This window comes from Fringilla coelebs (assembly GCF_963513975.1).
Source record: "Fringilla coelebs genome assembly, chromosome: 3".
NCBI lineage: Eukaryota > Metazoa > Chordata > Aves > Passeriformes > Fringillidae > Fringilla > Fringilla coelebs.
The window spans coordinates 21,756,707-21,828,795 of NC_140030.1; positions in this window are offsets into that span (position 1 = coordinate 21,756,707).

A 72,089-nucleotide genomic window follows, 5' to 3' on the forward strand; every position below is an offset into this window, starting at 1 on the left:
AAAAAGCCAATAGAACCATTTATTTACAACTAGAAGGTGCTAAATCAAGAGTTCCCCTTAGCATTGATCATGAAAGAAACCGCATGGGAGGAACTGATTGCAACACTTGGCACAAAAATTCAGATTCTTGATGAATATACAGCTAGTGAATGTTCTGGGGGATTGCAGAGACCACTCCATAACAGTTACATTATGAGATATTTAAAATGGTGAGGCAAGATACACACAATGGCCAGGGATAATGGCAGGAACTGGGCAAACAAAGCTGAATTTTGCCTTTGTTGTCTCAGTGCTATCTTGCTTGTGGGTAAAGTAGAGGCTCAAGCTGTTTCATTTAGATCTGATCATGTGCTATGGCTCCCTGAGCTCTTATTCTGAAGAATTTATATGCTGGATCACCTGTAAAAGGGAAATAGAATGCATAGGGTCAACATGGAAGGTAAGAGAAGACAGCACATGGTCAAACTTTTTCTCTGCCTCTTTTTCTAAAGGTTGAGGTCATCTCTCCCCTCAGAAGAGTCAAGGGTTTCAGAACGTGTTTGAAATCTTTAACGTTTCATCATGATGCTACCATTGCCTAGAATTGAAAGACAAACCTTCCAAATGACACTAAAGTGGTAACATAAAGAGCATTTTAGTGAAAACTCTCATGTGCTCAAAATGCCCACTTCTGGCATCAGATTTTCACAAATTTTGTAAGTTTAATTAGTTAACATATCTAGCAAGCACGTCCAGTAGGAGACCAGATGCCCTGGTAACCCGCCCTAGGGCCTGCCCAAGTCTCTCCAAGGGTGCTTAGCCCCATATTTTGTTATGTCTCACATAACAAATGCTGGTGCAAAACAGGGTGTCCTTGTTAGGAATTCTTTTGTTGAAAATAAAGACTAAACACAATTTCAAGAAGGTGACATAAAGTGGAAGAAAGGGTAATCTACTATTCTAAAGTGTAATAAAATGCTAGAAACCATATAGGTATATATTAAAAATTTACAAAGCTACAGGTATATAAAAATATATGTACAAACCTAAAAATCCTTAGACATCATTGCAGGTAAATAAATGTCCTATTTAAGAAGGTGAAAGAAGAAACTGTTTAATCTTATCTCCCAAAAATAGACTACCTCATAGCCTGTCCAGATAAATTTTCTCTTCAGGTATGACCTAGACAACTAAAGTAAGTCAAACTTTCATGATTATGAAAACAAGAATGAGTCTCAGTGATTTGCCTGCCTTGGAACTCTGTAAAATAAAACCAACTCATATTTTGATCAGGAAGAATTCTGTAATCTTTACATTTCTGAACTGTAAATGCAGGATATTCTCGGGTACTGTAATTTCACTTATGCAGGATCCTATTTAACTTAGTTTCCACAAATCATCTAATTTTAATTTATTTTTCACCCTCTTGGGTTGAAAAAAAATCAAGGATGTCTCTTTTTCCATTAATATATCAAGTATCTGGGCCTTTTCTACTAATCTTCTCCTCTGTTTAAGAAATGCATAACTATGTAACTTGTTAATATTAAATATTGTCAATGGTCTATTTTAATTAAAATATTGAGTTTAAAATCATCTTCAGATAGAAAAGTTGGCTAAAGCCAAATAAATAATTGGAATGGTATAGATTATATTATATAAATCAATCAGAAATTAAAATTGTGCTTAATACTGTGAATAAGTTATTTTTATTATAAAGTTTTAAAAATCATATTTGCATCGTCCTTGAAGAATTTATCTTTAAACCAAGGAGTCTATGATATTGTGATGCTGCAAAGAAAGTAATGCCTGTAGAAATGCTTTGTTGGAATGAAATTGAGCAAAATTAGAATTCTAATGCCATCTTGTTTAAATCCTCATGTTTTGCAAAGAATGACACACACCCAATTTTATATTCAAGCAATAAGATTAAAAAAAAAAAAAAAGAAAGAAAAGGAAGAAAAGAAAGAAAAGAAAAAAAGAAAAAATTAAAAAGTAAAAATTGTTTTGATGGGGAAGAACATAACCTTACATCACCGCAACCTGGTGGTGCGGTGTGGGGTATTCTATAACTAATCTTCCTGAAAGCAAAGCTTTTGATATATATGCAGATGAAATACAATGAAAAGGAAGACATTAAAAGTACAAACAGCCATACTGACAACACTGTGGGATCTTATTAAACAGATTTTCACTGAGTCTTCGAATCCTTTACAGTGAGCAGAAAGAAGTTGTGCATATATACAAAACTATGTCTTTTCCTCCATATGAGAACTGATGAAGCCTTCCTACATTTTGCTAGGAGTGAGTAAAACAAAAGCTATGGTTCAAACAGGCTTCTTTTAAAATATCTGTGAAAGTCATGGGATAGATGACTGCACAAGATCTCTTATTTAAAGAAAGTAATGCTCTAGTTTGTTGAAACTTCACTTGTCTTGTTAGGAAGTGAACCAGGCATTTACAACAACCAATATTTTGACTTCTAAGAGTCAATTACTTTTCTCATCTGGTAGATTTAGCTGGAAGTACCTGATGAACTATTTTATTTCAGGGTCATACATGAAGGAAATAGCTCATGTTAGTGCCTTTCCATTAAGAGGTCTGTTCTAGTAACCTGAATTGAAAACACTATGCATGTTTTATATGCACTTTATATTGTTGAATTTTATGAACCAAAATGTATATAAGCGGTAATGCAAAGTACATGCCATACAGTGATGAATGTAAAGGCCATTCTAATTTAATTTTTTTTTCTGTGTGCACTCTTTCCTGCTCCCTGCTGAGTAGCTCATTTTGCCTATCAGTGCAGAATAGTCCATGAATTGCAGTATATTTCTAATGGTGCCTAAATTAAACCTTTGAATTTTTCAGTGCTTTTCTCCTTGAACACAATATATAAGGACAGAGTTTTCAATAATCCTATTACTTGGTACAGAAATAGGCTAGGGCTAGTGGAGTGTCTGGTGCTTTCAGCTTCCAATTAGTGACTGCAGTTCCTGCATATAAATTTCCAGAGTAATTTAGTTGCAGTTAGATTTATCAAACAAGAAGTAGAAACATTGTACACCTCCCAAGAAATCAGATTTTAAAGCTATCATCACCTATAAATTATATGATTTACTAAAATCTGCTTCTCATCAGAAGTTGTGAATATAGAATACCTTGTGCTTCTTTAAGATTATTTTCTAAGAAAAAAAAATGAGAATACCTCAGATGAAGCAGAACTGTTATTCATTACTTTATTTGAATTTACATGGCTGCATATACAAATTAGATTGTGCTAATACTTTTTATTCCAATGGTATTTAAATTACTTTTTTTTTTTTTTTGATTTACAGAGTCTAATTTACATCTAGAATTTGACAAGTATCAAGCACTTTAAAACTCTCTCATCCTATCTCTCAGATACGCACAGACCTAATTTCTTAGTGAGGAGATGTAAAGTAAGAGATCTCAATTATAGGTAAGTGTGTGTATGAGCAGAGGAATGAGAAAACGGAATCTAATCCTCCTATTTATAGAGTTAAGTATCCAAGAAAGGAACAACCTGTGCATTTGGAAGTGATGCTGCTAGCTTGGGAGAAAGCATTGCAACTTGGTAAAACCTTCTGGGAGGATTTTATTCAATCCATTTATTAAGATAAAAACCACGATGATTATTTCTATTAAGATAAAACATAGGGGGAGAAAAAGAAAGCTTCACACATAATGAACACCTTGCTGAAGAAATGTTTAGAATTTTTTCCTATATGTGGGTTTTGCTAAAGCAGTATTCAAAGTGTACTTCATGGGGCTGTTGGAGTGTACTCCATAGAGCTTGTGACCAACAACTGGTCTGTTCCCAAGGGAATGGGATGAGTGGGGTACAAGGTGCACAGCTCTGATAGAGGGGAAAATGGAGGGCAGGTGGGTAAATATGGGGGGATCCTGTGTCCCTGAGATAGATAAGGAGCAAGAACATTCATTTCAGAATGTATCAAAAATTCAGAATGTCTTGAAAAGCAGGAAAATACTCTTCAGGAAGTGTTTTAATAGTGTGACTTGTTCCCACCTCTGTACAAAAAAGGGAGTCAGAACCAAACGAGCTTTGTATTGATCTACTGCATACAGCTCAATGCCCTGCGTAGGCATGCATGTGGTAACATTTTTTGAAATGTGTCCAGACTAGATTTTGGAAAATAACCTGAGTCTCTGCCATTTGTGGCAGACTAGACTTAGTCATCAGCCAAAATACCACCCATATGTTCTCTCACGTAGCCTTAGCAGGACAAAGGGGAGAAAGAAGGGAGATGGGAATGTGGAGAGAAAGACAGGAAGATCTCCTATGAGTAACACCACTGGCAAAACAGATTTTACCTGGGGACAAAGAAGTTAATCTATTACAAATAAATATTTAATTAGTGACATGAGCAGAGTGAAACAAAAAGACAAACATTAAAGCAACATCTTTCCAGTGATGATGAGGACAATGCCAAGGATGACAATGATGTTTCCCCTCCTTTCTTATGTGTATTTTCCCTGAATTTACCACCCCCCTTGGCCCTGGCTCAGCTGTGCCCTGCACTGGGTGGGTTGGCTCCAGCTGCATCCAGCGCAGAGGAGTCCCAGCCTTTCCTCACAGGGACCCCCTTCAGCCCCCACACCCCTAAAAAACTGACTCAAATATGTGAAATAAGAGCAGCTTCAGTCTTTCCCAACTGTGGTGCAATCACAGGCATTTCATGGACTTTCGAATGCTTATAATTAAAAAAATATAACTAGAAAGACTAGCTGAAATATGTAACCAATGTTGCAAATATCTAAGCAGATAGGTGTGTCTGAAGAAATTTTTTTCTCACATACGCTTACACATCTAACAGGACACATCTATTCCTGTGTAGTGTTTCAACCTGGGTAACAATTACTGGTCTTGTTGAAATGCTGAGGAGTCAGACAAAGTAGGACCCTGGTGTGGTTAATGATTTTCTTCAGCTCTGGAAGCTGTGGCACTATTAAGTCCCTCCTTGACTTCCTTCCAGGCAAGTACAGGATTGTTCACATCTCCTTTAACAGGAACATGATGACTGCTGTTCTCTCCTGATTATAGTGTTTCAAACTTATATTAGTCTCTGAATTACTTTGAGTTCTGCAGGATCTGGGCAATATTGGATTGGAACCTCTGCCTAGAGAGATAACAGGGAGGGAGTAGGTGATAGACCTGTACTACTCCTCTCTTTGCTTCTAACACAGGAAATACTGGGGTTTTTCACCGCTTTTGACACAGGAAATATTGGGATTGCTCATCAAAGCTTTCCAGTTGTCAGGTATGGATAAACAAAAGTTTCATCCATCTGTCCAGAACCCCTGACAACATCCCCACTTCTCACTGTTTCTCTGCTTTTCACAAACTACTTTTAAACTCAATCTGAACTTCAAGAAACAGAAATTACTTTAATACATATGTCTCTTCCACCCTACAACCTCTATAGCTTAATCAGTCAGAGGAGTTTTTAAGAGAGATTCTGTTGTACTTTGAATTAATTGCCTAGTCTCTGTTTGGCTTCAGGCAGGAATGCAAAAGACCCCTTTCTATGGACACAGAGATGCTTTTGATGCAGGATAATCATCCAGTAAATGGATACCAGCCACTCTTCTATATTTTTTTTCCAAAACATAGTTCTGCAAGCTTAAAGCTTTTTATCAATCAGGTAGATAAATCTCATAGCTTCAAACATAACAGGTTTTGTTGGTCTTTGGGATAAAAAGCAAAGTATCTGCCTGTCTTATTAAAATTGGGAACCTAGACACTAAGAAATTCTTCATTACTCAAAAAAGTATCTCATAGACTGCCAGTTGATTGTCAGCCTATAAAACATTAACTAGCAGAATGAAAAAAAATCTTTCTAATAAGGCTGACCTTCATATGCTATTTGAAATTGACATTAGCACAAGGCTGAACAAATCCTTGGGGAAAAAGTCTCAAGGGAAAACTTATTCTGCAGGTAAACAATAATGATTTTTTTTTTCAGTGACTAACAAATTACCTGTTCTGAAAAGATTATCTTTAACATCAACTGCAGGGGAAGCTATCTGAGGATTTTATTGCAAGCAATAGATCACTCATTAGGATCTACATAGACATATCAATGCATATTTTCAAATTTTCAAATGTTTTGGGGACATAGAGGACATCTGTGAGTGTTTTACATTAGAAAATCTCAAGCATTTAGTGATTTTGAAGAACTAAGTTTCTCAAACTTAGCTGGAGCCACATATTTATATGAAGAATGTTAAAGAATGGGATCATCCATTGAAGCTCTGAATATGATACAGCTGAAGCTGCAATAACCAAATGGATTCCTGGTTTAACAGTGGCATTTTTTATCATTTCCCTGACTGCCTCTGCTAGACTAGGCATGGTATGCAACCAGTGGTCACATGTGTGTAGAAACTCTGAATAGGGAGCAAGAAGCCCAAAACCAGGGCACAAAATTTCCTGGTTAGGTTCCTGGAGAATATTCTAAACTGGATGAACTGGTTGCTTATTTAAACTCTTGCTGTAATAAGTAACAATAGTATGCACAAACAAAGGAGGTCTGACATAAACTACTAACCCAGACTGCCTTTATATGGAGTACTGGAATTAATTTATTCCTCATTGCATGTCTGTTTAGCTGGATTCATTGCTGTGACCCTCCTTTAGTCATTTTTAATCCCAGTGTCCTCAGTGGTACCACCTGTAGTGAGTCTTCAGTCTCCATGATTTCAATGTGCTAATTCTCTTGTTTGTTTGGAAGGAGCTGAAGTACACACACACACACACACACACACACACACACAAAAAAAAAAAAAAAAAAAACAACCACACATACACACACACACCCCAACACTCCAAAATCACCTGGGGTCTGAACAGAGATAGTTTGCAATTTGTTTGGAAGCATAGATATGTGGTAAATCATTGAAAAGACACAGAGTTTTAACTTCAGTCTGTAGAACCCCTGAGCAAGCAGGCGATTTAATGAATACTTTTTCAAGAGTAGAAGCAGAATGACTTAGGGAAGTTGTTCTATGCTGCAACTTTTGTACCTAGTTCAATGAAGTCTGAGTCACATCACTAAGGTCCCTAAGTCATCATTATTCAGTTAGGTAAATTAAACTTATGTTCTAATTTCCATCCCTGTGGGCAGGGTTGCAGAAGTGTGTAATAAAAATAGTGATGAAATAGTTCAGTCTTTTGAGGATGTCAGTTCCCATTTTGTTCCCAGAGGACACGATTCTCAAAAATTAATATGAGTTAAAAATTAAGGCAAAAATAATTTTTTTCTAGAGACTTTCTGGACAGAAGGTATAAAGCATGTTAAAAGGTTATGTGAGGAAGAATTCTGACAGATTCATCCTGTGTATCCAGAATTATCTGAGAGGAATAAAAAACTCATTTGTAAAGCCATCAAAATGTTGTCAGATGCAATGATTAGAAGTTAATCAGGTGATTCCCAGACATCTAAATGCTGGTAACAGTGACCAGTTATTACTTGAGAAAAACAACCTTGCCTGAAAAAGGTAAATACAGTTCTTCCTTTAAGTTTTGCTCTTTGTTATGAGTCCGACAGTATATTTTACAGTGTGTTAATATAGTTAATCAAAGCTAAAGATAAGATTGCAGAAATAGGGTCAAAATCACCTGAACTTGCATAGTCAGAGATGCCAGTAACCTCTGGAAAATTTTAACTCTTCTGTATCACAAAAAAATGGCTGCCAAAATCTTTACACAGAAGTTATGACTGGCAAACCTTGGTTATCCAAAAGCATTTATGGAGAGCTCAGCTCAGATAAGGAAGATGGTATCTGATGGTCTATTGGCCTGAACTGGAAAAAGTAGCATTGGACCTCTGGGTTGGAGAGGTAGTGATGCTATAGAATAATGAAATTATCAAAAAGATGGAATAAGAGGGAGGTAATGAACAGGCACCTGGAGGATATCAGCTAATAAAAGATCAGGGAGATATTGGAGTCTGAGTAACTAGCACACACAGGATTATAATTACCCCTAGTGTTTGATTACAATCACCCCTAGTATTTGGTAAGGCAAGTGAAGCAAATGAGAATTAGGAGAAACACTTGCAAAAAAAAATCTCTAAAAGCCCTAGATCATCCTGACAGTGATGGGTAGGTAACATTATCTTTTAAAACCTAAAACCTGAAACAAAGGCATAACATTCATCAAATAAAGACAGAACATGACTGAAATGAGATGCAAAAACTAGGTTGTGAGTATTGCTAAGGTAAGTATTGCTAAGGTAAATAATATGGGAAAGTGGAAAAATTACAGTGTCACATCAGATAAGTCATGGAACAAGATCCACAGATCATTCAGAGAGATATTGTGTCTGACATGCAAAGTACCCATTGAGAGTGGATAAAATATGAGGTGCAAAGTACCCATTGAGAGTGGAACTTGCAGAGTCCTGTAACTGGATACATTCTGCAAAGACATTACTGATTTTTCACACTGATTTTTCAGTCCCTTGAAATCCACCTGTGCCAGAGATCTTAGCTGCAGAATAGTTGTGACCATACGGTCTACTTAGCGGGTATTTCTCATCTAGATTATAAATTCTGTGATTCTGAGGGAAGCTTGTGCCTGTAAATTCAGCTCCTGTGTCATCAAGCTTGATGATCCATGTATTTAGGGAGACTTTAATGGGCTCAGACTGCTAAAGCAGGGTTGTGGAGGACGGTGACTGTTAAAGAACAGTATAGCAATGCCTTTAACCTCAGAACAAACAAAGCCCCGTGCAGCAGAGCACCATCAGTCACCATGGTGTGTCACACAGGAACGCAGGTGCTACAAGGGGTACTCTGTTTGCTGAACAGCAGCATCTCAGTTTTGTCACTGCAGGATATCGACACTTACACGCAAAGTACTTCACTGCATTATGAGATGATGTGGTGTCCTTCCCAGAGGGAGGAAATTGTGTGATAAAATGAATGACTGTGAAGGATCCTTCTGTGACAAAGGAAGCTGTTGCTTCTCAGCTCAGATTTAGCTGAACTTAGGCATGATTTCAATCCTCAAATAATTTTGCCCCCCAATTAAGGGAAAAGTTCCCAGTGGTCTTACTCTTCCAAAACCATCATAATTCAATGTTAAGGTATTATTGCTTACTTCCAGATTCCTTTACGAGATGCATTCCAATACTACAGCTTTTTAAATGTCAACTTTCTTTCAATAGAAATATCCAGCCAAGGCCTCTAATCAGGTCCATGTGGATCTGTGAAGGAAAAATCTTTGAAAGGGAGAAAAATCTTAGCCTCTGACACAAATGTAGCAGAAGACAAAAATATTTTGAAGATTGTTATAAAAGTTATTTCTTTTTGAGGCAGCACAGTAAGAATTGAAATGGAAAGTGATTTTCTATGAAAGGGTTAGAGCAAGAAAGACATTTCTATCAAAGAAAAGGTTACTGAGAACATATTTCTAAGCAGCCCCAGGAAATTTTAAAGAGAGAAGTTAAATCCCAACAAAATTGGTAACCAATTTAGCCCTTGCTGAGTATTTTGACTAGAGGATAGACAAAAACTTTTTTTTTTTTTTTTTTCAGGCAGACTCCACTGGGCTGTGTGTTAGTAAGAAAACAGAATTCCCTGCATGGCACTTTAGTCACAGCCCCTGATCAAGAGCCTCTGGCAAGCAAGCTGCTCCCCAGACTCAAACATGACTTGAAGAACAGGGAATAAAAGAATAGCACACTGTGGAGAAAACCATGGCAGTACTTCTTTTGGGTGTTTTTAAGGCTTATCACTAAGCATTCAGCACCCATTAGGCCAAACCAATCTTGTTCTGAAATCTTGTGCAATCACTTCTTGAAACTATCAGGAAATTTTCTTGTTAGGAAAGTGTCTGTTCCAGAAAAAAGAATGGGGTGAACTAGCTCATTTTCAGTCAAAAAAAGCTCCACTTAAAACTTTCTGTTTCTGAAATTTTTGCAATTGAAGTCTCATTGTTGTGCCATACTGTGGGGGAGGGACCATCTTTCATTTTGTTTGAAGGGTGTAATCAGTTCACTGTGTTCCCATTAACAGCGGCTGCACTGTGATCAAAAGAAAAGAGGGGTGTGGCTGTAATGTAATGCTCCTGGCCTGTTAAAAGAACAGCATGAAGAGTGCCCTAATGTGTTTCAGCCTACTTACCTTTCCTGTAGGACAAACAGCCAAAACCTGCCTGCTTAAATTGGTACTGGGGTAGAGAAACAAAGGTTTCTCTTCCTTTGATACCTGGCTATCTGCCTCCAGCGTGAAAAAGCTCTTGTGCTTCCAGAACTAAGCTCTGTGTACAGTCAAGGCATAGCTGTGCTTACAGCCAGTTCCTGGAGTGAGGTGAATTCTCAGTTCTCCCATCATAAGCATACCCAGGACATATTACTGTCTTAACCTGCTCTTTTTCTGCTTTCTATTGCTGTTATAAATGATTGACTCTGCAGCCAAATTTTAAAAAAATTGACAAAATTTATTAATTATCAATTAAAAAAAAAAAATCCTCCACAGCCAAGACAGCGTCAACTCCGGAATCTGGCGCTGGGTGAACCTGGATCCGACTGACAGAGTGCCAGCGTTTCCCCGGAGGTTCACCCCAATTGCCTCCTACCGCCCGCTTATATCCCCTATATTCTCCCCGAGGCCTGAATAACACAGGATGTCCATTGTGTTTGTCCATATGTAGAGTTAGAACACAGGGATGCAGAAGTCAGTCCCGGTGCTTCTACAGTCCTCTCATCCTTCCTGGATGTTCTTTTCACATGGATGGCCGAGACCATACAGATGCAAAATGCCTGCCTGGATGTCTGTGTGGCTGTCTTTCACATGTATTCGGGTGGTGCCGGTGTTTCAGGACAACTCAATAATCAGCTCCTGGCGTCGCTTTCATGAATAGACAAAGGAGATGTTTATGGCCTGAGAGGACTCCATTCTTAAGCTAAAGACTTGATATTATCTTTAGCGTGTTCTGGCAACTGCTTGAATAGGAATGAGACTATGCTCCCGGACGGAGTGGTCAAGAACTTGTGGTGGATTAATGAAATATTTTATACATACATATATTTACTAACAGCATGAATTAATCACACATATATAACACATCCTCATGAGAGCACCAGGAGATTCCCCCTTTCTTTGGTTTGACATTCAGGGTCCTCTTTCTAGCTGATGTCTTTTAGGTTAGGGTGAAAGGTAAAAAGGGTCTCAGCGGGCACTGGATTCTGTTCCTCACATCTAGACATCACTTTGATCTCTTAATTTCATGTTGGCTCGTTGTTTTTAGGGTTTTTTTTAGGTTTGGTGAGGGGTTTCCTCATTTGCATGCCACTCCGTCGTCCCCTCCTCTTCACCGTCCCTGGTGGGGGGGCACCATCCTCCAGGCAGCAGCAGGGTGGTACTCGACAAAAAGGGGAATTCTCAACCATCAACAAAAGGTATTAACAGGTGATTACAACATGAAACTATCAACAAGGAACAGTTAGAACTCCACCCTGGCAGCAACTGACCCAACCTGTGAACTCTGCAACCTTTAAAAAATGGGTAACTTTTCTACTCATAACAATAATAAACCCTTGAACCTGAGAAACCATAAGTATTTCTAGATCTAGTCATATAGATATTGCCATGTGTTTTTCAATCTTATTCAAGCTGGCTTATACCTCTTAAATGGCATCTTAGTACTTCATGTCTACAGCTGACTACCTAAATCCTTCCACATAATGGCAATCTTCATGTAAGATGATGGTTTTAGTCCAATCACTGCTGACCTTTATTTTTTAGAACTGTGATAAGAAGAAAGATACTGTCAACCCATGTAAAGCTTTTTAATCAGGATGATGCAAAGCAGTGTCCTGATTATGAAGTGTACATATATGACAGACCACAGCTGAATGAGAGAAACAAAATCAACGTCCATTGGATAATCAGATGATTACACAACCAGTATTTAAAACAGAGAACAAGTGCAGTATACAAGGATAACCTCAATGGCAAGAAGTAGAAGACTAAAGCAAGGGAGTGAATGCAATATTGACTAGGATGAGATTCTGAGAGTGAATGGAATTAAAAATTATAAACAGTGGAGACAAATCCCAGCAAGAGAAATGTCTCAGGCAGAGACATCTTGAGCTTGAGAAGAGAGGTATCACAGAGAATTACAGCTGCAGTACCTGGAAAATCTACAGTTTGGATTAAAGATGTGGTTTAGGATTGTATTATTCTTTCTATGTGGCTGAAATAAGAAGGATATTTTTCTGCTGTAGGTGGAATTAGTTGGGAGAGGTCCTGAACAATAGAGTTTTCAAATTAAAAGGAAAGTTACCTTTGTTTGACTAATTAGAAAGTATAATTCCAAAGCATATTTGTTGATTCACCATATTCAAAGAAATTCTCTCTGTACCAGAGAAATCAGGAATTCTAATTTCAGTGAAAAGGTAGGCTGGGGAACTTACTCAGATCAGTCTAAAGATCAGTTCTTAGGCTTTAGAGGCATATGTAAACCACACAGGAGGGGGCTGTACACTGTCTTCCTTTACTGGTGGACCGTGACACATTACAAGCTATAAATTTAAGCAAATATGAATAAATTACCCTAGAGCTGTTTAAACATCCTTTGATAATACATCTTTGGCTGAAATGTAGAAGAGAATGCTGGTACAAGAGAATTTCCTGGCAGAATTGAGCAACTTGGTAGCATGTAGAAGAGGAGCAGGGCAACTGTCTGAGAAAATGTATGACTGGGGGCTCCAAACCCCATTTTCTGTGAGTTCTGTTAGAGAAAGAACTTTCTTCTCTGACAGAAGATAATTAGACAGGACCTGATTAGAGAATGAGTATTTTCCACAGCAGCTGCAGTTTTCAGGCCATGAACTTGCTTGCAAGTTTTTGTGTATTGGAGGCTGAAAATGCCGGAGAGGGTGTGTGAGCAGCTAAAAAAGTGGATATGAACTGAGAGTGAACAGAAGCTCGCAACTCTTAGGGTGTTGGAAGCACTGTGAAGTCATGCTTGATAACCTAAAACCCCCCAAATTTTTTAATGCTTCCTTTAGATTTCAGTCAAACAAATCACATTTTTGTTCTGTTCCTCCTTTAAACAGGAAAAACCAGGCTTGTTCCTGACTGTTGACTGTTACAGTAAACTTGTGGTCATATTGCGAGCCATGCACCATGAGACAAATTGCAGCAAGTCACTAGATAACATTATACACTTTAAATATTCAGGTTTTGAGAAAATGTATGGTTCTCATGCTGCCTTTACTCCTCTGATTAAGAAAAGGAATGAGGCTGTGACCTATTAATGTCTTGGTTTTTCTTTTCTCTATTTGCTTTCCTAAGCCTTGGAAAATCTTCACTATGGAATCCCGCTTCACTAGAGTTTTGACTTTAAGAAGTGAAAGAATTTATTCATTATGGGATGAGAGTATGAAAGGCAGAGATTAGAAAAAAGCACATCATCCCTTTTTAGATATCATTTTATTGAAGAAAATTTGAACAACTGGCATATTTGAAGAGAAAATATTACATTTCTTATAAAAATAAATTTTACCCCAGGCAAACACTGTACTGTTTGATAATCACCATTTTGATTAGCATTACAAAAAGAATATTTAATGTGGAGTTTAAATACAATAGATTCATTTAGTAAAATTTAAAAATGTCTTTATTCATTTAAAATATTAAAAGGGGATTAAGACATTCATACTTTCTCTTTTATTTTAGCAGAAAATGGTCCATTTAGACTTATTTCTCTGGAGTCATATTTCAAGCAGATGATTAGGTGCAGTATTTTTGGCATTTAACCTGTGATAAATACAGTAAAACCAACAGTCTTTGATTATTAAACCACTGCCAGGCAAGGTTTCATTTGGATAAAGTGAAATAAGACACAAAAACATGCAAAAGAGAGACCCAATATTGGCTGAGGACAGGTAGAAAATGTTCAGAAGTGATATGTGGCCCTGATCCTCTTTGTTTAGAACAGGATAACGGATCAAAAGAACTGTGGTAATACAAATAACAGCTAAGGGAGATAAAAAAGAAAAAATAATAAGCTCATAATAATGAATGTAAAGACAGACATGCTGGGTAAATTCAAAGTGCTTTTAACCCAGTATTCTTTCTTCCATAGTTGCCCAAAATAGGTGCCTAGAAAAGGATGTAAGGACAGCAATTTGCACTCTAATCTCCAATTTTCAGTCTGTAGTAATTTTCCACGTAGAGCTTGTGCCCAGGTGTTTTATTGCTCAAGGAAGTGATGCCCAGAAAATTACCTCGGTAAAAGGGGTCGAGAAATAGAGCATACAGTGTGAATGGACACATTGGAGAGGTTGTTGGCTTTGTTCTATGGTTGAAGGAGGGCACTAAAGTGTGATGTGATTGTTTTACTTAACGGGGAGTTAGGAAAAGACATCAGTTTTCTTAGAGATGCATAGTGCATAGGCAGTAAGTAATGAACAATGATCAGAACTTGAAGTGAGAGAAATTTCAAGTAGATGCATGGAAAATATTCTTACTGTAAATAGTTGTTGAGTACAGAACAGCTGGGTGAGAGTGATTGTGGGATCTTCATGCTTGGACCTCAGAAATTTGGAGGTTTACTTTACTTTTAGCAGAAAGTTGGCTTAGATGATCCCCATGATTCAACCTCAACTGTTCAATGACCTGTAGATTTGTGACTGTCTGAGTTGAATTTGGTTTCCACATTGAATCACAATGAATTACTGTACTGAATTTGTGCAGTTTCCTTTGAGTCTGTGTGAACCTTTCACATCCAAAAAACATCTTGGCAAGCGTTTCCACTTCCTTGGAGAATCACCCCTTTGGCTGTTTTTTAACTTTTCTGATGGCTTCATTTGGTTTCCTGTGTTCTTACTCTAAAAGGAGAAAATCACACAGCATCCACTCTTTCCATTAGAGTTGTGATTGTACAGACCTGTATTCTTTTTTTTTTTCAGATTTGAAGACTCAGTGTAGTCACAGTATTTTAAATAACAGTTATCTGATACAGTTATCAGATGCCTATGTCTCTAGGTAAATATCTTTTTGATGGTATCTTTTTGATATGGTGTTGTATAAGCCACTACTTGTTTTTAATCAAAAGAATTTTTCCTTGCTGGATTCTCAACCACAATAAAACCAGGACTGCATTGCACCTTAGCATTGGTTGCTTTTTACATTCGTCTTGAAATTAAGGTCCAGGTCTTCATTTTCACACTTTAATGCCAAAATGTGAAAAATACTGAGTTTTGTGTTAGCTTTTGGTCAGCCTTTATTGGATTGCAGCGGTTATGCAGTACCTTAACCTGCTGGTAGTTGCAGCAAGGTTAGTACTAAAGTGGTAGCATATAGATACAGGGAACAGTTCTAAATCTAAACTGTTCTAAAACTAAATCAGTTCTAAATCTTTCTGAATCTGAAAGTGAAGCTGCCAAATAATGAGAACTTAATAATTAATCTGATACTATGATTTTTACTGCATAGACAAAATATTTTTCTGCCTTTGCAAGAGGTCCTGGTTCTGTGCCATTGATTCCAGTGACAAGATACACAGCCTGTCTTTCCTGCCTATCAACAAATTCATGGAAAGGCTACTTGAGCTTAATGGATTTTTGGCAGTAACACTGAATGGAATTTTCAATTAATTTCAGAAAGAAATTTTATTTGTATTTTTATCTTACACGCAACTTCAAGTCATTAGTCCTTTAAACTGACTGCATCTTTTTTTCATTGGTTTATTTTCTTCCTTTACAGATTGTTGGATCAGTACTGGTTCATTAAAATATACCTTTATTGCTGTCTTTGAATTTCTAGAGTTTACTCTTGCAAGATTAGTGCAATTTGCCTGCAAGGAAAACAGCATTGCTATTACATTTTCCCAATAGACATTTAATATCGTACTGACTTTGTAAGACTCATTTCTTCTTATTCCAAGCTTCCATGAAAACAGTTCACCAATCTCTACAGAGAAACAAAACCCCAGATTTCTTCTACCTAGGTTAATCGATTTAAGAGAAAGAAATACATTTAAGGACTTAGTCACCCTAAATTCTTGTAGGCAATAGAAAGTAGTGTCTCCTCTCTCCAGAAGATGTTGTAGCTCTTCCAAGATCTGCATTTAATTCCAGAAGTGATATGGAGTCAATCTGGGCTGAGTTATCTTGTCTGTTTTTCTCTTCTGTGCAAGAAATTGAACAGCCACTGCACAGAGATTGGGGGTCTGAGTTCATTCCAGAAACATCTATATAAAAATAGCAAAGTGTTATGATGAAGAAATACACTCCTGAAATTTGAAATAAACCAGCACATTATTTTGGCTCATTATTTTCTTGAACTTCTACAGTCATGGTAGGTAGACTTCATCTACCTTCAAAATATACTTATCTACCACTGGGCCTGTCACCTTATGCTTCCTTTATATTTAATGGGAAGAAATAGTAATTTTTGGTATTTGATACCTCATGAAGATAGGTTCTTATGATGCATAGTTAGCTAGATTGATGCCATTTGTTTTGTCTTGCACATTCCTTCTGAATCAGTGGGGACAGAGCACAGCTGGAGATGTGAAACTATTCAAAATGGACTATTGCCCTCAGCTGTTGCAGTTCTTTGTTTAAAAAAACTATCTGTTGCTTACTCTTTAAAGAATATGGATTTGTCCAGATTTAGGGATGGAAACCAGTTTCTTTCAGGTCAGAATCACCTGCTTCTCACAAGTTTCTCTCTTACACAGCATGGAGAAAATCAGATCTGTAGCTATTGTCTTATGTATCTTGCAGAGGAGTCAGTTTATAAGCCTTGGTACCAGATACTGGAACACTGATTTCTTGGAAATCGGGGTATTGGTATCTTCCAGTCTCTGCACATAATACACAAATTTATATGCTGAATTATACATCCAAATAATAAATGCATTTAGTTGTAAAAATAACTACCATCATCCTGTGATACAACAGCATATATATCTCCATTTTGATAGATTAATGAAAGACCATTCTTAAAGAGTTTTTACAAGACAAAGTTTTAAATATTTTAGAAAGTTTTAAAGAGATGTGGGGAAAAGTACTGAATTTAATTTACGTTAATATATGGTTATTGTAATTGCAGGTACAAAATAAAAGACATGATTTAGACAAGTGACAACTTCCCTCTCTAGCTCAATATTTAGCACAATCGTTTGCATTTCACTAAGATGACCATCTCTTTCCAAGAAAACTTAATAAAAAGAAGATATATGATGGATTTTCCCATTTATCCTTGGAGCAGAGGAACATTTTAGAGTTAAACATTCAGTAGGTCCTTAACAAAGAACTGAAAACAGTGGTCATTCCCAGGTATTTCTTTATACCTATCCCTGAACTAATATCATGTTATAAAATGTAAATACATTGGCCCTTAGATTTTTTTCTACAGTCTTATTTTATACATAAGTATAACATAAGTTGGAGTAATCTGCAACATACATATATACACACACATATGTATATATATATATATATATATATATATATATATATATGGACTATTTAAAATAAACACAATCTCCTTATAATAAAATTGTACTTATTTGCTGATAAATATGACAAAACCCTCTCAGTCATGCTGCAAAAATATCTACCCTCTTTGAGTGGTTGACCATAAAAATGAAGCATGATAAAATTAGAGCAGAGATGCAATTAGAAGCAGTTGTTTGCATATGAAACATTTCCAGTTTCCATTGAGTTACTGCTTGCTTTTATACTGGTGTTTGCATAAAAAAGGTAGTCACAACACTGAAAATTGAACTAAAATCCAGTCCTAATTATCCATTGCTCAATAGGGGAACTTGTTTGGGGTCACATATTTTAAGATAAAGATCTAGAAAGTACTTGTGTTTAAGAAGATTATGTATTTTCACACTTAATGCCTAGTGAATATGATCACTAGTCAATGGGAGGGAGAATCACTTCCATGGCACCCCTTCATGTTAATAGCAGTAGCTAGTATGAAGTGCTTTTGCATTAGTTGTTCAAAAGACTAATTAATGTTCCCATCATAATTAACTTAATTTTTACCACCCACATATTTCACAGCCACTGACTCAACTGAATTCTCATTATGGGTTGGCTATTTCTTTTCACCTTACTTGGATCATATTGAGCAAGTAGATGATTTATCCCCAGTGGACTTAAGAAAGCACCAAAAGTATACGTTGATAAAATGATCCGAGAAAAAAAAAAAAACAAACCTATTGAAATTTAAATTTAAAACCAACATTTTGTGCATGTTCATTACCTAATGATCAAACACACCAAGGATGTAATCTCTTGGCTTGATTGCTTTCCTGTCAGTGTAGCTTGCCTGACTTCAGCAGTGTGGACCCTTTTATATATCAGTACAAATCAAAGTAGAAACATGTTGATAGCATTTACATTTTTAATTTTATCTCATACTTGGCCATGTTGCAGGTGCCATAAAATGTTAATTTCCAGTTTCTCTCAAAGGTAACTACCAATTTCAATTCATAATCTACTGATGCAGGAAAACTGAAAAGCAGAATAGAAAAGACACATGATACAAATCTATTTTTATGTTGTAAACAACATGATTACTCTTCCCCTTTTCCATGACAGATTCAATAAATGTTGATTGAATTATCTAGGATTAGCTGAAGTGGACGTGAACAAAATAAGCAATAAGAATCCACAGTAAGAATCAATGGAAATGATTTATTTCCTGGAGATCAAATCAAATAACAGGGAGGATCAAATTAGCTAGTGATCACATTAAGTGGAAATCTTTGTACTAGTATGCTCTTTCCTCTGAGCTGCTGTCAATAGTCTCATAAATACACAGCAGCAAAAAATCTTTTTCCTTTGTTTATTTCCACTGAATCTGAAGCACTGCATATCCCTGCAGACAGTGAGACACACAACTACCAAACCAGAACCACCAAATATGTGTGACTTCTGAACTACTTATACACCTCCCTCCCAACAATTTTTTTTTATGACTAGAAAACCCTCTTATTCTCTACTTCACACTTACAAATCCACTATTTTGCAGGTCCAGACAGGAAATAATCAGCATTTTAGAATACTCTGAATCTGATACATCTGAGATCACTTCAGAAGTGCTCAAATCTGAAATTCAAGAACAAAATTATTACAAAAGCTGTCACTATACCAGTGTAACAAACTGATTTTATATTCCCTCAGAACAAACTGTAGATATCCATTTGGATCCCTGGAGTGTTATCCAGCCAAGTCTCAGTTATCCATGTGAAGCCAGAGTTCTGATTGTAATTCAGAATCAGCTTGTGGTTAATTCTAGCTTTGAAAGATATTCTGTTACACAAAGAGAAGAGTCAGTCTGCAAAAGCTTGTGATATTTGATATTCAAAAGGCTTAACTAATGAAATAAACCATAAAATCTTAACACTGCAGTCAGTCTGATACCTCCTTTTCCTCCAGCTTTAGTCTTGACTTCATAAACTTTGAGTAAATTCTGAATTGCTTTTAAGTTGTGTTGACATCTAACACCTGGTTAGTTTAGAATTATGCACAGAAGTGAGATAAGCCTCACAGTTTGCCCAGATAAATTTCTAGAAAAGAATACAGATACAGACAAGCATCCAGACACATATTCCACAGACCAACAATGATAGCCTTCTCTTAAGGAGGTTTCACAAAACATTCACATAACCAAACCTGTAGTTCTTTCTCCAGTCCCTCAAAATTAGCAGACTTGGGTGTGGATGTAGCAAGACTGGGTTGAATGCAGGAAAAGCAATTTGAAGCAGGCTGTTTATTTGGGAAAAGACACAGGCAGAGAAATGATGGATGTGGAGGGAGCAAGCAAAGGAAAGAAGAGAGAAGTGAATGAAAGGGGCAGGCACATGTAAGCAGTTAGATTATGCATTCACCAGACATATTGCTATGGGAATGCACAGATCTCTGCTCTGCGTGCATTTCTGTACAAGAAGCTTGTAGGTCTCAAGACAGACGAACTGGCAAGTAGTTCAGGCAGTCTGGGAGACACTGAGGAGAGCACAGCCCCGTGGGCCAGCTCCTGCAGAGAATGATGTGTTTCTGTGAGACAGCAGCACATGTCCATCTGGATTAGCCAGGAGCTGAGGCATGCGATCGGGGCACCGGCTGCAGGGAAGCCTGGCTCGCCACACAGTGCCCTGTGTAAGGGCACCTGGGTGGAGGACATGAGATTGCTAGCAATCTTTGAGCCTGGTTTGGTGGAAAATAAGAACAAGATGGGACCATCTGATCCTCTTTAATTTAGTTCCAATCCTGATTAGGCTAGTTTAAATTTATGTGATTGCTCTTTGTGGCGTCGGCTCTAAAGGCTCTATTTTCATTTTGGGATTGATTTGCTGCTTTGGTCCAGAGAGTGCAAATAGCACACAGAGAGTGTGTTTGTGTGTTCAGTCTCGGTGCCCAGGCTGGACCTGGGCACCAGGAACTGCAGCACCTTCATGCCTGGCACACCAGGGATGAGCACTCTGGGTCTTGAGTCGGGCAAATTTGTTTCAATGGACTGAGAGGAGAAATCATGTTTGTCTCACTAGGCACATCGTGCTGATTTGGCAGGGTCCTACACTAGGTTTGGCTACTATTTAGCATCCTACACAATTTAATTATGAAGGAAATACCTTTTGGGAATGAGGTAGTATGGAGAGTGATGAAGAAAAATGTTGCTTGTTTTCCTCTAGATATTCTGCTGTTTAAAAATAAAGAAAATAAAGTTAATCCCCAGGTCATATGGGGATACTCATCATTTTTTAGGAGGGTGATGAAAGCTTTGGAAACAGCCTCAAAGCATTTTGGTGTGGTAGGAAACTTTGTGTCCCATTTTTGAGATAAGGGACTGGGAATTAATTTTCAGACAGGAAAAGTGTTGTGGAAAAATAACTAACCTAGTCTTTTAAGAAACTCATTCATAGAAACTGATTCAAAAAAAATGACCTCCTGAACTGCAGTCTAACCACTTAGGTATAAAACCTGTTTTGCCTCTGCCATTCTTTGCTATTCTTGACAAAGAGCAATCAAATACGGTTGTGGTAAATATGCTATTGCAACATTTCCTTCTCTTTAAACATTCAGAGTCAAACATACCACTGTGTACATCATCAAAAGCTGATTTACACAGCTGAATTTCTAGCTCCTAAGGAGAAAAGCAGTAGGAAGAATATTCTAATTAGCATTCAAAAGTTGATCAAAATAGCAAATACGTTTCTGGAACAACTGATTTAAATAACTTGTAATTGAAGATACCCATTTCCAGAGCCTGAGGGGTTGTAATAAAACAGAGAACAAATTAAAGCAAAAGAAAACAAAGCTAGCTTTATACAGGCAACTAACTATTCAGATTCAGAATATCTGTAAATTGTTCTCTCTTCTGAACTCTCATTTATTGATAACTTTCTGGAAAAGTAATTTTTTAGAAAGGATTTTTTTACAGCACTTGTCTATACAGTGAATGTGATAAGGTAAGAGATTACATTTTGCTCTTACACTGGTCTGATATGCAAGATGTTCTTCTGTTCTCTCATCACTCCTTTCTATTTGATGCCATGGCCATTTGCAGAGTATTTAACAATCTTTAATCACATGGTCCTGAGACCATGTTTTTCCAAGCAATCTCATTGCATAGAGAGTGAGAAAACCTTGAAGTGAATAAAACTCTGAGAGTATCCTTTTGCTTTTACAGTTTAATTCCTTCAACAGACTGTAAGAGTGATGAAATAGTCTCCTCACTTTCCTGAGCAAGCAAAGCATATGAAGACTCACCTGGGTAGGTTAGGGACACATGCTCCAAATTCTTGCTATTTCAGCTGTTAAAGTGGATTTTCTACACACACGCTGTAACAGGAAATTGGAATTTTCCGTTATTTGATGTGGAGACAGAACAAGAAATGACCTGAACCTTCATTCTAGACTTGAAGGTGGTGTTTAAAGGATTATTGTGACTCTTTGTTCAAATGAACTTGTTTCGCTATGTGTGCCTCCTTTTCACAATGCCTTTCAAGTTAATATTCAAGGCAGGATGTTTTTCTGGTAGGAATATACAAAGAGAGGCAACCTAAGATTTATTCACAAAGAGAAGAGGGAAAATATCTCTCACTTTCAAAAATAAAGTAGGAAATATGGGAGATTGTGGGACGCAAAGGGCAGGGTCCACTTTCCCCGTTATAATATGCTTGATACAGAGGAAATTAAATGAGCTAGAGAAAGGTCTAAGTTCTATAAGCTGGAAGTTCCTGTGCGAATGTATGAACTGCAAGTAAACTGATGCAGTTCCCTGAAGTAATTTGCAAGGACTTACACTAAGGTCTTCAATTTCTACTCTGCAGCTGGCTGCTAAATACCGTGGTAGCAAATTTATTTCAGGGGTGATAACTTAAAAAATATTTATAGGACACAGAATCAATATTTTTAACACATTTAAAAGAATGCCTTTCTGCTTACTCTCCCAGATATAGTCAAACCCCAGCTCTTTTCTTAAACTATACTTTTAAGAACAGTTACACTGAGAAAATAAATAATGCATATTTGTAATGCAAATAATACCATAATACAAAAGGGGACTTGACTAATCACACAATGTATTTGCTATGAATTATTAATTTAGACACCATTTAAATTAAGATTTAATAAGTGAGAAAAATTAGGCAGTTTCTCTTCGCTTTCTTCTTTTAATTTTCCTTCCAGAAGAGCTCTACCGCCTCAAAATAATGCAGGAAGATATTTGTGCAACAAACATAAAAGGAGTAGCACTAAGCCAGGAGTTTAAGGAAAATTTCATAGAGATACTCGTTACAAAATGTTGTGGTGAGTTTGTAATTCAGGTAGCTTCAGAAATATGTATTCCAAAGAGGCATCCAGATGTTACAGTGCTGATGAGAAATTATCTATTTTGTTTGCTGGTGACCAGTCACTGTGGCCACACATTTTTTAAGCATTGGCCATACCACACATATTTTGCTGTAACCTCTTTTATAGCTTACCATTTTCCACTGAAGACTTTAAAATGAAAACTGTGAAACTGGAATCAAGCCCAAGCATTCCTTGAAAAATGGACAATTTTCTATCTTAGAACAGTGTGAGAAAATCTGGCAATCTACCCCAATAAATAATAGAGTTCCATGCCTGGGAATGTTCCCTAGAGCTCTCAAATCTACCAACAGAGATGCAACTAAGGGAGACGGTAGAAAAGACTGTAACATTTGCCACCTTCCTTGAGAAAGAAGAAAGAACAAAGAAACAACAGAGCTGTGGTAGACTCAAATATACATCACCAAATGAAGGATGTGAAGGACAGGGCAACAGACAAGTCAGGCTCCTCTGACCTGAGATGTTAGGCTGATGCTGTTTGGTTTTTGACTTTTTTCCTTTTATATGTGTTCTGTATTCTTTGCACATATATTTCTACTTCTGTAAGCCTATTGTAATAGTGGCTAGCTTTCCCAGTACTTTTCCATGGCCTCTCCCCAGGCAGAAAGACAAAACAAATTCCAGAGCTCTAAGCCCTGGGAGGTGCAAGGCCCCTATGCTGTTTTGGCTCTTCCTGGGAACCAAGGCTGAGAACAACTCTTTGAAATACATTCTCATGGACAAAGTACAGCAAGTGCTGAAGAGGGGACTCCAGAGAAGGGACTTGACCTGGAGGGGAATTGCATCACCACTTGTCCTCCTAATTGGTGCTTTTTATCAATTATGCTAATTTCCTAAAACCTATAAAAATTTACTCACCCCTCGGGGTGGACTTTTGTGGACATCTTTCCATAACTTCCCCTGAATGCCTTCAAATAAAGAGCTGTTCTTATATTACCTCCTTAGTAAATAATCTTGAGTTTCATTTCCAGGTTAAGAAAAAGGCAACAAGGCAACAGCCACTGTTTTTTAATCCTAATCAGTCTAGATCCTTCTGGTGACCTGAGCAAGAATGCTCTCTTGCTGCTAAAATCTATATATTCAAATAAATCAACACATGCTTTATCTTGAATACTTTATTACCTAAACAGGCAGAGCTGAATAAAAAGGAGTAGACAGAAATTACTTTCTCCATTTTACAGGTGGAGAACTTAAGTCACAAGGAAGTTCTGTTAAGACTGAATCTAAACAGAAATCAGAAACCTAACAAAAATCTCAGTTCTACACAAGCAGCTTAATTAGATGACCAAACTTTTCTTGAAAAAGAGGAAACTCTTGCTACATCCATTGACTAAATTCATTGCTATAAAATAAATTACAGCTATAATGCAATGATAAACCCAAAGATCTTTTAACAGAACATGTATACATCACTGCACTCTCCCCTCCACATGCCTGCCTGACTTTAATAATAGATACCTCAATGTGTCACCCATTACGTTAGAATTTTTTGAAAGCTGTCTTCCTGACCAAGTATACCAAAAGCATTCAAGAGCATTTCTTTCACAAGTAAGACTTAGATTAGACTGCAATTTTTGTAACACGAAAAATAGTATTTCTCAGGAATCTGCATTCATCCTCAACAAAGTGGCTAGAATATTGAGACATTTATCTAGCAATCTATGCTGGTTTTGCCTGGAATAGAGCTAATTTTTTTCACAGGGGCTGGGGCAGTGTGTTGGATTTGTTCTGAACACAGTGCTGAAAATACAGGGATGTTTTCTTTATTACTGGGCAGTGCTCACCCAGAGCCAAGGTCTTTTCTGCATCTCACCCCAACTCACCAGCAAGGAGGCTGGGGGTACACAGAGCTGGGATGGACACAGCTGGGAGTAATGGTCCCAAATGACCCAAGGCATATCCCACAACAGATGGTGTCATGCTTGGTATATAAAGCTGGGGGAAAAAGGGGGAACTGTAGGAGCCCTGCTCTTGTGGAAGTGGCTCAACACCTGCCTGTCCATGAGAAAGGGTGAATTAATTCCCTGTTTCACTTTGTGTGTAAGTGTGAGTTTTGCTTTACCTGTTAAACTGTTTATCTCAGGAGTTTTCTCTCTTTTGCCCTCCCAATTCTGTCCTACTGCAGGGGCAGTAGGTGAGAGGCTGTGTGGTGCCTGGCCTCTGTCTGGGGTTGCACCATGAGACAGTCCATCGTGCTTTCTGTGTCAAGAAAATCTTTGTTTATATTATAGGAAAGCTCATAGCACTTCTCAAGCCTGACTCACAAGGATAAGCTCATGAAAAGCAGAGTACATTTTATCTGTCTAGAATTAATCTAGATATTTTCTTAGGTCTTGTTGCTATAATACCATGGCATGTAAATAAATATAACCAGTATTAGATGTGGGTTTTTACCACTACTGAAAAGTAAAGTGAAGGACTGTATCAGATGTGCTTTCTCTGTTCAGCTCGAGGTCAGTGACTGTGACAATGTTTAAATTCCATTGCACTCTTTTCTCTAGAGGTTTGTAATTAGACCTTTGAAAGAAGCGGTGCCTTTTTATTACTAGTGGTCCAGAAATAGATTCAGAAGCAGAAAAATATGCAGTGGAATATCATTACATCTTCATATAAATTAACATTAAAATGTTCTGATTCATATCTCTGCAGGCTTTTGTCAATCAACAGTATTCATGTATCTCTGAGGAGAGCACAGGGTAGAATATTTCAGGGAGCAATAAAAGCATTACAGCTTATTTAAGGCACATGATTTTGGAAAACCAATCTTTTCTTCTTGTTTATGGATTTTATAAAATTTGGCATTTGTTATTTTCAGGTAAATATTAAGAAAGGATCATGACATTGCTATTTTTAAATTAAACTGAGCATTGCAAAGCATTTATGTCAGGAATATATTAAAAAAAACAAATGGTAATTTATTTAAATTTGCCTTGGAATTTTTATTCAATGTATTTATCTACATACAACTGCTAGTTCCATTTGTCAGTTTCTCTACTAATCCATCTTTCAGCCTCTTTCAAAGATCTGATTGCATTGGAAGATAGATCCCTGTTCAGCCAAGGTTCAGAAGTATTTCCTTCTCTTTTTAGTATTTATTCTAAGAATTCTTCAAAAAAAACTGGTAGCTAATGAAAGCAAATCTAGGGGGGTCAGTTGATAAAAAATCATCATTTAGTCAATCAAAAAGAAGTTAAGTCATATACACTTGCTTCTGCACATCAGCATTCTGCAGCCGTCAGGCTTGAGGAATATAAATGGAGCAAAGTTAAGGGCATCTCTCCTTAACTTGGTATTTATAGATTGTCTCATGAGGTTATAAGCTGAATCAGGGACAACGTGCGGGTGAAGATCACTGAATTTAGAAGTCTGAAAAGTCAAATCAGTAACAAGACCGAGACAATATGTATGTTTGTGTGTATATATGTGACTGTATATTTGCAAATGAAGAGAAACCTCCCTGATGGAAAGGCTATGGGACCACTAGGTGTCATTCTTGTTCCATGTTTCCTGTTGGCTGTATGTCAAACAACTAGTCAATAGGGAGTTTCTAAAAAAATTAAGTTTTTATACTCCTAGCATTTTATGTCTGTTAGTTTTATTATGTGCACTACCGTCCACTAGGGCCTCTACTGCAATACGTATTTTCTTTCAGCCCACAGATTACTTTTGTTCTGGTCAAAAGGCATCACCTTACTTAGCATTGATGCTTTCATGAGTTCTCTAAAACAAAAATGCTGCAATAAACAGTAGTCATGTTTGGCCTGACTGTGACTGTCATTATCTGTGTATGAAATTTTAAGTGCTGGCAGCCTTAACACTTACTTTAAAAAAATTTATTATATACTTCCAAGTAGTGTTTGGGTAATTTGATAAAAATAATGTGTAATTCAAGATGCTTGGTCAGAATTTCTACATGTCATTTCCTAAGTAAATGGTTGAAGTTTTATTTTAGAGATTTTAGCATATTATACCATAATATTTAAACATTTATCAAGTTATTTTAAACCCAAGGGTTTTTCCCTTAATTTTCTTTAATTTTAGGGTTTTCTGCTCTTCCATTCAGCCTTCTTTAAGCCAGTCTCTAGGTATCTGTGTTTCCATTAGTTTCAATTGCCCTTGCTGGTTTACATCTAAGGTTCACTAACATTCAGTGTTTAAGCAGGACAGAATGGCTGCTGTGGAATTAGACAAATATGACAGGATATTAAAATGACATTGCAAGGATAACAACCATATCCTGGTATTAGATAAAAGCTGAATACTGTTTAGGGTGGCTTCTCTCCCTGTATATCCAAGCACAGCTGATAAAAAGACTTAAAATATCTTTTAGACCTTCCGAAGTTTTTGGTTGCTTAAAAATGTATTTCTGACACATCAATTATTTCTTTTCTACAGAAAATCACATCAGTATTTTATCCAGGTGAAACAATCTGCTTACATGTGTTCTGTTTACAGACTGTCAAGACATCTTTTCAGATTTAAATGATCTACTCAATATTCTTAACTAATGGCATAAACATGCATTTGATAGCATCTAGAAAACTGAATAATAGGTACTTTAGTTCAATAGTTCCCTTAAAATTTTTGTACATTTAGATGCATGAATGGTAAGTTACTATAGATATTCACACTGAAAAATGTTTTTGTATATATTCTGAGCTCTTTGCTACTGCAGAAAAGGGTAGCTGTTAGCTCTGGAATATCAAGGAGGGGGTTTGGCAGGGGGCAGAGAAAGGGAGAGAGTAAGCAAAACTCAAGACCTGCTCCTTCAAAGTTAATTCATTTAGGTCTACTGTCTGTTTTTCAAAACTGCAGTGAAATAAAGCTAGTCGGAAAACAAAATGCTGAATAATGCTGAGCGAAGGTATTGGGTAACTTGGATTGCAATTCTATTGGTTTACTGGAAACAACTACCCCAGAAAGAAATGAAGTTTTGTTTGTTGTTATTAGAATAAGCACAAGTAGAACAAATTGTATGCTAAGACTGACCATTCTTATCAGGTTTAAAGCACTTCATTAGAACACTGAAGGTAATTCAAATTGTGGTCACTTAGCCTCATCTATTCTCTGTTATAATTATACCTTTATTAGCCTACTTTATTGGAGTCTACACAACTCCACAAGAAAACAAGCCCATTCATATTCTAAGTGAACTTCTACATGTATTTTAAGGTATTGTTTTTAATGTGTTAAAAAAGAGTCCAGAATAGACTTAGGTCTCTCTTTGTGAACAGCTCCCCAGTCATGAGATTTCCTCATGAATAACACTGCTTTACTCAGAAAGCCGTTTTTGGGTTTCCATTTTGTGCTGTTTGTTTGAACATGTGGTGTACGTCAGACTTAAAAGACACAATTTTCATAATTTGCTATTTTTTCTTAACAGCAGAGACACTCTTTGAGAACAAGTATCTGAAAACTGAAACATGGGTGCTATTTAATTGTGCCACACATGTATGAAAGCTTGACACAGATCATACATCTGTGAGGGTGACTTATTTACACCTCTTCTTACTTAGATCATCTTTGACATTTGCCTTCAGGGCACCAATATCAAGTAAAGGCTTTTTATGGGAGGTGTATAGGTCATAGGTATGGGTGGGCTACTGCTTGATGCAAATGTTTCTGTAGCTGAACTCTAAGTTCTGACCCAAGGTACACTCACCCTTCTGTTTACCCCACTAAGTTTAGAAAGGATTCAGCTGTGTTGATGCAATATGCTTCCAAGAAAACAGTGAAACAGTGGATGGCAAAGGGAGTGCCATGTTTTTGTCTTTTTCTCCTGCCATATAGCTGCAGTATTTTAAGTTGGACTGCGAGGTGCCCCATGAATTAATCTGCCTGCTTTTTGTACATATGAGGTGTCCCCATTCTACAGGAATTATATTCTGTACTATCTTAATGTGGATGAGCAACCTTCCTTACAGACCTCTAAGTAAGTGGTAAAACCGGAGTTAATTACATGCTCATTAACTAATAAAACTGGGTCATTGTGAGATAATTTCTTATACTATTAGTCAAAGGAAGCAGAAATTCAGATATCATCGCATGTCTGACCTGGTGGAGAAAAGTTACATCAACTACTGAAGTGCCTGTATCAGTCTGAGATTTTTATGTGATGGCTAGGGTAAAGTTTTTGGTTTGTGGTGGTGTATTTGAAGGTATGCTGTCAGCTCACATTTGTTCTTTAAAGACACATATATCCAGAAGCCTTTTCCAATGGGTACTTATCTGTATAAACCGCATTCATCTCTGTGATACTTGACCTTTTCTCAGCATTAAATAATTAAAATTGTGCCACATTAAGTCTAGTTAAGCAGAGCATAACATGGACAGCTGTTTGACTGAATTGTCTGCTTCATAGTGTCCAAGACAGTTACCTACAACTTGAAAACAAGTGGAAGGTTATCAACTTTCTATTTCTGTAATAAATTTACTTGTGAGTCTCAAATGAGTTAAACTAAAATTAAATTTTAGTAAGCTACAAACCTACTGTCTTTCTTAAATAGGTTGTACAGACTAGCACGTACTTGCTTGTATAAGATGTATAACATTAGCAAAAAATATATTGTGACTTTTTGTGAATCTTTTTGATGAACCAAATTTTTTCAGTATTTGAGATGAGATTTCCTGGAGGCAGATATAGAAAAGGCAACAGAAGGTTACAGAAGTGCTGATGTATCATGGATGGAGACAGAAGGCAATTGTCTGTCAAGGAGAGACTTAAGCATGCGTAATGATGTATTCACACGACTCCTAAAAGCTGAAATATTGCTGGAAACCAGACGACTGTGGATATGTATCCTTATCCTGACTGTATTTCACGTTAGGTAATGAGGGACTACTTTATATACTCCCAGCTTTATGGACTCTGAACAGCCTGTGTTGTCATCTGTAGGGCAATATGTAAAGTTAGAAATGAAAGAATGAAGTCACCTGATGAATTTCAGGTACTTATGTCCTTTTAGTAAATTCGGGTAAAACTTTAATAGCATTTAATAATATCTCTAGCAAATAGATTTCATATATGAAAATACAAAATAGGAATGTTTAGTTTCTGACATTTAGAGATGTTTACAATGAATACATGCTCTCCTAAATTTTGTCTTTTTTTGCATTCCTCTTGCAGCTTTTGATTAACTTCAAGCTCCATCTCTTCAAATTCCTTTGCTGACTCTGCCTTTACTGTGTCTAGAATTTAATTGCTGTAGTCTGGTCTCCATTTCTCATTGAGAGTAAGATGCTAGTTGAGAAAGACCAACTACCAGCTATTCCTGCCAGAGATTTTCTGCTTCTGCCTCCAGTTATTCTTGCTGTATGGCTTTGCATGAGGCTGTGGGTAGTGGTTCAGCAACTGTCATATCAGTGAAATCATGTTCAATTCTCTGGATCTGCAGCAAAGTAGAAAGAACTGTGGCAAAATATAGACTTCTTCTATGATTGCCTAAATTAAAATGGATTTTGTAAGATGTAGTTCTTGCATGGAGACAGAAGTGGAAAAGAGGAAAAATATTATTCAGTTCACTTTTGTTCTGAATGCAAAAAAGTATGATCATTGGGGCTGTATGAGGAAATATAATACAAAACATAGAGCATAGATTGTCTATTAATACTGAAGAGACCTACTGGGCTTATAGCCTTTAATTAGAAAACACTGTACAGAAATGTTAAGTAATCAATTGAACATTAAAGAATTTTTTTTGAGCTACTTGCAACCAATTTTCCACTGTTAGCTAAATCTATAGCACAGTTTCAGAGAAGTCTACTTTTGGTCTCCACTGAAATTAGAATGATGAATTTTGGTGTGCTGAAACATGTATTAAGTAAGACAATTAAACCCAAATTACAAAACTAACTGCTGCTAATCACTATTAATAGTGGCAGTGCGGTCACTGATAGAATAGATTTACACAGGACCTTCTGTAATCACAACTGTAGCTGAACAAATAGGCCTTTAGTCCAGGGATGGCTTAATTTCAGATTTGAATCTGATGTATCTCTTCTATGAGGAAAAGTTGAGACAACTATGATTGTTCATCCTTGGTAAGAGAAGTCTCAGAGGGATCTTATCCATGTGTATATATATATATATATATATATATGTATGTATATATATATATATATATCTATGTATATATAGCCACTTGAGGGGAGGATGCTGAGAAAAATTAAGCTGGGCTGTTTTCAGTGGTGCCCAGTGGCACAAACTGGAGACAGGAGCATCCATCCGAACATCAGGAGACGCTTTTCACTGAGAGGGTAACTGAGCAGTGCCACAGGTTGCCCTAGAGAGATTGTGTGCTCTCTCTCCTTGGAGATGCTCAAAAGTCCTCTGGACAGGGTCTTGGGCAACTGGCTCTAGGTGGCCCTGGTTGAACAGTGAGGTTGTTCCAGATGATTTTTGGAGGTCCCATCAAATCACTACATGATTCTGTAGTTTACCTATTAATTTTATTCTCATCAATAATTTCTGTTGGTGATGTAACAAAGGGAAGGTTAAGGTGAAAGCTTAGAAAACCCAACCTCACTGCTTGTGATACAATTTTAGTGATATTTAAATTGATATGTAAGAGTCGATTGGTTCTAGTTTGAGTTCTGACCAATGAGTCAGTTGCCAAATGTCTTTTTATTTGAAAGTTCGGTCTTGCTTTATGCAAAATATAAGTGATGGTTAGTTACAAAGTGATGAGCCTAGGCTGATCTCTAATCTGCTCCTTTACTTTCTAAGCCACACAGATTCTGTGGTAAAAGAAAATATTGCTGTCAAGGCCAACAGATGCACTAAAAGTGATGTGGTCATGGAAACAACTTAGTTTCCTTTATCTTAGGGGCAGGAGTATGGTGTAGGCATGGACAGAATTATGACCATGCTCTCTTTAATTTCTGAATAGATGGGCCACAAAGGTCAACCTACTACCTTGTGTGTGCATTAAATTATACACAAACAAGTACTTGCCAATCAACCAGAAATCTTATCTCCTACCTGTCACATAACAGAAAGTACATCTCCAGAAAGCATAGTTTCCAGAAATTTAAAAGGCATGCTAAGTTTGTGGTTATGTTCATAATTAAAGGATGGAGAATGAGACAGAAATACTGGTTTATTTCACCTTCCTGATGGAAACTACTGTACTGGCTCATTCCTAGATACCTAAGTTACTTAAGATGAACTATTGGATATGCATTAGCTAGAAATTCTAAGAACAAAAGCCATTAGGAAGAGTCATCCTCCAACATGACTGATAAATTTCTCCTGAACCATCTCCACGAACTAGGCCTTTTATTTACTGCCTCTTTTAATCCCATAACTAATCATATTTGTTTGATTAAAGGAAAGTTAGAAGAAAAATTAAGTTCTTCTATATTTATATTTTTTATACAGCTTTATTTCCTGGGAAATTTTCCTTATTATTATATAAGCCCTGAAGGCTAATAATGAAAAATTTAGAGTTTTACCAGAATTTTACTGCCACAGAAAGTTCTGTTTCACTGTACTCTATGATAGCAACATCTTGCCATTCATTGCTCATTTTAGATCAGTAAAAGTTATTTTGGAATCTCATCCAATTAACAACTCTGCATAATTCAGCTTACTTACTTAATCTAATAATTACTGAATTAAGTGGAACACTCATGAAAAATTTACTTTTTAGTATTTTTGTTTCCTCTTTAAAGAAACATTGATATAGAGATGGGACATAATTTTCAGAATTTTTATCATGTAGATCCTGCAGTAATACATAAACAAAACTTCTAAAAAATTATTAATGAGATAGATTTTTAGAGGCTTTATAATACATTAGAGGCTTGCTTTTTTTGTCAACCAGGCCAAAAATATTATTTTCTTTTACAAAATTTGAATCATATTTTGAGAAACTTGGAAATAACATAAAATCATACCTGAGCAGCTTTTAACACACTACTCTTCATGTATCCAAAAAAGGTGCAATTACACAGACCCTAAAATGTTCAGCTCTAGGCACTGTATAGGTTAAGCATTTAACACTACTAAGTTACAGGTTGTTTAATTTCTCAGGCTACAGAATTACAGAATGCTTGAGGTTGGAAGTGACTTATGGAGATCATCTAATCCAATGTATCCGCTCAAAACAGCATCACCCAGTGCAGTTTACCCAGGTTTTCATACTTCCATTACAGAAGATTGTGACAGCTCTCTGGGTAACCTGCTTCTGTGTTCAACCACTCACTCTCACATGAAAAAACATTTTTTCTTGTGTTCAAGTGTGTTGTGTTTGTATTGATAAGAACATTCTGTCCTTCTGTTCTCCAGGCTGGACAGTCCCAGCTCTTTCAGCCTCTCCTTGCATATCAGATGCTTCAAAACCCCAGTGGTCCTTAGCTGGACTTGCTCTGGTCTGCCATGACTTTTACACTGGGGAGCTCTGAGATAGGCCCAGAAGTCCCAAATGTAAAGTACAAATCACAAAATTCATTAACATCCTTTCCTGTTGCATTGTAACTGCATTGGGCCTTTTTTATTAATCACTTTGTTGCTGTTTAGAAATGGGAGAGCTAAAGAACTCTGGTTGGTCCAAAGTATGCTGATAGGTTCTTCTTTTGTTGCTTGTTTCTTTTGTTTGGTTTTTCACTTTTTCTGGTTTATTTTAATTTCAGAGGAAAGAAATGTATGATCCAATGGAAACTATTTAGCATGGAATTCCCCAGCACATCAGGATTCACATACATGTCATAAAAATGAAGCAAGTAGACACTGGTAACCAGTTTCTTTGCAAAGCCTCAGCTAGGAACAATTTATCATCCCACATGATGCTACACCTACAGGACCAACAGAGCTAAGAAACAAGTATGGATGTGCTGAGGAGAATTAGGCATGTTTTCAGGGGGTTTCTCCACTGACCTAATTCTAGGCTCATCCTCATTATCTGATGGATGATTTGCTTCAGAGCAAGATTAAGCCTGTGAATTAAGTGATTTTCAAGCTTAGTTTTGTTGTAAAAGAATCCATTTCATCTGTCCCAAGACAGCTGTCCATGTGAACCAAAGCAGAGTAGGTAGAGACTTTGGGATGTTCACTTCAAAGATGAAAGCCACCTCCAAGGCCCAGACTTGATTCAACTACAAAGGCCCAAGGACAAGAAGTCTAGATCACTTGATGATATTTGCATTTTGAAATTTAGCTTGTAAGACAGTTTGAGAGGAAATTAACTTCTGATGCATCATCCACTGTTTGTTGGACCAATTATAACGGTAAGATTGTTTAGTGGGAAATGAAGAACTTTTTTTTTTTTTTTTGCTGGAAATCATTCCTTCTGGCATAGTGTCGAATTATTGGTGTTTCAGACAGAAAGTTTATTTGAAATGGCTGAACAATCACATCAACTTCCATTAGCAGTTAACTGACTAGAAATTCGCATCAAGGAAGTGCACATTCAGTGACTTTTCCAAGCCAGTAATGTAACTTCTATTCTCTAAGTATTTTTTTCTTAAATCTGTGACCTTATTGAAAAGCCCCTCGAGTAATGGGTGACTAGTAACTTCAGTAATTTGCATCAGACCTAACTATTGAGACTTGCTCTGTAGATACCTTATGTAGGAGCACAAATACAGCAAATATCAGCAAGAATTTATAGCTGTTAGGAATAAGGTTGCAGAAGTCCATAAAAATCACCACAATAAAGTAAATTTTTTGTTTATTTTTAAACTTGTGAATAGTTTCCTATGCTAGAACACACAGCTGTGTACAATAGTAAAGCCAGGACTGTACATATCAGACCAGACATTTATTTACTGCCTTGCTCTTAGCACAATAAACTTCATTTCTAACAATACATATTTGATCTTTTAGTTAACTTTTTAGTTAGAAAACTTCCAGTAAGTTGTAATTCTATAGACAAGGTGTATCAACAGTATTATAACAAATAATTAGCAGTTTTCAATTATAAAATCCTACATAAATCTGATGTTTATATTTCCATTTAATCAGAGAACTCTTGGTTATGAGATGAGTCAGGATACAAACATTTTTAAAAATGCAAATATTCAGGTATGTTAAGTTTAAGCCTAACATAAATTCAAAGTAAATTTCTATCATTGAATATTATTTGAAACTATATAACCTTTAACATCTAATATTTTGTAGTAGCTGCATTTAGCATAATGTTCAGCAGTTTCCTCACAGATCACAATCTGGAAAGGGTGAGCTCCATGTTAGAGGTGAAAATGAAGGACCATGGGAAACGTAGGTCATTATTCAGGTTGTTATGATATTACTTAAGGTTGTATAATTATATAGCATTTCAATATATAAAAAAATATAAAACACAAAAAATAAAACTAAGAGAAAAGCAAAAAGCTAATGAAGACCTTGTCCGTGGTCAGTGAACATGAATTCTATGTGAATGTGAGGTTCAGAAGGTGATCTGTCTTTCCCACATTATTATTCTTAGGAGCTGACCAGAAGGGTGTGATTGTGAATGAAAATACTACTGCAGATAAAATCTCCTCTACCTATAGAAACAGCTGAAATATTTCCCATTTTCCAAGGAAGTTGTTTTTCAGGAAGATGATTTTGTGCAGGTAGGTGCATTAACACACCTACTATTTGGAGTCATCTTCCATTTTATTAAAATATCAACACATGCTCCATGAACATCAGTCTGAAATTTTTTATTATCACTTCCTGAAGCCAATTGAGGTGCTGTGCTTATCTGCTATCTGAAAGAGTTTTCTCAAAGTTTCATCTTCTTCAAAGTGTCATGACTCCTGACATCGATATCAGATACTAATTTTGACTATATCACTGAATGTTTCCTTTTTTTCTTTCTTTTAATTTTTTTTTTCCCAGAAGCAGAATACCATGGACACAGATATCTAATAACTGCAGTATATGGCCTCAGCATTCTCTGAGGCTGAGCAGCAGCCCTATTGAGTGTCTCATGGTTTCTAGTAGCTGTTTGTGTGCTATTGAATATAAAGCTCCCTGACCTGGTTGAAAACAACAGATAACTTTTTTTTTCTCTGCATTCCTTCAAGTCTTTCATTTCCTATCACACCCCTCTGAGACTCTTTGTACAAAATTTTCAGTGAGAATTAATTGCCCCTTCAACTCATCCAAACTAGTGCATCTGGACTATGTTGGTGATATCATCAACATGTAGCATAATGATACTGTGAGAATTAGAGTACTGCAAGTATAAAAAAATGTAATCTTACTACTTTGTATTTTCATTTCCACTAGAATAGTGCTTCAATTATGTAATTATACAAGTTTTAAACCCACAACTTTGAAAAAAAACATACACAGCTCTTTCATAGCACTAAAGTTTGCTAGAATATACTAGAATTTACTTTTCAAATGTGCTAACCCATGAAGGCAGTTATTTTATATGTTTACTCTTTTATTATGAGAACTTAATTGGAAGTTTTCTCATCAGGCTATGGAGAGTTTAATTAAACTCAGTCAAGAAAACACTGAGAAAAAGAAAGCAAGCTCTTAAATGTGCTATTTTTGTTCTAATTTTGCAATGACATTTTTCTCCCTGATTATCCTATCTCATATTAATAAACAAAACAATAAAAACACACTTCTGAATTCTGCTAATTTAAATATTAGTAGCTTTCAGGCTTATTTTGTATTCTCTAGCACCTCCAAGAGAGCCTGGAGGGGCTTTTATCGTTGGACTTCATATCTCAGGCACATGAGATATTTGCTGCTGTTATTTTGTGATTGGGGAGAGGAACTGCTTGCTCATTGCAGCATTAATATCTCCTTCACCAAAGTTAATGTGAGTACTTGTGCATCAATGAAAACACAGGAGAATGTGCCCAAATTTTATGGAGAAGGGAATTTTTAAGACGATGTTATACACTTATAGAATGCTGTCCTATAAATGGAATTTGGAAATGAAAGAAATAACCTAATAGTGTGAGACCTAGACACTTATCTGGTGTCTGTGGAATCTTACTCCTCTTGATGAGTATTTTTTCACCTCAATGGTAATCTTCCACTCAAAGTGAGCACATGCCGGGCTTAAATGATGAATTTGTAGTCAGCACATTGAGAGAACTGTTTAACTGTTTCTAGTGTTAATAAAGTTTCTGTACCAGTGCTTTTCCACCAACAGATTACCCACTCACTTTGTCCATCTTTTAATTTGGGATGCACTTGACCCCTTCTGTGGTATCTGTAGATGTCTCCTTTGCACCAACAGTTGGATCAGTTTTAGGCATACAAAATCTTTTCATTGTATGGATTGGTTGTAGCAGTTTTTTCTTTTGCAAGTAAAAAATTTCTCCTATTAGGTTTTTGGAATATGGCAAATTTTCTTTGTCAGTTGCATACTTAAATCTAGACAAAACACCAAAATGACTGTAGAATATCCATACTAAGAAGAAAAGAAGGAAAATGTTCTGATCTCACTTTAGGCCAGTAGTAGGGTTGGATTTACATGTCATGAGATTAGAACTTGAGTAATCATTTACAAATAAAAGAGAACACTGTCCTACAATTTTTGTTAGCATATAATTCTCAGTCAGCTGCAGCCTGCAGTTTATAAGCTCTGTTCTTCCTGTGCCTTGTAGGAACATGTAAAAGCCTGGAGAGAGGTTGTGGGTTAATTTAAAAGCCAGAAAGCCAGAACTGCAGGAAGAAGGGCAAGAAAGATGGGATAGATTAAAAACAACAAGTAACTATGTCACATTGATTCTTTAAGACTGGTTGCCTAGAAGGTAAAGAACAAACCCTCCAGAAAAGTGGAGAAATCTAAAGGCAAAAAGAAAAAATTACAAACTGGAATAGAAATGGCTTCAGGACACAGGGATACACTGGCAGAAAACAAAAACCAAGGAGATGATTTTCCAGAAGAGCATATTTATGTTCATTTCAGTATTCACACCCTTAACATTCAGCTACACTGATGCAGCAGAAAACATGAAGAAGAGTAGATTCTTGGCATTAAATTTGGCTTTGTTCATACTGGTCAAAATTGATTTCAGAGAAAAATAAAAGAGTTTTATGATGATGTAGTAAGTGAACAGTCAGTCATATTTTTCAAAAATATATCTCTCTTATATAACATTTTCAAGAGTCAATTTTTTAATACAAGCACAAAGTACAAAAATGCTACTATCACACCCAGTATGAGATGCAGGGAAGATTCTTGTTGTGTAGGGAAAAACTGACAAAACATTGCCAGAATTTGCAATGTTCATGATGGAGGAAAACATTGAAACATACAGCAAAAAAGACAAAAAGATTTTATGCATTCATTTTAGCATGGAACTGGGTCTGATTGACTTTTAGTCTTTGAAAATGGTAAAAGAGTGTGAAAAGGGCAAAGGTCTCTGGAGAAGCCATGTGAATGTATGAGAGAGGAATTGGGAGGCCAAGGGTGCTCACTCTGGGAGCATGCTTTCCTCTGCTTACAAAAAGATAGTGCAGATCTCTGTGCCATGGGATTGGATACTGACTATATATTTGCAAAAAAACAAGCAAAAAAGCTTTGAAAGAAATTTGCTTCACTTATTTTCAGTATATCTTACTGGAGAATTCGAGACCAAGAAGAAATAAAATTGTATCTTCTCAAATGAGCGCTGATTTTTGTTGCAAGGAAGAATAAGATTAGTTTTAAAAGCTAAAGAGTAGGGTTTTTTTAAGTATCCCAAGTTTTTCTTGAGCTTCCATGATTTGATAATTCAAAATACCTAAGAAACATATATATAGGAGAAAAGTAACTTAGTCTCGACTGCAAGCATCTCTGGTTTTAAACAGAGGCGAAGAAGAGTTACAGAATTTCCTACAGTGTCTAAGCAGAGGCATGCTTATGTTAGCTCTCTTTTGGACACTTGTGTGTTGAGGCCCAATAGCACTCAAATGAAGTAGCTGACTCATGATGGTATCATAATGCCACAACAGGATAATTTATAATCTATACCTTGAAGTGAATTTCCCTAAGCATTTTCTTCCTGGGGCACACTCCATAGAGGAGCATAAGAGGTTTTAAACTCAGAAAGGAATCTTTTAATAAATTGTAAATTAGAATAATTTGCTTTCCTCAGGAAAAAAAAAAGTGGGTAAGATAGAATAGAAATGCAACAGATTTACATAACAGTCTATTTTTGTCTTTCATACCTCTGCAAGGAAGGACTTCCAGTACTTTCAGTGATTTTCAGCAGCCTCTGGTCTCCACTTTCAGAAATATTTCTTTCTGTCACCTCAATGGTCTGGCTCTGTCTTCCCTGTTCCACTCACTGGACTTTCCTCAGTTCCTCAAGGAATAAGGACTACTGGAAAAGGGCAGGAATCAGATAACAAAGCAGAGGTAGAGCATATCTGCCGACAGCTTTACTAATCTGGCCAGTAGCACCTTAAATTTTTTTTAGAGAGGTATTGGAGATTAAAGCAAAAGGGAGGAACAGAGGACTGCAGTTTGAATGGGAGTCAGAAACGGACCCTTGTAATATCCTGGGGTGCATTGGGGACAGCACAGCCTGCAGGTTGAGGGAAGTGATCCTGCCCCTCTACTCAGCCCTGGTGAGGCCACCTCTGGATTGCTGTGCACAGTTTGGGCTCCTTAAAATAAAAGTGATGTGGAGCTCCTGGAGAGGGTCCAGTGGAGGACTACAAGGATGATTAAGGGACTGAAGCATCTCTCTTATGAGAAAAGGCTGAGGGAGCTGGGCCCGTTCAGCCTCAAGAAGAAACAGCTGAGAAGGGACATGAACAATGTCTATCAGTATCCAAAGAAAGGGGTCAGAGACTGGAGCCAGGCTCTGCTCGATGGTGCCAAGTAATAAGTCATGACACAAGGAGCAGGAACTGATGCACAGGAAGTTCCACCTGAATATGAGGCAGAACTTTTCTGAGCACCAGAAGAGATTGCCCAGAGGAGCTGTGGAATCCTGTGGAATGTTGAATGACCCTGCTTGAGCAGGGAGGTTGAACCAAATGACCCAGTGTGTTCCTTTTGAACTTGACCCATTCAGTGATTCTGTGATACTGGGCCAAATCAACTGAGTGAAGCCATTTCATCAAAGGATTATTCCTGAGACAACGTGAGAGGAAATATGTCTAGGTTTGCATTTCTCTGTACAAGAAATACCAAGATGATTAAAGAGAAGAGGCCAAGGAAGTTGACATCATTCAACTTAAGAGAAGGCTAAGGAATTATCTAATGCTGTCTTTAACTACCTAACAGGTGTTTAAGGAAAGGACAGAGGCAGACTTTTCTTGAACATTATGAAATAACTGCAAGCCGTGTACTTTGCAACAGGGAAATTCCAGGGAGCTAGAAGGAAAACTTTCACCACAAGGGTGAGGAAGCACTAGAAGAGATTGCCTGGCGAAGTTGCCAAAGTAACCTTGGCAGTACTTGAAATGGGTGAAGATTCTGTAAAAGCTGATCTGAATTCAAAGTCATTCCTGTTTTGAGTACAGATTTGACACCCAGCATTCATTCCAACTTTTTATTTTGCATTAACCATCATTGAACTGAAATCAGAAAGACTTAGGCTGTTGAGGGAAATAAGATAATGTCCCTTTTATATTTATATTCCCAGTCTCTTTTTGCCTGGGACAGGAAAATTTTCTGTTGCCTGATGCTCAAACTTGAAACAAAATGTTTAAAAAATGAGCAATTTAATTCAATCCTAATTAAAAATACTGCAGAGGGGAGAACAGAATAGGAAAAAGGAGTTAAAGTAGTACCCTGATGCTTTTACACTTTCATACTTGAACACAGATAAAACTGTCTTCAAAGTATCTTTCATTCATTATTTCATTCATGATTAGTCTTTTGAAATAGTCTACAACTATTTCCTTCTGAGCTGCAGCAATGAAGGAGCTGATTTCATTGCTGCAAAGAGCACACCTCATCCTAAGTGGAAATGGTATAATATTTTAAAGGTGCTTCTAACATTACATCACTTTGACTCTTTCTTTTATTATTTTCCATATTACTTTTCTCAGTCAGGGTTCATTCTAAGTTCCTCTAAGTTCTTTCTGGATAGTTTATAAGTTTGATAGGCTATTTTCCTGCTTCAATTATTTTTAGACTTTCATGTACATCCCCACTGACCTTTTTTATTCTTTCAGTATTTATTACTACATGACATGCATAACCTTTGGTTATTCATTAATTTAGCCTTAAACACTCTCTATTCCCTTCCCTGCATTTTCACCATCTTAATATTCCTCTCAACTTGCCCTGAGAATTTCAGCATTTTCAAGATATGAATGCAGTTATATAATCTTGCAACTTCTTTAGTTTCAGTGTGCTATATTTAACCTAATTCTATTAATTTCAGTAATCCTTAAAAACATATTGAAATAATGTTTTTTTAAACATTTTTCAAACTGTAGGCAAGGGTTGCTCCTTTAGGCGTTGTAGTTGTTAATTCACTTAAACATGAAGCTGGATTTTACTCTATAAGGTACAAATATAGTGTCCATATCTTGGCTGCAAGACTAAGATGTATTATAAGACAATTCATCATATCAATAATACTTGCTATGTTTTGATTGTTAGTTATGTATCCCTGAAATAAAGTGTTGTTGGTATCTGGGCATAATCTTTGTGCTGAGTTTACTGGGTTTCAGGACTGAGACAAGAGACTCAGCTTTTCCTGACCTGCCTGCAGCTTTGTTTCCAGTGATTTAGCAGTGTTAGCAATCTCTCTGACTCTCCAGGTGGAGTCATCCTGATGGGAGGACCACTGCCCATGAGGAAGTAGTGATCCACACAGCAGTCAACCCCAGTGATGTGGGCACGTGCTGTGCTATCAGGGTGCCTTTCCTGCTCCCCTTTCTGCGGCCAGCAAACGCCGATGACTCCCTTTGCAGACCTTGCACACAAGGACACGGCAACTCTGATGTGAGCAGATACAGAATCACAGACTGAAAGAAGGTCAGTTAAGCTCATATTGTTTTCCCTGATCCATGTGGCTGAACAATACTTGGCACGCAGCTTTGGCTCCAGCCCTCTTTGTTCCTCTCATAAACCCCTCAGTTTTTTTTTTTTAACATACCTAATGTTTGCTCCTCAGTGTCAAATTTGTGCTATCACTTATACTTCTTACTAATTCTCTGAAAAGAAGTTAACTCCCTTGCCTTTACTACCCCCTGGGAATATATAACTTGCAAATATGACATAAGCATGTTTGAATAGGTTTGTACATATAAGTATATTCTTACACGAAGTAAAAACAGGAGAGACCAGACATTCAAAAGTTAAATGGTTATAAATAGATAGATATTTAGAATGTATGTATGTGTGTTCATATATTTACATACATGTGTATATATATATATATATACGATATATTCAAGTGTCCATATAGAAAAAATGTTTATGTATTAAAATACAGTTCTACAAAAAAACAGTTTGTAAGTTAACATGCAATGCAAAATTAGGAAAAAGTCTTATATTTGTGATCAAGTCCTTATGAACAGTCAACAGCTAAAACATAATTTCTCAGCCAGTTATTCTGTTTCCAAACATCTGTCTCCCACAGTCTCATGCGTTCTTTTTTATATGCTACCCATATATCTACTAACTCCTTCAACTTCAATTACAAATCCCCAGAGCACCCTAATTAGTGAAATATACTTAACCAAATCTATCAATTATTATTTTCAGCATCTCATAATATCACAGCTAGAAAAACACTCCAGTGAAAACTAATTAATTACTATCAACCCAATAAAGAGATCTTTACATCTTAAATACCATCACACACATATAATTAGCAAATATATTTTAAATGGGTAAATTACCTGGTGGAAAAAAATATCAAGCAAAAGGTAAGTGTTAAATCTTTCTTGCAGTTAAATAACCATTATGAAAAATCAGACACTAATAAAGAAAAAAATCCCAATAGACAAAACACTAATAATTGCAACTGATGCAGTTGTGTAGGCATTGTGTATGATGTCTCTGCAGGAAATATTTGGGCATGAGAATCAGAAATTCTCTGTCACTGGAAATGTGAGAAAATGTTTGACCACTCAAAAGACTTGTCCCTAGTGATTTCTATCTCTTTGTGATTTTGGAGATAAGATTAATGAGAAATAGAATTTATCACATTTAGAAATGTTCACCCCAAGTATGGGTAGATTCTTACAGTAGTCAGAGGGATTTCACTCCCACTAATACAGTCTCCTTGACAGATTTGAACACTAAAACCAAAACTGAAATTGTTATTTTCTTGTTCACATCTCCAATAGTTCTTTACTAATATTTCTGTTTCCACTCCATTGACCAAAGATAAATAATGGATCAATATTCTCAGGTCCCAGTGATTTAACAGTGGGGAACAGAGGAGGGAGGCAGGGAGAGAACATGACTTTCAGAGGCAGAAGGAAGCCATTTCCAGTTAAAGAAATGTTTCTGTCTCAAAGCCCTGAAAATTCCAGCTCCAGAGTATCCTTCCTTTTCTGCTGCCAGATCTGCCTGATGGAAAATCTTTTTTTCCATCAAACCTATTCCAACTGAGACAACAGGCTACAGCCAGGCTGTTATTGCAGATGCTGAAAGGAGATTCTGAAATATTGGTCAAATAAAATTTTATTCCAATAATAACATTTTCTACCTTAACTCAAACTTACTTCTCTTCCTTTACCCTTATATCCTGTTTTTCTATTTTGATTTTACATTACATAAATGCATTTACATAACTATAATTTTTAAAAATTTCAATTAAACTTAGAACTTTCAACCTTTTCCCATCTGCACACCTAGCAGATGAAATGTGCCATTGAACATCAAATTACGAATCTGGGAACAAATTCTGCCACTGAGTTGGCAAAAGAACCATGTGATGTGACATTTGCATGCAAATTTAATAGAAAAACTGACCATAAATCTATAAGCAGCAGAGTACTTGGGCAATGATAATTGCATAATTAAAAAACTTGTTGGAGGAAGGTAACATTAAAGTGAAGTATTGTATGTGAATACAGACTGATTGGACCTAGGCTCAGACAGACCTCAGATTTCTTTTAACAACTTCCTTTTTGTCAGTAGTACTTATCCAAGATGGAGTTAACATTAGAACTAAATATATGAGCATGAAGTTGAGTCTCCATATGTTATTCATCAGAACTTTTCACCCTGACTTTGAAGGACTGAATTATTTGATCTTATATTTGACAATCTGCAATAATTGAGTTGTCTGATAATTTTTAAATGAGAGTACATAGCAGAACTGATTTTGTTTCCACTTGCATTAATTTTGCACTGGAGTGATAGAGCAGTTGAACACTGTATAGGTTATTTGCTGTTTTACATTATACAAGTGTTTTCATCATCTTCACATGAATGAAATAGTACCATGTCATAGAGTTTGTCTTATCAGAAACAGTGAAATAAAATTAAGGTTAGAAGATATACACCTAATTGATAAAACTCAGTTTATAATTTTCATAGTTTAAGCAAATCCCAGAAAAAAAGACCATTTTTCTTTTGAACTTTGAGAACTGACAGTCTGAGACAAAATCTGAGATGAAATGTAAGGCATAGACAATACCTTGCTAGAAGGAAATCAGATGAAACAGGAAACACATTTGATGAGATAAGCATTGATTCATCATTGTTTTTTTAGTTAGGGAAACTATTAAGTAATCATCATTGTTTTCGTCCCTACAAAATCAGACAACTTTTTTTTTCAATTGATTTCAGATGTTTTCTGGGCATAAAACCTAACTCCACTTAGTCATATAGTTAAGTTTAGATTTTATTTTTATAGTAATGGGAACACACTCTGGAGAAAAAGATAAAAATAAAAGAAAATAAATGATTTTTTTTTTCTGCCTGAACAATGCTGAGATGTTCTCAATTTTTCCTCAGAGGAAGACTTTTTTCATATCTGTCAGTTACAAATGACATTCCTGTGCACCATTTTAGGCTGTAGTTTCCCTGCACTGAATTGTTTATATTTCATACAGCATGTCACAGTCCTATCAAAATTGATCAAGAGTATAGGAGAATCTGGAATCTCCTGCCATTCTCAGAAGCTACTCTGAATCCATCAGTTGCAAATGTGAAGAAAACTCTGGCGTCAGTATAACAAAGGAGGAACCTTACTCTGTTAGCTTAGATGGGAACTGCATATTTATTAGTGATGTGCCACCTGTATACATAATTAATGATCATGTGAGGAAATTGTTGTTCTTTACCCTGGAACTTACTTGAAAAAATTTTGTCAGAGGAAAAAAATTAAATTTTTTTTACAGTTCTATATAGATGTTACACTAAAAGCAAAGAGTTTGAAATCCTGTAATTTTTTCTATTGTCATGTCTATCAGAGTATGCATTATGCATCATGTGGCTGTCTTAATGTAAATTGGTTTGGTGGCTAATTCTACTGGTTCTGTTATTATTCGCTGAAAATTCAGTCCAATTCTTTTTCCATTCAATGCTCCCTATCTCGCCCCCCCAAAAAAACCCAAACAAACAAAAAACCAAAACCAAAAGTATGTGTAAGTAGCAGAATATCTATTAGTCTAGGAGAATGGTTATTCAAGGCTTCTTGACTCTTGGTAAAGCTGAGCTATTCCTATTGACTTGCTGACCAGTAGAAATCAGGAATTCACAGTATGATGGTTCCAAGATGACTATGAAATTATGTAAAATAGAGAAAAAAATGAAAATATGGAGTTTGTTGCTTAAAAGGAAATAACTTGATAGAAAAAGAAGGAAAGACTAATAAAAAACTAAGGTGGCAATGTGAAAGTGTTGTGAAGTCTCTAAGAAAAATGGCTATTATGTGATTTTTCCAGTTTATCAACATAAAAGCATATTTATGAATATAATCAAGCAGAAATTCTATAAAAACTGGAGAAATATTTAAAAATTTGAATATTTCACAATTTTTAAGGAAATCAAGAGACAGATTGTGAGGAATTTTAAGGAATTGTTACGGGGGGGGAAAAGGACATATGATGTTTACAGATGCACAATTACATGAAAAATCTGATGTATTTTATCTAAAAAATACATTATCTGATGTAGTTTATGTAAAAAAAATTAAAATAAAGAGACAGACAAATGAATATAAAAGAATTAAAATAATTTTTTGTTCTTAACAGTTGAATTCCAGTAATTTCCAGAAGTTTAAATGCAGGGTGAACTTTTATGGAGAATGTAAAAAAATCAAAAAGGTGTTACCATACAGATTGTCCAGAGTAATGCTGCAAGAAAAAAAAAAGAAAAAAGAAGCAGCTAAAAAGTTTTGTTGTCAAGTGAAAGTCATGATTAAACTGTGTGGATGAGTTAAAGACAATATTATTTTAAATAAGTTGTAGGCCATACAGTAATCCATGACTGAATAATCACAGCACACAATCAGAAGTTTGAGAATTTCTATATTTCACTCAGTCCACCGTTTGTTCAAGGCCAGATTAACTATGTGTTGTGTCACCCTGATAGATGTTTTGCCAACTTGTTAATAAAGATATCCAGTTCTCAAAATGCCAGACAATCCATCCCAGTCCTTCACTATAATTCTTACTATAATATTTTCCTTCATATCTAACCTAAATCTTTCTTGCTGAAATATGCACCTATGAACTTTGTCCTATTCATCATGATCACGAAGAAGAGATTATTCTTTTCTCTCTGCAGTAATCTTTTTTGTTTGTTTTTACATACTTGAAATCTATTGCCTTATTTCCTATTCTCTTCCCTTATAGATGCTAAACAAAAGAAATAAATTTCATTTTCTATCATAGATCACATTTTCAAGACATCTTGGGTATTGTCATTGCTCATGACTTCAACAAATCTACATCTTTCCCAGAATACTCTCTTCCATTTGCTTTAACCAGTAAAGGCATTGTCGTGCATCACATATTTTGTAGGCTAAACTACTGGGCCATACAACCTAGAATGGAATTAAGGCAATTGTATACTCTGTGTATTTTTTTGCATAATGGGTCTAGTTCAGGCCTATCTCGTGCACCACTAGACCTAGAACTAATTTTCTGTGTGAGTCCTGGCTGTAGAATCATAGAATGTCCTGGATTGGAAGGTACCCACAACAGTCACTGAAATCCAGTTCCTAGCCCTGCACAGGACTGCCCCACGAGTCACACCACATGCCCAAGAGCACTGTCCAAATGTTTATTGAACTGTGTCAGTCTTGGTGCTGTGACCAGTTCCCTGGGGAGCTGGCTCCAGTGCCCAGTGGGTGAAAAAATTTTTTCTAATATCCAACCTAAACCTCCCCTGACACAGCTTCAGGCCATTCCCTTGGGTCCTGTCACTGTCACCACAGAGCAGAGATCAGGGTCTGCCCCTCCTCCTCCCCTCCCAAGGAGCTGTAACTGCAGTGAGGTCTCCCCTCAGTCCCCTCCAGGCTGAACAGACCAAGTGACCTCAGCTGCTCCTCATACAGCTTCCCCTCAAGGCCCTTGATCACCTTCACAGCCTTCCTTTGGACACTCTTTAATAGTTTAATGTATTTCTTACATTGTGGCAACCAAACCTGTACCCCAGCACTCGAGGTGAGGCTGACCCAGGCAGAGCAGAGTGGGACAATCCCCTCCCTTGCCTGGCTGGCCATGCTGTCCCTGATGCCCCCCAGGACAGGGTTGGCCCTCCTGGCTGCCAGGGCACTGCTGGCTGTGTTAAATTTATCACTGACCAGAATCCCCAGGTCCCTTTCCATGGTGCTGCCCTCCAGCATCTTGCCTTCCGTCTGTATGAACAACTGGTCAGCTGTTCCTGTTCGTATGTTTGTTTAACTGCTTCTGGCTAGGATCCTTGCACATAACCCCACTGTATAGCACCATGGTTTCACACAGAACAACACTGAATTCAGTGCAGTGGTATTGTAAAAAATAAGGTGTGTCTCTATTACAATGGATATTTGCTTATTCCCAAAAGCCAGAGCAGATCTCTGGATCCCACACAGTAGATCCTACAGGGTCCAGTTCTCCAAACAGTTTGTATACACCTTCTAATCCTTTCACTTAATTATTCATAAGAATGTCATCTGAAAAAAATATCAAAAAGCTTTATTTTATTCAAGACATAGCTTGCCTACTTTTCCCTTTATCCAAAAGGGCTGGAAGCCTGTCACAGGAGGACATCTGACTGGGTTGACATATTTGGTTCATAACAAATCCCCACTGGCCATTACTCATCTTCTTACTCTGCCTTAAGTATTTCAAAACAGTTTGATTGCTTTGCTCTTCAGCTGATATATACAGAATCAGATTATGTAAGCTTACCAGGAAACTCAGATAAGCATTTGATTTACTTTAATACTACTGCTTCCTAAAAATGGATTGGCCAAGATATGCAGCATTTTGGTTTTAGATTCTTGACTTCTTTTGCATTGCTCTCAGGGTTAAACTGAGCATCATTAAATCATACATTTGTTAATTTTTCAACTTCCTTTAAAATCTCTCATCCTTAAGCCAAAACATGCAAAATTATTTCATAACAAAAGTAGTTGCATTATATATATATATATATAATGATAGCAATCCCATTTTATTTTCTCCTGAATTAAGAAAATGCTTAGAATTGTATAAAAGCTGAGTCAGATTTCAGTGTTACTTAACCAGCCACAGCCATTTCCAAAACCAGACTTGCCTTCAGTCCTGATATCACTTTCAGAAGGACTTGGGAAGAATGAAAACATTGCACCTCAACGATACAGAAATGCTAAGATTAAAGTCTATCTATTTCTGAGACTGGTGTGGTCATTTTCATGGATGTGACACTGTAACCACAATGGCTGGGCTCTTGTAGTGGAAGACTTTGTAATAATTCTGTGCCCAGGAAAGATCATCAGCACTACATCTGTGTATTTATTGTGAAAGAACTAAGATGAGGATAATTTACCTCACACTTAGGCATAGAAGCTGATACTTTTTTTTTTTGTATAACATTTCTAATCCCATTCATATATGCATTACATATTTCCAGGTCAACCTGATTTTGTTCTGATATTAGTTTTGAAATATTTATAAGTACATGCAATACTGAGGAGATAGCTGCATGGATTTGGGGTTTAAAATTTTAATTTACTGAAATCCTGTGTAAAAGGTCATCATGCCTGGAAGAAGCTGGTATTTGCATGTGTTTATTTCAGCAATACACCTTCACAAACCCATCAGTCACAGGCCAGACAGGAGACACTGAAAAATTTTCAGTGCACCTAGATAGCCACTGTTTAAAAAAACCCAGTAGTATATTGTGCAAGTTGTTCTGAGTAAGAGGTCAGGAATAATGCACAGTTAAATGGAAGTCTGTCAGGTTGCCTGCAACAAAAATTATTTTCTAACTGTAAACCTTTAGATAACAACCCCCAAATTAACACATACAGAATATAAATTTTGATTCAGCAATCTACAAGATGTTAGTGTCACTGAAATATTAAATTATACAATTTATTGAATTTCCCTTCTAAATTATTTTTTGTGGATCACAGTGCGCAATATATTTAAAAAAAATTTAAAAAAACCCCAAACCCTGCACCTTTAAAGTATTTACCCAGAAAAAAAAGAGTTATAACTCCAGTTGAATCTCTCAGTCTTACAAGCAGTATGGCTTGGGCAATCAACATTTGCAGGCAATTTCAGAGACTATATTCATTAAGCTGTGATTTGGGGTCAGATTTTTAAGGGTATGTGACTGTAGTGTCACCTTGAAGCTCTGTGGGGGTGTCTTGCATGGTAGAAGTCATTCATGTCCACTCTGCTTCAGATGCTCTTCAGCACAACAACATGCCACTTGCTACTTAAATGAGCATATTCAGGGGCCTAGTTTAATCCAGATAGAAACCAGCACTTGATCCCTCTGCATCATCAGGATCAGCTGTAACATTTCCATCCAGGCCAACAAAAATACATCAGACTAATTTTTCCAAATTACTGCGTAAACCTGTACAAATACACAGGGCATTTGGTCTTGGTGTTTTGAGGTCATTAATTTATTTCAGGGCCTATTTTTAACATGTAGAGAACTGAAATCAGAAGATATTATTTACAGTCCTCTCTGTATGGTAAATTGGAAGTAACTGGATCCTCTTCGGAGCCCTGTCATGAATGCTTCTCACCCAATTTGATTTATTAATGTAAATAATCACAAAAAGATTGCTAAGTTCTCTAAAAAGTCTACCAACTTAGAGAAAATCAAATTATTTGTCTTAAAAGGAGTTAAGATTTTAAGGGCAAGGCAGGGATCTCTTCTTGCTCCCCAGATAACTACTTCCATCCATAATACAAGCCACACTACTTTCCAGACCATTCCTTTAAACAAGATGAATTGGCTTCCATTGTGTGATATGCCCTTATCTCCCTTTGCTCTCACTCAGCTTTTTCGCCTTCCCCTGCATCAGCTGTGGAGGTCATCCCAACCTGGCTAGTGAGCTGAAATAGCAGGACTCAGCAGGCACAGATGACAGAGCAGTAAAGAGCCATTTCATTTTGCCCATTAATCTGTCTTTTCTGTTCCAGCGGGGTTCCCTCTGCAGCAAATAGCTGTTAACAAAGACAGCAGATGGACTCAATAGTAATAATTTTTGGTTAACCCACATAAAGGAGAGATTGTGGCCTAGTCTGGGCTATGGAAGATCTTTGCATCAGCAGCACTGCATGAAGAGGAATGTTTAACACTGGAAGCTAGATACAAAGGATATGAAAGGAAATTATCTAATTCACTAAACCATGATAAGGAACCCTCTGTGTCACTGATATTTTCATCAGCTCCCTCTCACATACATATTGCTCCATTAAATGTTCCAGCCACCATCATGCCACTCACATTTTGTTAAATTACATCATGCTCAAGACCATCTATAAATGTAATTCTTTAACTATTAAAATGGTAAAATACAACCTTTTTTATTTTACTGAGTAACTTTATCTCTGATTACATAAAGATGCAAGTAAAAAATCTGTTTTCCCATAGCTAATAAAGGTCTAAGATACCTAATAGCAGTCAAGAAGACAGAAATCAGAATCAGTTACAGATCTGTAAATGAACATTACAGCCTGAAGTTTTGCTAATCAGATATTAAAAATTAAATAAACTTTCTTTTTTACTTTCAGTTAATACTGTTTATTTTCTTTGTAATTAATCAGATAAAAAATGTGAAAATAAATTTTTGTTGTAGTTGATAACATTACAAAACTTACTATGCACTAATGAAGAGGTCCTCACACGCACAAGGAGGAAATTCCTAGCAGCAATGGCAATATGGTTTATAGCACAGAATTTACTGGAAAAGGAATTCAAGTTTTTCAGTCTCTCTGTATTTTGTCCTTTCTCCCTGAGATAAACTGTTAGTGAGAGGACTTTAATTTCAGAGTCATTATTTGTGCCAGAGTACGTGAGTCATACAGATGGTGGGGGCAGAGACATCTCTATCATGTTGGCTTGTTACAAGACATCCAATAGCAATCCATCTGGGGCACACAGGAGAGGTTGAGAGATCTGGGCTTGCTCAGTCTGAGGAGAAAGATGTTACTGTGCTGCCTGGACCTACCCAGTGTGAGGAGGGATGTAGTGAAAACAGACTCTTCACAGTGTTGCATGGTGATGGAAAGAAGCAGCAAACACAGCTTAGACAGCGAGGAGGAAAGGCTTTTCATTGTGAGATTGGCCAAACCCTGTCACAGGGTCGCTCACAGAGGTGGTGGATTCTCCATCTCTGCAGATATTTGAAAGAAGACAGGATGTCTCTGAGCTGTGCAATATGATCTACCTCAGCTGTGCTTTGAGAAGCTACAGATTTCCAGAGCTCCTTATAGCATATTCGTTTTCTTCCTTCCAGGAAAAGATGATCCTCACTGCAAAGCTGAAAACAGCATGATTTTACCTTTTGCCAGAGCTGACTTCTTACATTGCCTATCTTGTACAAGTAAAAGGAAAAATAATGTTCAGGTTTAGGTTCATCTTGGGTGCTGCAGGAAAGGCAACAGATGCCATCAGCCTATGGGAAAGTCCAGGAGCAAGGCATGACCCTTATCAGCTCTTGTGTTGCCCTACAGCAGCTTTGTTGAACTTCTACTAAGCTGATGTTTTTCTTTCTGTGATCTACTCTACTGAAGTGACACTTTCTCAATTAATCTTGTAGAGAGAAGGTGGCTTTTCTAATTTCTTTAATCTATAGCAGTAGCTATGACCCCAGCCAAATGTGCTGTTTATTCTGCTGTCCTTTCCCTTCTGATTTGGAACTTTAACTAATGCCACACTTGCAGAGATTTTTTTTAAAGCCTCCATAAAAAGCAATGATTATTAAGTAACAATACTGGGCAAAAAATACATACATGCATAGATACATACATAGATACATAGATACATACATACATATATACAACTGAATTCAGATTATTTTCCTACTAGTGGTAGGAGAAAATAAGGCTATAATAAGGGAGAAAATAAATCATTGCCTAACATACAGTCTGATTAGGAGTGTAAATTTGAAGGGTGAAGTCAGGAAGGTGGACTGAAATTTTAGGAATTCACATATTGACATCCTTTATTTGTATGACTGTATGTATATTTATATTTATATATATTTATATTTATATGTTACATATATTTTATATATATATGTATGTATATTTATATTATTGACAGAGAGGAAAATATTTCCTCTTTAGAAACTGCACTCAGAAAAGATAGGTGCAGAGGAAGACTAGGTTCATGATGATGAAAGGCATGGAAAAGTAGGCAAAAAAGGGAAAATGTGAAAACTAAAAAGGCTGTTACAAATTATAACGACGAACCCTAATTCCCAATTTAATAAAGTTTCCTTTATTCTCTTCTTTCTATAAAAAATATAAAGAACTGTATAAGAATTTTTTTAAGGCTAAGTTGCTAGCTAAAACTAATGAGATGATAATCAGGTTGTAAATTAGAAACTGTCCTCTCAAGAGAAGGGAATCTTGTTTGCAATGAATTTAGATGGTAAGTGGGGAAAAAGTTATCTTGCCGGTGTTTGTACCCAGTCGTCAGAGGTCTCATGAGCCTCAATTCTGATTTGCTTTAATTGCAGTGGGAGATGTTAACTGCTTTGTGGGACTGGATTCACTCAGAGTGATAGTTACAGAACAGTATCTTTGATTAAAAAAAAAAATCCTTTCTAAATAATCAGAAAGTCCTAATAGACTTAAAGAATCGTACAAATATCTTAATGTGAACTGATAATATCTAGGCTTATAGATGGCATTGATATATAGTAGTATATTTAGGCTCTGGAAAGACAGTGGGTTTTTTTAGCAGAAGAATAGCTTACAAAATTCATTGAGTTGTTGACTTCTGAAAAAGATGCTCAGTTCTCATAAATTATGCACCCTGAGGGTTAATTTTATCAAACAGCTCCTCTCAACCCAGTGGTAGTTATTTCCTATTTAGTAATGTCTCCTCCAATGTTAAGAATTTAAAACAGAATTAATTGCTTTGGGACATCATAGTTATAATCACTTGGAAATTAGGTGGAGTTTATTTTCTTTTTATAAATAAATAAATAAATAAATTCACTTGTTTTTTGCTGTGAGCTCAAGGGTTGAAAACCTGCCCTTATAATTTCATTCAGATTTCAATTTGAAGTGATTCTTTAAGTATGATGAGCCGAAGAGTGTCTCCAATAATCTTTGAGGAGGAGAAGATAGTACTAAAAATCCCTATCAACAGAGTTCTAGGCATCCATTTCTGTCTCCAAGTATAGAAATAATATGGAAAGGGAACAACTGAGTCTATTAACCCTATCATCCAGACTGCCTCATACCCTGCTTCCTCCAGTTTACAGAACAGTAACTCCTGCTCCTTCTAATGCTCATATAGCACTCTCCATGTCTGTCTTCAGACCTTAAATTTGTATTCAAAGCTATTTATTTCGACAAAGTTTTGTAGTTCATGCTGTTTTCACTCAGGGCATATTTCTGCTATCAAGGAGGAGAAAGATGCCACACTAACAAAAAAAAAAAAGAAAAGAAAGAAAAGGATGTGTTTTTTTCTATGTGCTTCCTGATTTTATTTTTCTATATCTGTTACAGCTAGCCAAGGATTCATAAACAGGAAAGAATTCAGAAGTTTTCTGTCTCCTTGCTTCAAGCTTTAACCCAGAATGTGCCAACTTTATTAGCAGCGCTGTTATGCAGGCAATGGTGACAGTGATATCCATACAAGTAGCTATAGAGATAATATTCAGCAAGATCCAAAGTTTGTGTTGAAATATCACAGTGATACCAGTTGAAGGTTTTGGCAGAACATGTGTCCTTTTCTTCTGACAAATGTGGCACCACCACAGGAACTATTTTAAAAAATTACTAAAATGAGTTTTCCAGAACAGTCTCACCACAAGAGTATACTGTAAAAGATATTGTAATGTTAGCAGAGGAGAATGTGTTTTATTTGCAGTGACATAATTACTAACATATCATTATATGCCCTTAAATTGAGCTGATGTGATGCTTGAGAAGAAACATAGAGGTAATAATATCTGGTAATGGATTAAGGAATATTATGTGCATACAAACAGCAACTTCAAACTACAGGAAGTTTAAGAACTGTGAATGTTGTAGCTCCATTGCTGCTGCTTTTTCCAGCAGTATTCATGAAAAGTTGAATCTTGTTTCAGATCATGATAGAATAACTTTAGGAAAAAGCAGAAAAAAAGAGAAACAAAAAGGGTTTCATAAGTAGGAAAAAGGCTGATCATGAACTTCAGGTAGGAGCTGAACATGAATAATTAAATAGAGGTGCTTTGTCATCAGCATCTACTTATGAAACCTGGGGACATCTGAACAAGTTCATGTTTTTATAAAGATTGAATAGAATTAATGTTTTATCTTATATCCTTTCTTTGAAATTTCATAAGACAGTAAAAATTCTTACAGGAAAATAAAAATCACCATTGAATGCTCTGAGTTTTACCCTGATAAAAACTAGCAGTCCACAACTGTGCCATAGGATTAATTTACATTAGCTAAAACAATAAATGCACTCAAGTGCTTTCGAAAATGTCAATTCATATAAATCAGGCAAGTTTTGACTGTCTGATACTATATATTTATGCCTCTGAAAAGCTATTCAAAGGGTCTTAGTTGCATCCCTATTCAGGGGGATGCAATTTATATTTATAAACAAAAATTTATAAAATGTAGCAAATATTTATAAAAAGATATGTTTAAACATTTTGAAGGTTAAGAATTGTAATTCAGAGTAAAAAATGTCAATTTATTGCTATTCAACTATGCATACCACAGTACTATTTTTTAATATTTCAAAGGGAAATTAATTTTATGCTTTACTTGCACTTTTAAAGTTTGAGTTCCATTGAATTATAGTTCTTTTTCCAAAATTATTTTATTAATAATTTAATAAAATTTGTTAATCCTCACATGGTGAGTATTCTAGGGACAATTCTTCTTTTGATTTCTATTCTTAATTTTCTTAAAAGACTAGTTAGAAAATAGAACCATGAAAGAATAGAGCTATTTGTGACGTGTCCCCTGCTTTATCATAATGAAGGATGCTCTCTATTTGAACTAGTGAAGACTAATAATACTCATATATCTCAGCACAGAATGATATACAGCTGCTGTGTGATTATTGGTAAAGCAAATTTTAACCCGTTACAGGAATCTGCAAGGGAAACTGTAAAGCCCACATGATCTACTGCAGGGATTGCTGATTTAGGAGCCAATGGAGCACCATGCAGATTTATCCTCATGAAACTCATAACAGTCTTTAAAGTAACTGTTTAAAGTACTTTGTTACATATGAATGCAGTGTAGTATTTATTAGAATGAGAAGCATGCCCTCCCCAGAGAGACAGCATAATAATTTCCCAGACTGAGTTCGATTTTTATAAACTGAAATCACTTGCTAGCTATATGAAGAATATCAATGTAGAGGTACCAAAAACCCCACAAACACAGAAACAGTTTAAGAAAAGATTACCTTGATCAATTCACCGGAGTCATCCTTTGCTGGAGAGGGCTTTTAGTGCTTCCAACTCTCTGGGATCATGAATCATGACAGTAATTGACAGCTAAACTCTCTCATGTGAGAAAGTTTCTTTGACTGAGTTCCCTGATGACTGTTCCCTTCAGTAGTACTGCAAGGGGGAATCTTCACTGTTTTCATTCCCTCTGCCATCCAAAAAACATGGATGAGGGCTGGAAACTATACTTGTTGCCTTTTATAGACCATTCTTCAAAATGAGGATGACCCAGGAAATCAATGGTGTAGGAGTACTATCTAAAAGTTCTCAAGTTCTTTCAAAAAATTAGTTCTAGATTAAGTAGTTAATCCTGTTTCTACAATTAATTTTTATAATGAGAGAAATATCAATTGTGTGCTGAGTGATGGAGCAACACCCAGTTGTGTGATGGGGTGTGAATACAGAATAAAAGGTAATTTTTCTATGAAATACCAGTAAGAATTACTTTGAACTGGCTCTGCAGTCTGTGTGGCATCTGGGAAATAATAATAAAAAAATTGTTCTTGGGGCCCTTCTGCTTTTAAGACAGGTAAACTGATTGTTTTTGGCCTGCTTGTTTTATTTTTTATTTCACTGAAATGGAGCACATAATTACAATAGTATGTCTAAGAGCACTGATGAAAAGAATGATCATCTGGCCTTGGTGACTTTTCTTTGTGTATGACGTGGAACTTCCTTGTTCTGGTTTCTTATGTGCTTCTTAGAAATATGGAGTGGAAGAATCTAAAAACTTCTTTAAAACTCAATTGGAAAATTTAGAGTTTGCATACTTAAATGAAGATCAACCAACCAGAAAATGTTTGTAAAGTTGTGAAGTACAGTGCTTAAATTTTGGAAGTTTGACTGTAAACTTTGGTACTTTTATCTAGGGGAACAAAATTGTCTTTCCATATGCAGAAAAAAAGGAACCCTGCTGCACTTAAGTCCTTGAAACAGAACAGTTCAGCAGGCACTCCCAAATTCCATGAGCAGCAAAGAACAAGGCAGCGATATTTGTCTCATTTGAAACCATAGCTAGTGGTGAATACCTCCTGTATAACCGTTTTATATTAATATTTTAATTTTCCTACTCTTAACCAATATGCTGCTGCACAGGGGCTCACATTGCCTAAACTATTTAGGTTTTACAGTTGAGAGAAAAGAGTTAATGGATGAGATAGGGAAACCAATCAAGAGCAGCTTTATAGTGGGCAGGTTTTCACAAAAGGAGGTGAAAATAAAGTATATTTGTACTTCGTATAATTCTTCTGTTTTTATGAATAAGAACAAAGTATATTAAATTACATCACTGAATATCAGTGGAAATCTGTGAAAGTCTTAGTAGTGATATTTGACTGTCCATAGCAACAGTTTGCCCTCATATTTGCCAGTGTCACTAGGACTGATGAGATGTAAAGCAACACTTATTTGAGTGAGAATTAACTTGTGGTGAATGAGCTTAGTTAGTTCGTGGCAAATTGTCACTGCTGAAAGTCTTTTAAACTTTTAAAAAGGACAGTAAAGAGTTGGAAATGTGAACTCCAGAGGAAGGTACTCATTCTAATTTTAAATCCCTTCTTTGCTTTTCCTTTAGGAGAGAATGGAATAAATTCCAGTGTTCCGGGAACTCTTTGTGTCACCAAAATAAAGATAGTGAAAGATTTCCACTATATTTGGAAAAGGAAGAAAAAGTAGTTGAACTGAAGTGGTGTTCTGCAAAATTTAATTTGTCGCAGGAATGCTTCCTCGAAGACCAAACAGTAAGTCCATGCAGTGTGAAGACAGAGAAACAGACAGGAAACAGATCACAGAAGGTATATTTTTTAATCTCTGCACTAAGGACTAGCAGGCAAGCCACATAGTACTATTGGCCAAATAAAGATCTAGAAATATTGTTTCTATTTGGGGTTGTTTCCAATAGCTGCTTTTTTACTACAAATTCACAGTTAGAGGCACTTTTGCCTGGCTAAAGAAAATTTTTTAAACAGAAGGAAGAATATTGAGCTGAAGAAAAACTATTTGACCAGAGAAAGGGACATCAGACAAGGGACAGAAAAAGAATGCTAAATCTTACATTATCACATGCCAGGTGATGCTGTCTGCAAATTTCATCAGGAACTCCCTAAGTCTTGTACTGTAAAAAATAGAAATTAGGATATAAATGTCTCTAGTATGCTTAGATATTCTAATTTTCCTCATTCTTCTCTTTCTCAATGCCATCTTTTGGCATAAAGTTTAATTGTGCTACACTGCCTCAGACAACCCCAGAAAATATTTTCTTTATTACACCAATGTTCTCTTGGAGTTACTGTCAAAGAAAAAAAAATTTGTCCCCCCCTCCCAAGAATATTGTAATGGCTCATTGTACTACTATTGTTGTTCATCAGATAAACCTAATTACATTTCAATTAGTAGCTTGATTTTGACATGCTGCTTTGGTGGTATTAATAGACTGTTTCCTTTTGATCAATGCTATTTCCCACTCTGTGGTGTTTGTTGGCTTCTAAAGAGTGTTGCATAGTGGCACGTGCGAGCCTTTTGCTACCTGGCACAATTCAGTGCTCAAGCTTCCCCAGAGCACTTCCCTGTGTAATCACTGCTTGTCATCAGGGCAGGACAAGGAAATAGAGATATGCAAGTGTGTATTTTCTGGGGGGGTTGGGTGTTATTTTTGTTTTGTTTTTACTCTTTCATCTTTTAAAATAACACATAGTTATTTTAAACTGCGAGAGTAGGTTGTAGAGGGGATAAAAATAAGAGGGAACACCTTGGTTTTGGAAAAGTAGCAAGGACCTATTTGTAAGAGAGAGAAACATTCGCAGATAAGTGGTAGTCTTTTCACTTATTTGCCATGTTATTTCACTGCTTTTCCCTGTCCTTTCACTTCTTTGCCATGTTCCTTCTTCTGCTTTGCAGGTTCGGAGAAAAAGAAATGTAACAACCAGGCTGTGTTCTGCTTGCATTTGCTTCAAGCAGTCTTCCAGTTTATTTCAAACTAAAAACCCTCCTTACAAATCTGTTATTTTGTTCTTTGAATGCCTGTTCTTTGAATACCACTGCTTAAATTGTTTTATTTTTCCTCCTTGTTCACTCATATTTTCCCTTAGTTTGGGTTATATTTTATGACTTTTTAAAATGCTTGTATCCTCTAGGACCCACTATTATCTAAGCTTTTTCTTTTTTCTCTTCTTCAAACATATTTTTAGGAGTTTAATTTTGCATCTTTTGTTTTTCATTCTTCCCCTTATTAAGGCTATTTAAATTCAATGTTCTTCATTACATTTCAGATTTTCTTTCTTATGGGATACAAGCCATATTCCCTACTGCATTTTCCCTAAGAGTGTTTTGACCTTTGAAGCTGCAGTTCAGAATAAGATTATCAGGCATTTCCTGCTTTGGGATGCAGAAGTTATATTCCATCCATGCTTATGACATCTAGGTAATCTGCGTCTTCATGTCCACTGAATCAGATGGTGCCGTTGCTGAATATTAATAGAGGAATTTAATTATTTAGAGTTGTTGGTGCTCAGCCCACAGGGCTGTATGCAGCCAAAAGGATGAACTTTGTCACGGTAATTAGGGTACTGTGCCTTGTCCAAATTACCCATAGATAGGTCAAAGCACCTTAAGGGCTGCCCCAATTTGTCCTAACTGATAAATACTTTCCCAGGGAACATATCTGAATCCACTTAACACTGTTCATCCAGTCATCTCCCCCTCACTATCACCATGGCTACTTCTGCTCAGTAGCAGAGGGTGTGTGTGCTGGAGGCTGGCTGTGTCAGCTACAGCTGCATCAGGACTGCCTTTTTCAGGGCATGCAGGCAGAATGAAAGAAAGAGCCTAAGGTTATTGTAGATATTTCCTGTTTGCTTTGTACATCGACTGTTTCTAAGAGCTGTATTTGCCATGGGTATAGATAATAGGGGGACAAAAGCGTTGAATTTTGATGTATTTTGAGGTGCTTTAACATATTTTCCCTAAGTTGCTGCTTTCATAGACATAAATGCACAAATAATCCAGTTCATATATGAAATGTTTGGATGACATGACTGCCCAAGTAAGCAAGGATTGAAATGAATATTTTATTAATTTTTGCCTCTGCAAACCGATTCTTTATCTCTCTCTCTCTCTCTCTCTCTCTCTCTCTTTTTTTTCCTTTTTTTTTTTTGGAAATAGATAAAACTGAAGTGCTCTCACTCTCGTTTGACTTTTTGGAAACAGTGCTGTGGAACAATATCAGAGAATCAAATACAGAATTTATTTTCTTGCCATTACTTATTTATTGGCTGCATACATGGAAACCCTGCTGTGAATATCAGTCCTGTAGTGACAACCTTTTAACAGGCTTATTTGTATATTGAGCACTAAGAGCCTCTGGCCAGGCTTTTAAAAGGGATTTTGACACTGGAACAAGCAAATAGCCACCAAAGAGCACCAGGTAGGCAACAGTAACCTACTCAGAGCTGGCACTGATCTCCCTGCATGCCTAAGCTCCCTAAGGCATCTGTGCTTCTACAGCTGGCATTTTCATAGAAGCCTAACTGTTGCTGCCAACAAATGAGCTGTTGAGAGCCCCAGCACAAGTAGAAACCCTCGGGGCCTTGGGAACAAGATTTGTAATGTAGGCAGGAGAATTTCTATCTTGCCATTAATGTCTGATTTCCTAAGTGTCCTCTGAGCCTGCTGAAGAGAGGTTACTTGTCATGAGTGGAAGAGACAAATAAGATAGACTGCCCAGAAACCTCCTAATGTCTTGGCACATAAAATGTGTTCCTGAAATCTTAGGTCTCCTCACAAAACACATGCTGCATGTACTTGAGAAGGAGCAGATTACATGATGGGTCATGTGCCAGGGCTAAGCTGCTACTGTGGAAAGCAGTAGTGATACAACATCCTTCTGTGTCCTGCCAGTTCATCTCTTCTTCTCTGGCAGCTTCTACACATCTGAGCCTGCCATGGCACTGCTGCTGGATTCAGGCTTTGTGGAAGAACTGGGTACTCTGATAAGAGAGAGCCAGACTGAAGCCTGAAGTGAGGACTGTGCTCAGTCTATGCATGTGATTTGCTCAGCTTCTGAAGGTCAATGACGTCCATGATTTTTAGAATGAGTAGCAGAAATCTTATGTCATCTGTTTTTCTTCCACAGATTTGTTATCTGAATTGTGGGAAGTAGTCCTGTGTGGTATGTCATCTTGCTCTTTTTTTTTGGTTGGTTGTTATTATAGCAGCATTTAGCTACTGCCACATGGAAATATCTATTTTGGGGAGCGTGTGCTGTTACACCACAGGAGCTGGAAGCAGCACCCATGTGAGGATGCAGTGATTCCTATCTGGTGCTTGGCAATCACTGTATTGAATGTAGCAATGTGCCTATTTTCTGCCTTTACCCTACCATGTCCATCTTTGCTTCCTTTTTGGCTTTGAGGATGTCCCTTGCAATTTTCAAGGGTTATTTTTATATTATTCAATAGGTTCAAGCAATCAACCAGACATAACAAGTGCCATTGATTATCTTATCGTCTCTCCATGAAGATAATTTTTTCATCTAATTCTGGATTTTTTCAGCCTTGCTAGTTCTCCAAAGATGATGTTGGTCACCATTTCAGCTGATGGTCCTGTAGCAGCAGGGGAATGGGTATTCTTGTACTGAGGCCTTCTATCCAAGGTATAAAATGTTCATTCAGTGAGTCTGAAAAAATAATTCATACTGTTATTTAAATGGTATTTTCAGTCCATGAATAAAATATTATATCTCATCATGCAAATATAAATATTTTAGTATTTTTTAAAAAGTAGACTTTGACCCAAGAGCAACAATTCTTACAAAGATGTACATTTTTAAATTCTTAAATTATTGACTTAAAGTTTCATTTTAAGAGATACTGTAGATGCAAAAAAGGGAAAAAAAGGAAAAAAAGAGAGCCTTAGCGAATATGTTCACCATTACTCATCTGATTTAAAAAAAGAGAACAATTTCTCTCATGTTTGTGTTTAAAGCAATCAAACAAACATATCCTGATTCAAATCTAGGAACTGGAATTCCAACTTGTAGCCTGCAGCACTTTTCTATAATTGATGAATGAGCCTCTGAATTTCACCTGTAAAAGGACTTTGTGGTCTGACATATTCTTCCCCTCCCTTTCTTTTTTCCCTCATTTCCTCTGAATTATTTTATATCCAATTTAGACTCTTTTTCAGCAGGGGATTTTGCATATGAATTTTGCACGGCTTTAAAACCTTCCTTTCTCTGATGCATATTTTATGATTTTTTTTGTTCTCGAAACCCCATCCTTCTCCACAAGAAGGTCTGAGCACAAACTACAAGCCCCTGTGGTATACCTATCAAACATAGAATAGTGACTTTCCAAAAGAACTTCCCATATTTTTTTATGAGTGATGGAGAAAACAAAAAGAAAATTTTAAACAATTTTGAAGACAAAAAAGAGTATGTGATAAGGCAGTAATTCTTAGAGCTATAGTCTTATGAGAACTACAGTTGGAGAAATTTAAGAATTTCATAGGTTCTTGACAAGGTCACTTTTATTCCTAAATTGTCATTTGGAATCTGTCTAATGAATTCAGCAACTCCCATATCTCATAACAAGGGTGAATATTGATAATATTCAGAAGCTCAGGTCCTGACCTTCTTCGATTAAAAAAAAACAACTGAGGTTGTTGCTGGCTCTATCCCTATCTTCCAACAGAAGGCATGTCACTTCAATGAATATGTGCCTATACTTAGGTATCTAAGTTCTGCTAAAATTGGGTCTTGAGTATCTCTGCATCAACAGATAGTCACTGGGAATGATTGCATTTATCTTTCTCAAAAGGTGTTAAAGGATTAATGAATGAAAATTGTGATAACAGTAACTGTTAAATTCTTAAAACCAAAACTTTTTTTTTTTTAAATTAGAATAATTGGGAGGGTTGTAATTGGTTTTAAAATAGAACAGAATCTACCTCAGGAAATGTAATACTACTAGGTCACTAAATTAACATCTATCTGACATTATACACATTTATGAGTGTAAACATTTTTGATTTCAATGGTCTAAGACTACTGTCTTGGTAGCCACTCATTGCCTACTGATTTCTGAAAATTGCTTCAGAGTTTGAAAGCCTTTACTCAGAAACATCCTGGAGTTAAAAAGACTGCCTGACTTGTCAGCTTGATTTAGGTCCAAGCCAAAGCAAAGGAGTGCTATCCCTCTCTCTCACAGGCTATCCTACCTCACAGTTTCATGACCTTTCATATGGCAGAATTTGTAATTAGAGATGGGAGTAAAAAGGCTGTTGTGAGTCAAAGTTTAAGGCATCCCTGATTTGAACAATGACACTGTTCCATATTCATTGTGCTACAACAACTTCCATATAAAATTTAAACAGTTTGCACATAGAGTCTGCATGACCCCCCAACAACAGGCCCTGCAAAGTTATTCAAGGTTACAGAATTCAATCTGCTCTTTCTTTGTGTCTATTGCCAAAAATTTATAATATAGAAAAATATGTGTAAAAAATGTTTCTTTCCTTCATGCCACTTTATTATCCTGAGTGATATTTCTCAGATATCACTGAGGAAATAAGTTGGACAATTTTGAGATGAATTTTTATCTTTGTTTATCCAGATATGGATCAGGACCTTGGGCAGGTTAATCTTCTGGCTTCTTTTTTTTTTTTTTTTCTGGCTGAAATCATTCTAAGTAACACATCACATGTTAAAAAAAGCTGAGGACTAAATAGTTGAGCAACAGTTTCTGTTCCCTGGCAGTACAGTTATGAAGCTGTGTAGGTTTAAGCCATGAGTTCTCTCAACTAGGACAGAGCATTTTACAGAGAATGAAGGCACAGCTGACACTGCCAGCAGATGAATTAATCTGTTGAGCTTCTTGAGCTTCACTCTGGATGGGAAGAACCCTCTGAGTCAGGTATAGCCATTACCAGCCTGAGCTCCTATTTGTCATTTTGTCACTGATGAGATTGCCTCAGTGCTCATCTCTTCTGCTACTGTACAAAATCAAAGAGACTTGTTTAAACTGCTGTGGCTTAATCTGGCCAGTCTGACTGTTCCTCTGCTAGCTAGAAGTATCCACAGAAGTGAATGACTGAGAAATATAGCCAATAAAAGCTATATCCTTAAACTGTCTCACATTTATATTGACTAGTTGATTCCAACTGAAAAATCAAACAGATTAAACAGCTGCTGAAGTAGTCTAAGCTTACTTGCTTGGCTTTTAACCAAGATGAATTAGAAGGGATCACAGAGTTGCATGTGCATTTAGAAGTCTTCAATTTCCACCTAATTTTGTTTCCTCTCCTGAATCCGAGATACGTTCGCCTTCTTCCCGCATATATGAATTACATCCAGCTTAAGACGCACAGTTTCAGAAATCCCCAAGATGGATTTATTCCTAGTTTCTCCCTGATTAGACAGAAGCCCTGATCCTAAGTACAAAGGGCAGGAAAGGACCTGTGCCTCAGAGGATGGGATGTGAATAAAACAGGAAGCATAGCCAAGCAGCTTAGACAGAAAAATCTCTATGTCCAGGGATCCCTCTGCACTTCAGACAGAAGTTTCTCCTTTATTTTTAGCCCCACCTTCCCTTTCTGATTCATAGGCTTGCTTACAAGAGTCTTTGCCTTTTATATTTCATCAAGACATTTTCAACAGCGTCTGCAGCAATAGGGCTCAGTTTTCTGCATAACTTCCCTTTCTGTATTGATGCACCTTAGATGGGTAGGGTTTCTCTCTTTTATGTTTCTGTGTAAATTGGGAAGAGAATGTAACCCAGTCAATTAAAAAACTGTAGCAGCATAAATTTGGCTTACAAGTGGAGAGATAAAATAAAAATTTTGTAAAATTGCTATGACAAGGCATATTCAAAGATACCAATGTCACAAAGACACAATGTCACATGCTTTTGTTTGAATTAGGAATTACTTTATGATGTAAAGGGAATGATCATTCCTTAGTGACTGCTCTTCAATGTGGTTCCTCCTTTGATTGTTTTAAGAGTCCTTTGGAAAAGTCCTCTCTCCACACTATTTTCACCATCTTTACAGGCTGTTCTGAAGATTTTTCAAATAGGAAGGAAGCTTTCTCATCATTCCTTGTGCAATGTTGAAGACATAGTAATTTCCTATTGTTTTGCACTCAGGTGACAATTCTTTTGGGCACACAGTAAGAAAGACAACAACATTCAAATCTTTTTAACTACTCTATGAGTAAAAGATGAAAAATATAGAAAAGGTGGTAGTAACCTCACATTCTTCCTGATGATGGGAATCCTAGCTATTGTACTGCTGAACAAACACCTCCTCATGGATCATGGCAAGCTGCACAGAGTTCTCAACTCTGGTGAAGTTCTCCAGCTCTAAATTAAGTAGCCTTTCTATAGGATCTTGCTCCCATTCAGGGTCACTGAGAGCAGCCAAGTTTGGAGTGTAAACTGAGCCTTGAAGAGACCAATGAACAACATATACCAATGCCCATATCTCAGTAAAGTTACTCAAATAGGTACAAATAACATTTTGGTGCAGGTCCCAGGCATGTGTACAGCCTGGGAAATGAATTCATTGAGAGCAGCCTTGCAGAGAAGGACTTGGGGTTTCTCATGGATGAGAGGCTGGACATGAGCCAAGAGTGTGCACCCACAGTCCAGAAAGCCAAATGTATCCTGGGCTGCATCAAAAGCAGTGTGGGCAGCAGGGCAAGGGAAATGATTCTGCCCCTCTATTCTGTCCTTGTGTGATCCCACCCGGAGTGCTGAATCCAGCTCTGGAGTCCTCAGAACTAGAAAGATGTCCAGAGGAAGGGCATTAATATGATAAAGGGATGGAGCATCTCCCTTATAAAGACAGGCTGCTGCACCTCTCTTATAAAGACAGACCTTAGGGGGGCATATATAAGGAAGGAGAAGTACTTTTTTTATGGGCAGATGGTGACAGGACAAGGGGCAATGGTTTCAAACAGAAATGGTGCAGATTTAGATAAGCTTTTAGGAAGAAATTCTTTGTTGTGGGGGCACTGGAACGAGTTGCTAAGAGAGGCTGTGGAGGCACTATCCCTGGAAGCACTCAAGGCCAGGTTGGATGGGTTTCCGACAAACCTGACACAGTGATTGGCATCCCTGCCTGTGGCAGGGCAGTTGGAGCTAAATGATCTGTAGAGTCCCTTTAAACCCTAACTGTTCTATGATTCAGTGATTCAAAGAATCACTCATCTCATTTTGAGGAGAAAATACACTTTATTTATGCTTGAATACACAGTAAATACATGTAAATTGATTAACTATACATTTCTTATGCCTATATTGAGTAATTATGTCATTCTACAGAGCATTCCCATGGTATCCATGAAACTGGGGCATACACGCGCGAGGCCATGGATTCTCTGACAAAGATGGTCAGTAAGTCGACACACATTATCCAAATTACACCTGTGTACATAAGAAGAAAGCAAGCAGGTGGATCACTAGCTCCTTGTACAATAGGCTTCTGGCTGCATCTCTACACCTAAGCAGATTTTAGCAAAGACGATATAAAAATGCAAATGGAAAAACTTTTTGAAAAGAGAAACAAAAATTATGAAGGTAGGATAGCACACTCATGGGAATTATTTTATTTATCTAGCAAAACTCACTGAAGCTATAAGAAAAACCAGCGTGCTCTTCAGTGATAATGACTGAGAAATATGTAGTCACCTAAGCTGATGAAACCTACAGATGTTAGAGGCATTTACGTTAAGCATGTATACCCAACCAAGAAGGAATAAAAGAGAAATAAGTAATGCTTTTTCATCAATGAATTAAGCTTTGATGAATAAATGAATTAAGAAAGAACATGAAGCACTGTGGTCAAGAAGGAGGAAAGACTGTCAAAATAAATAATGAAGCCTCATGGCGTGAGGACAAGTAGAGGTCAGCAACAGACATTCAGAGGGGAGGCAGACTGATGAAAAGCCTCTTTCTAAGTATTAACCATAAAAAAGAAAATGCAATAGTTCAGTCCAGACACATTGTTGGTTAATCACTAAAGTCATTTTGAAGATGACTGGGAAGTACAAACACATTTTTCAACAATCTCTACTGTGTATGCATTCAAATACCCTGTTTTATAAGATATACTGTATTGAAACTGACTGATACTAGAATATATGACCACTGGGCCCCATGTCTAGTAAAAGTAAAAACCAGAAACTCACACATTCAAAGAATACAGAATTAGATGAACCTGACTTCCTTAATGTACTTTGCTAAATATTACTGAGAATCTTCATTTGAGGACTTTAATGTAGACCACAGGCTGCATTCCTACCTGTGATAAATACCCATAATCAAAGAAGGCGACTGTGAAACTTTCCATAAGATAAGAAAATGTTATCTTGGGACTAGGCACAGAAGTCTGTGTTTTCTGCTCTACTGATTATTTGGGCAATTAGTGTTGCAAAGTCACTTTATCTCTGAAGGTATCTGATCATTTCAGAAATGGGTACTGTAAAAAGGACAATATTCTGTTTTCATATTGTCAGAACAAGCTTATTTACACCAAGATTGTACTTCTGTCAGTTGTTTTCCACCCAGATGTTCTTTTCAGCTAGTTGCTGAGATCCTGGTTTTGGCTTTTTACAAATAGTCAGTTATCACTATGTTGTTAGTGTTTAAGCTTGTTTGACCCAAAATACTAATAGTACTAATACAATGATACTAAATAGCATCATAGTAAATCTTACAGGGCTCCATAGCTGAGAAGGTGGACGGGAGAACTGTTACTCTAACAATACTTTAAGATAAGTTAGAGAAAAAGCTGTGATATTAGTTTTTCATTGCTTTCCTGCAGCTTTAGAAGTGGGGCCAAAATATCTATCAATCACTATTACTAAACACTAGGGAAGGTCTCACACAATGAGAACCACAGGATTTAACCATTAGCTCCTGCAGTAGAAGAATTGATCTGACCTGCTGTTAAGATTGGATTATAAATCTGCTTTACCAGGCCTGGAATTAGCATCTTCCTGTTGTTGTTCTCTGTGCTTATCTCAAGTTCCCACTGTGGGAATTCTTTGTTTGGTGGCTTATTTTATGGGAAGTCCCTTCTGTGGCTTTGACAGTGTTTTGTGATGGGAAAGTACATTCTTTAAGTCTTTACACCTATACTTTCATAAAATTTTAGAGATTTATAATTTTTGTAATTACAATCCTGTGCCTATTTCATACTGTGTGAAATCCCATGTAAATTTCTTAAATTCTTGTATGAAATGTAGGAAAATCATTAGATATTAATCATTAGACATCCAGCTGTGGAACTTGGAAAGCGCACATAAGCGAACATGCACACCTGTTTGTTTTCTGTGAAAAGAAAATACATGTCTATATCTGAATGAGGTAGGAATTGTTTATCTCTGCACTTAGATAAGCTAAAAAGGTTAATTTCTAGCTCAGGTAGACCACATGCATTCATTTCAAAAGCATTCTGTATCGTGAGGCAACCTTTATACTAAATATTAATCTTTGAAAGAAACCAGGAATATAAACTTATAAAAATATAGAAGACAAGAAGAGCTATTAGAGTAATAATAATTTGTTTTCTTTGTATCCTAATAGAGGATCACATCATTAGTCTGCAACAGATACACATGTAAATGAATTGCTCTTTGTCCATCTGGGATCTGGACCAGTAGATGGCACTGCGGGAATTTTGATGGCTCTTGGAGGGCGATGGGTGTTAAGTACCTCATACTCCAGCACACAGACTACTAAAAAATTTTTGTCTCCCACTGATTTCACCACTTTAATCCTGTGAGTCAGATTTTTGAGGCTTACTTACTGCTGCCAGTGAAGGATATACTGAAACTGCTGACACCAAGTACTTAATGTAGTTTATGTTATAGAAATAGTAATCTCCTATATTAAATTACTTGCTCACAGAAGATACCTTTTCCTAGCAAGTTTTCTGTCATAATATTTACCTTCAGATCATCAGCTCACATATTTGTTTGGATGAGTTGTTAAACTGACACAGAGATAACGAGGACTGCCAGTAGTATTCATTGTGAAATTTGAGCCAGCTCTTCCTCTGCTGGACCACCAGTGAAATTAGCCCATTTTATGGAGTGAGGGTCTTCTTCTGTTCAGGCATCATACGCATTTTCACAGCCCAGGAGCTTGCCTAAAGAGAGAAATGAGCTTTTCCTGAGTTGCAGTTTTTGAAACTCAGTCCAGGCTCCAAAAGGCAGGCAAGCTTCTTTCCCCATCACAAATCATCAACAGTAACAAAGTTTCCAGGGGCTAAATTACGCCCTTAGTGGTACCTGTGATTGTTTTGCCTGTAAGGTTTTTGAACAGGTGTAACTATTGGGATTTAGTGAGCAATTCCGCCGATGATGCTCAAGATGGAATAGTATCCAGCTGTCTCAAATAGTTATATTACCTCTGCAGGGCTAAGAGAAATCAACAAACAAACAAAAAGGTGTTTATTTTTGTCACTAAAGTAAGTAGATATGCATCTAAAAACAAATGAGATTTTATGTATTCAGGAAAATGGTGCTAACTGTTAGTGTAATCATTTTCTGCAGGAAAATGGTTCTTTTTAAATTTATTTGTTCCTTTTGTTTTTTGTCTGAGAATCAGACTTTAAAAAGTATTATATGCATCCTCTGATGGACTTTGACACACTTGGATGATCATGTTTGCTTACAGAGGGTTTTTAAATTCAAAGATTGAAAGCATTACAAATGCTATCCACTGGAAGGATAGCCCAGAAATCTGGAAAGCCTGATGGGTAAATAATTACAAGGAATAGCATGTCAGAGAAATGAGAAGTTGAGAATCTGAAATTTTCTGCAGCGGGTACATACAATGAAAAGTAAATATTTTTCTTTACCACGCAACAAACTTTTGGTAAAAGTACTGTGTTCAAGTCTGTACTGAAGTAAGGTCTGTAGGCTACAATCTGTCAATGTGAAAAGTAAACTAGCCATGGTATCTGTATTGTATTAACAATCTAAATGGCAGAGTAAAGCCTAATTGGGCCCTACAGCACTTTTACTGGTGGATGTCAGGACTAAATATCCTTCACAGGCAGAGGTCAAAGATCCATCTAAGCCCAGATTGTTCACTGGTTTAATTGGTTCAGGCATACCAGTTTTCTAGCCAGTAAAACACAAGTGTGTGATAAGGACAGCATCATAATTGACTGCCTTTGGCTCCACAAAATAAGCAATCAGGCACCCATTTATGGTCGGGTCAAATGATGACAGATTTCAGGAAGAATTCAGAATTTTCAGTGGACAAGTCTGTGTTCAGAAGGACGCTTTAGTGACTGTCACCTAGCTGCTGTATCCCTTGTGGCATCAGTCACAGCTTCAGTCCTGCAGTCACAGACTTTTACCACCTACGTCGGCCAAGTCACAGTATCATTTGTTGATCCCTGATTTGGGGACCAGATTTATACCAGGCTCCATCTGATAATAGGTCCCAGAAGAGCAATAACACTATGAGGAAGATTAGAAAACAGCCAGTGCCAGCCACAGTCTCAGTGCTATGGTATGTCTCATTTGCAACAGAAATGGTGGATTTTGTCCTGTTTTGCCGCTAAAGACCTTTTCCATCTGGAAGATGGCCTGTGAGCTGGGGCACAAAAAGGAATCTACTTGTTTTTTCCCCTGAATCAAGAAAGTCAGCCAAATTATTATGCATAGCATATTTTGTATTAAATGTAATTTGATAAATTTAATTTTATTTCACTTGATAAAACCCCAGAAATTAATCTCCCATTGAAAGAAAGTGAATCACATATACATTTGAATGTTTATGTCTCAGTTGTTTTAGAAACTGTCTCCTAACATTAATCAGTCTTTTATTAACTACTGAAAAATTAATTAGGAGAGTCTTTCTGTTGTCTATTGAATGTAATCAGAACTTATTGAAATTTCTGAATAAAACATATGTAGAAAAATTATAAAATAGGAGATGTAGTATTTCAAAAGCAATAATAACTCTCACTTGTTACTTTGCATCTCTCTGCAAAATGTTCTCATGAAATGCTATAGTCTTTGTGATTTTTGTGCACTCATTAAACACAAACCTTTTTTTTTTTTTGGCAATTAGGTTTACGATTCCTTCATGTACAATTTCTTTACCCTATATAAAGTATTTAGAAGAAGGTGGAAGGCAGTTTTGTGGCTTGGTACAAGACATGTGCTAGGAATGCAGTTGTACTCCTGCTGATCACTGAGCAGTGACACAACAGCTGACATCACTGCACACTGGAGAGGCCTTTTGCTTCTCTCTGCCTCAGTGATTTCCTCCTTCTCAGAGGATGTTACTTCTTTCTAGCTAGAATCTGCCTCTTCAGTTTTGAGTCCCTGATATGTCCAGTGTTTGGCATCAAATGATTGGTATAATAGTGATGCTTTTCCCATTATGTTTTCAAATGATAATTTTGACTCATTAATTCTGCAAAACATCTGGTCTTCAGCTTAAGGACCGCACCTCCCAAAACACTCAGGTGTATCTTTTTCAAAGGGTATCAACAGTTTCAGAACTGATAATTCTGCCTCTTACCTTTCAATTTGAAAAGCTATTAACAAGTGAACCAAAGAATTATCAAGCTCAATAAATTTAGCTAAATTTTATTTGTAGTAAATTAAGGAACCACACATCACTTTGAAATTGCTTACTAGACAATGTCTGGACACTCATTAAGGATCCTTGTCTGCTTGGAGCATGATTTCACAGTACTGAACCAGACCCAAAGCTTATCTAGTTCAGGATCCATAGCAATCACCCAGTTGTCATGAGTTCCCATCATTTTGGTTTTCCAACTGTAGATCTACATTAGGCATCTCCAAATATTTTAATTTTTAAAGTAGTGGTTAGATATTTCTCCAAGTTCTCTTAATAATCTGTTAATTAATTCTAGATCTTGTTGAGCCTTTGTACAGTGTTTCTTTTCCTTCTTCCTTCAAAGATAACTTCTATTTATCAATACTCAAAGAAAAAAAACCAAAAAGAACCCTTTTACTTTTTTACTTTGCTTTTTACTATCCTCACATTTCCCATCCTTTTGGCTTCTCTAGGCTCCTGTGAAGAAACTAGCAGTCCATCATGGGCTTCACCCTCTTGAACATCTTTGTGGCATCTGCCAGTTCCTTCCCCTTCCCAGATCATTAAGCATGGTGACACCTACTCTTGAGCCTTGAGGGCCCCACCATTAACCTTTAGCTAAGATGGAAAATTGATAATTTAATCCTACTCTCAACTTTCTGTCTCCAAGCTAGGTTTTGATCCATGGTAC